This window comes from Aethalodelphis obliquidens, unplaced genomic scaffold (assembly GCF_003676395.1).
Source record: "Aethalodelphis obliquidens isolate GAN/ISIS:26980383/991018 unplaced genomic scaffold, ASM367639v1 scaffold92, whole genome shotgun sequence".
Taxonomy (NCBI): domain Eukaryota; kingdom Metazoa; phylum Chordata; class Mammalia; order Artiodactyla; family Delphinidae; genus Aethalodelphis; species Aethalodelphis obliquidens.
Genome location: NW_020838036.1, coordinates 3674095 through 3746183, shown reverse-complemented (window position 1 = coordinate 3746183; position 72089 = coordinate 3674095). Strand labels below are relative to the sequence as shown.

Here is a 72089-nt window from a genome sequence, read left to right as displayed (position 1 = left end):
GTACTTTCCTGGTAGCATCTTTAGGATTCTCTATGTATAGTATCATGTCATCTGCAAACAGTGACAGTTTTATTTCATCTTTTCTGATTTGGATTCCTTTTATTTCCTTTTCTTCTCTGACTGCTGTGGGTAAAATTCCCAAAACTGTGTTGAATAAGCATGGTGAGAGTGGGCAACCTGGCCTTGTCCTTAGTCTTAGTGGAAATGCTTTCAGTTTTTCACCATTGAGAAAGATGTTGGCTATAGGTTTGTCATATATGGCCTTTATTATGCTGAGGAAATTTCCCTCTATGCCTACTTTCTGCAGGGTTTTTTTTATCATAAATGGGTGTTGAATTTTGTTGAATGCTTTCTCTGCATCTATTGAGATGATCATATGGTTTTTCTCCTTCAATTTGTTAATATGGTGTATCACTTTGATTCATTTGCATATATTGAAGAATCCTTGCATTCCTGGAATAAACCCCACTTGATCTTGGTGTATGATCCTTTTAATGTTCTCTTGCATTCTGTTTGCTAGTATTTTGTTGAGGATTTTTGCATCTATGTTCATCAGTGATATTGGCCTGTAGTTTTCTTTCTTTGTGATATCCTTTTCTGGTTTTGGTATCAGGCTGATGGTGGCCTCGTAGAATGAGTTTTGGAGTGATCCTCCCTCTGCTATATTTTCGAAGAGTTTGAGAAGGATAGGTGTTATCTCTTCTCTAAATGTTTGATAGAATTCACCTGTGAAGCTATCTGGTGCTGGGTTTTTCTTTGTTGGAAGATTGTTAATCACAGTTTCAATTTCAGTGCTTGTGATTGGTCTGCTCATATTTTCTATTTCTTCCTGATTCAGTCTTGACAGATTGTGCGTTTCTAAGAATTTGTCCATTTCTTCCAGGTTGTCAATTTTATTTGCATAGAGTTGCTTGTAGTAATCTCTCATGATCTTTTGTATTTCTGCAGTGTCAGTTGTTATTTCTCCTTTTTCATTTCTAATTCTATTGATTTGAGTCTTCTCCCTTTTTTTCTTGATGTGTTTGGATAATAATGGTTTATCAATTTTTTTATCTTCTCAAAGAACAAGCTTTTACTTTTATTAATCTTTGCTATAGTTTCCTTCATATCCTTTTCATTTATTTCTGATCTGATCTTTATGATGTCTTTCCTTTGGCTCACTTTGGGTTTTTTTTGTTCTTGTTTCTCTAATTGCTTTCGTTGTAAGGTTAGGTTGTTTATTCAAGACATTTCCTGTTTCTTAAGGTAGGATTGTATTGCTATAAACTTCCCTCTTAAAACTGCTTTTGCTGCATCCCATAGGTTTTGGGTCATCAGGTCTCCATTGTCATTTGTTTCTCGGTAATCTTTGATTTCCACTGTGATTTCTTCAGTGATCACTTCGTTATTCAGTAGTGTATTGTTTAGCCTCCATGTGTTTTTTTTTTTTTTTACAGATCTTTTCCTGGAATTGATATCTAGTCTCATAGCACTGTGGTCAGAAAAGATACTTGATTCAATTTCTATTTTCTTAAATTTACCAAGTCTTGATTTGTGACCCAAGGTATGATCTATCCTGGAGAATGTTCCATGAGCACTTGAGAAAAATGTGTATTCTGTTGTTTTTGGATGGAATGTCCTATAAATATCAATTAAGTCCATCTTGTTTAATGTATCACTTAAAGCTTGTGTTTCCTTATTTATTTTCATTTTGGATGATCTGTCCATTGGTGAAAGTGGGGTTTTAAAGTCCCCTACTCTGAGTGTGTTGCTGTCAATTTCCCCTTTTATGGCTGTTAGTATTTGCCTTATGTATTGAGGTGCTCCTATGTTGGGTGCCTAAATATTTATAATTGTTATACCTTCTTCTTGGATTGATTCCTTGATCACTATGTTGTGTCCTTTTTTGTCTCTTCTAATAGTCTTTATTTTAAAGTCTATTTTTGTGACATGAAAATTGCTACTCCAGCTTTCTTTTGGTTTCCATTTGCATGGAATATCATTTGCCATACCCTTACTTTCAGTCTCTATGTCGCTCTAGGTCTGAAGTCATCTCTTGTAGACAGCATATATATGGGTCTTGTTTTTGTATCCATTCATCCAGTCTGTGTCTTTTGGTGGGAGCATTTAGTCCATTTACATTTAGGTAATTATCGATATGTGTGCTCCTATTTCCATTTTCTTAATTGTTTTGTGTTTGTCATTGCAGGTCTTTCCTTTCTCTTGTGTTTCTTGCCTAGAGAAGTTCCTTTAGCATTTGTTGTAAAGATGGTTTGGTGGTGGTGAACTCTCTCAGCTTTTGCTTTTCTGTAAAGTTTTTAATTTCTCCATCCAATCTGAATGAGATCCTTGCTGGTTTGAGTAATCTTGGTTGTAGGTTTTTCTCCTTCATCACTTTAAATATGTCCTGCTAGTCCCTTCTGGCTTGCAGAGTTTCTGCTGAAAGATGAGCTGCTAACCTTATGGGGATTCCCTTGTGTGTTATTTGTTGTTTTTCACTTGCTGCTTTTAATATGTTTTCTTTGTATTTAATTTTTGACAGTTTGATTCATATGTGTCTTGGCATGTTTCTCCTTGGACTTATCCTGTATGGGACTCTCTGTGTTTTCTGGACTTGATTAACTGTTTCCTTTGCCATATTAGGGAAGTTTTCAGCTATGATCTCTTCAAATATTTTCTCAGTCCCTTTCTTTTTCTCTTCTTCTTCTGGAAACCCTATAATTTGAATGTTGGTGTTTTTATTGTTGTCCCAGAGGACTCTGAGACTGTCCTCAGGTCTTTTCATTCTTTTTTCTTTATTCTGCTCTGCAGTAGTTTTTTCCACTATTTTATCTTCCAGGTCACTTATCCATTCTTCCGCCTCAGTTATTCTGCTATTGATTCCATCTACAGCATTTTTAATTTCATTTACTATGTTGTTCATCATTGTTTGTTTCATTTTTAGTTCTTCTAGGTCCTTGTTAAATGTTTCTTGCATTTTCTCTACTCTATTTCCAAGATTTTGGATCATTTTTACTATCATTATTCTGAATCCTTTTCAGGTAGACTCCCTATTTACTCTTCATTTGTTAGGTCTGGTGGGTTTTTATCTTACTCCTTCATCTGCTGTTTGTTTTTCTGTCTTCTCATTTTGCTTATCTTACTGTGTTTGGGGTCTCCTTTTTGCAGGCTGCAGGTTTGTAGTTCCTGTTGTTCTTGGTGTCTGTCCCCAGTGGCTAAAGTTGATTCAGTGGGTTGTGTAGGCTTCCAGGTGGAGGGGACTAGTGCCTGTGTTCTGGTGGGTGAGGCTGGATATTGTCTTTCTGGTGGGAAGGTCCACGTCTGGTGGTGTGTTTTGCAGCGTCTGTGGACTTATTATGATTTTTGGTAGCCTCTCTTCTAATGGGTGGGGTTTGTGTTCCTGTCTTGCTCGTTGTTTGGAATAGGGTGTCCAGCACTGTAGCTTGCTGGTCGTTGAGTGAAGCTTGGTGCTGGTGTTGAGAAGGAGATCTCTAGGAGATTTTCCCCATTTTATATTATGTGGAGCTGGGAGATCTCTTGTGGACCAGTTTCCTGAAATTGGTTCTCCCCCCTCAGAGGCACAGCACTGACTCCTGGCTTCAGCACCATGAGCCTTCATCCACAAGGGTCAGAATAAAAGGGAGACAAAGAAGAAAGAAAGAAAGAGGATAAAATAAAATAAAGTAAGGTAAAAAAATTAAGTTTTAAAATAAAAAATAATTATTAAGAAAATAATTTTTAAAAGAAAAGAAAAAAAAAAAAACCGGACAGATAGAACCCTAAAACAAATGGTGAAAGCAACGCTATACAGACAAAATCTCAAACAGACACATACACACTCACAAAAATAGGAAAAGTGGTAACAATAATAAATCTTGCTCTCAAAGTCCACCTCCTCAATTTGGGATGATATGTTGTCTATTCGTGTATTCTACAGATGCAGGGTACATCAAGTTGTTTGTGGAGCTTTAATCTGCTGCTTCTGAGGCTGCTGGGTGAGACTTCCATTTCTCTTCTTTGTTCGCACAGCTCCCATGGCTCAGCTTTGGATTTGTCCCCGCCTCTGGGTTTAGGTTGGTGGAGGGCGTCTCTTCTTCATTCAGACAGGACAGGGTTAAAGGAGCAGCTGCTTTGGGGGCTCTGGTTCACTCAGGCTGAGGGGAGGGCGGGGTGCAGATGCAGTGTGAGCCTGTGGCAGCAGAGTCCAGTGGGACATTGCTCCAGCCTGAGGCATGCCATGCGTTTCCTGGGGAAGTTGTCCCTGGATCATGGGACCCTGGTGGTGGCGGGCTGCACAGGCTCCCCAGAAGGGAGGTGTGGATAGTGACCTGTGCTCACACACCAGCTTCTTCATGGTGGCAGCAGCAGCCTTAGCGTCTCATGTCCGTCTCTGTGGTCCGTGCTGTTAGCCGCAGCTTGCGCCCATCTCTGGAGCTCTTTTAAGCAGCATTCTTATTCCCCTCTCCTTGCGCACCAGGAAACAAAGAGGGAAGAAAAAGTCTCTTGCCTCTTCGGCAGGTCCAGACTTTTCCCCGGACTCCCTCCCGGCACACCGTGGTGCACTAACCCCTTTTGGCTGTGTTGATGCCGCCAGTCCTCTCCCTGCGATCTGACCGAAACACGAGCCTCAGCTCCCAGCCCCCGCCCACCCTGGTGGGTGAGCAAACAAACCTCTCGGGCTGGTGAGTGCCAGTTGGCACTGATCCTCTATTCGGGAATCTCTCTGCTTTGCCCTCCACTCCCCTGTTGCTGTGCTCTCCTCCGCGGCTCCAAAGATCCCCCCTCCGCCTCCTGCAGTCTCCGCCTGCGAAGGGGCTTCCTAGTATGTGGAAACCTTTCCTCCTTCACAGCTCCTTCCCACTGGTGCCGGTCCCGTCCCTATTCTTTTGTCTCTGTGTTTTCTTTTTTTTTCTTTTGCCCTACCCAGGTACATGGGGAGTTTCTTGCCTTTTGGGAGGTCTGAGGTCTTCTGCCAGCATCCAGTAGGTGTTCTGTAGGAGTTGTTCGACGTGTAGATGTATTTCTGGTGTATCTTTGGGGAGGAAGGTGATCTCTGCATCCTACTCTTCCGCCATCTTCCCGATTCCCCTTATATTGCCTCTTCATTTATCCCTTGAACCTTCTCTTTTCCCCAAAGCTCAACATCTTTTCCACTTGCTTTATGCTGACTTTCATCAGAACCTGAACACTGAAGAGCAAAATATCTTTATTTTAGAATACAGTAGGCAAAGTACATACCTAATTTCCTAAAGAGGCTACTATCAATACTCTTTTTCTTTGTTTGAATTTGTGCAGAACCTAGGGGTTCCCAAATATCTTTCCAAGTATTCAAGGAAGAACTCAAAGAAAGGAGACAAATCTTGAGCATGTTTAAAACTCATAAGCTATATTGAAGTCCTAAGTAAATAACTCCACCTTTCCTTTTGCAGTTTCCCCTCATTTAATTTGTACTTTCTGGCACTTGCTGGCTCTTCTGAATTATACATTAGACTGGAGTGTTCAATCCATCTGGTATGTCACACAGCACATAAATTTGACTACAAAGAATTATCTTGTTACTGGTGATTCTGAAAAATCTCTAATTACTTTCAGCACACATTCCCCTGGTTGATTTTCAGTCTATTTCTTTACTGGAAACCACTGTCTAGCCATTGAGAAGGCATGTTTTTACTAAAAAAGAAAAAACGTAAAAGGGAGGGAAAAGAGCTATGTGATTGGATGCCATCCAGGAAGTGCATACATAGCTTTAACTGTAATGGAGTATAATGGCAGCCTTTTTCTGAGAGAATCTAGGGCCAGTGCTCACAGTTTTCTGTTTTCAGTTTTAGTGGGAGAAGTCTGTGCTGGCTTCTCACATAAAATGCACTGCTATCATCATCTGCCAAGATGCTAACTGAAAAGATCCATTATTTTGATATTTAATACCTTATAAATTATATGGAGATTGTGTTGACTGACATGGACATCTGGAAGGATGGTCAGGAATTTTTTTCCTAGGTCAGGTAGACTGAGTGAGTGCCTGTTTGTTCATCAATGACCAATTATGCATTCATAGAGAAAAAGTCTTTTCTCAGCTGCTGGTCAGCTAACCTCAGAGGAAATGGGATGGCTGGATTTGAAGATGGGATACAAATGAGCAGTGGCCATTTGGAATTTATATGGAAAATGTATAGCTGTCTGTTCCCTAACAGAGTTGAATTGTGAGCTGGCTGGTTCTTGAAGATACAGACGAATCCCATCTTGGTTAAGCAGAACTGAAGGTACCTTCAGAGGCTTTCTCACCTTCCATATTGGCTGTCTCTGCCAGCTGGAGAAGGTGCATTTCTCTTGAACATTGACCAGAACTTATCTTGTTTCTGATCAATGACTCCCAATTTACTCCCAAACTCATCTCAAGAAGAGAGAGATGAGAGAGGGGGAAGATGGCGGAAGAGTAAGAAGTGGAGATCACCTTCCTCCCCAAAGATACACCAGAAATACATCTACACGTGGAACAACTCCTAAAGAACACCTACTGAACGCTGTCAGAAGACTTCAGACCTCCCAAAAGGCAAGAAACTCCCCATGAACCTGGGTAGGGCAAAATAAAAAAGAATAAACAGAGACAAAAGAATAGGGACGGGACCTGCAGCAGTGGGAGGGAGCTGTGAAAGAGGAAAGGTTTCCACACACTAGAAGCCCCTTCGCGGGCAGAGACTGCAGGTGGCAGAGGGGGGAAGATTTGGAGCCGCAGAGAAGAGTGCAGCCACAGGGATGCGGAGGGCAAAGAGGAGAGATTCCCACACAGAGGATCAGTGCCAACTGGCACTCACCAGCCCGCGATGCTTGTCTGCTCACACACTGGGGCAGGTGGGGCTGGGAGCTGAGGCTCGGGCTTCGATCGGATCACCAGGAGATGACTGGGGTTGGCGGTATGAACAGAGCCTGCAGTGGGTTAGTGCATTACGGCTAGCCGGGAGGGAGTCCGGGGAAATGTCTGGACCTGCCGAAGAGGCAAGAGACATTTTCTTCCCTCTTTGTTTCCTATTGCGCAAGAAGAGGGGATTAAGAGCGATGCTTAAAGGAGCTCCAGAGACGGGCACAAGTCGTGGCTAAGAGCGCGGACCCCAGAGACGGGCATGAGATGCTAAGGTTGCTGCTGCCACCACCAAGAAGCCAGTGTGTGAGCACAGATCACTATCCACACCCGGCTTCCAGGGAGCCTGTGCAGCCCGCCACTGCCAGAGTCCCGTGATCCAGGGACAACTTCCCCGGGAGAACGAACAGCGCGCCTCAGGCTGGAGCAACGTCCTGCCGGCCTCTGCCACCGCAGGCTCGCCCCGCATCCGCATCCCTCCCTCCCCTCGTCCTGAGTGAGCCAGAGACCCCGAAGCAGCTGTTCCTTTAACCCTGTCCTGTCTGAGCGAAGAAGAGACTCCCTCCATCGACCTACACGCAGAGGCGGGGCCAAATCCAAAGCTGAGCCCCAGGAGCTGTGCAAACAAAGAAGAGAAATGGAAATCTCTCCCAGCAGCCTCAGAAACAGCAGATTAAAGCTCCACAATCAACTTGATGTACCCTGCATCTGTGGAATACATGAATAAACAACGAATCATCCAAATTGAGGAGATGGACTTTGAGAGCAAGATTTATTATTTTTTCCCCTTTTCCTCTTTTTGTGAGTGTGTATGTGTATGCTTCTGTGTGAGGTTTTGTCTCACCATTTGTCCTAGTGTAATATCCATCCATTTTTTTTCCTTTTCAAAAATGTTTTTCTTAATAATTATTATTTATTTTAATAACTTTCTTTTATCTTAATTTATTTTATTTTATCCACTTTCTTTCTTTCTTTCTTCCTTCCTTCCTTTCTTTCTTTCTTTCTTTCTTTCTTTCTTTCCTTCTTTCTTTCTTTCTTTCTTTCTACATTTTCTCCCTTTCATTCTAAGCCGTGTGGACGAAAGGCCCTTGGTGCTGAAACCAGGAGTCATTGCTGTGCCTCTGAGGTGGGAGAGCCAATTTCAGGACACTGGTCCAGAAGAGACCTCTCAGCTCCACATAATATCAAACAGAGAAAATCTCCCAGAGATCTCAATCTCAACACCAGCACCCAGCTTCACTCAACGACCACCAAGCTATAGTGCCGGACACCCAATGCCAAACAATTAGCAAGACAGGAACACAACACCACCCATTAGCGTAGTGGCTGCCTAAAATCATAATAAGGCCACAGACACCCCAAAACACACCACCAGACGTGGGCCTGCCAACCAGAGCGACCAGATCCAGCCTCATGCACCAGAACACAGGCACTAGTCCCCTCCACTAGGAAGCCTAAACAACCCACTGAACCAACTTTAGCCACTGGGGACAGACAACATAAAAATGGAAACTACAAACATGCAGCCTGAAAAAAGGAGACCCTTAACACATTAAGATAAGCAAAATGAGATGACAGAAAAACACAGCAGATAAAGCAGCAAGATAAAAACCCACCAGACCTAACAAATGAAGAGGAAATAGGGAGTCTACCTGAAAAAGAATTCAGAATAATGATAATAAAGATGATCCTAAATCTTGGAAATACAATAGAGAAAATGCAAGAAACATTTAACAAGGACCTAGAAGAACTAAAGATGAAACAAGTAACGATGAACAACACAATAAATGAAATTAAAAATACTCTAGAAGGGATCACTAGCCAAACAAATGAGGCAGAAGAACAGATAAGTGACCTGGAAGAGAAAATAGTGGAAATAACTAATGCAGAGCAGAATAAAGAATGAAAAGGACTGAGGACAGTCTCAGAGACATCTGGGACAACATTAAATGCACCAACATTCGAATTATAGGTGTTCCAGAAGAAGAAGAGAAAAAGAAAGTGATTGAGAAAATATCTGATGAGATTATAGTTGAAAACTTCCCTAATATGGGAAAGGAAATAGTTCATCAAGTCCAGGAAGCACAGAGAATCCCATACAGGATAAATCCAAGGAGAAACATTCCAAGACACATATTAATCAAACTGTCAAAAATTAAATACAAAGAAAACATATTAAAAGCAGCAAGGGAAAAATGACCAAAAACACAAAAGGGAATCCCCATAAGGTTAACAGCTGATCTTACTGTGGAAACTCTGCAAGCCAGAAGGGACTGCAAGCACATATTTAAAGTGATGAAGGAGAAAAACCTACAACCAAGATTACCCTACCCAGCAAGAATCTCATTCAGATTTGATGGAGAAATTAAAACCTTTACAGACAAGCAAAAGTTGAGAGAGTTCAGCACCACCAAACCAGCGTTACAACAAATGCTAAAGGAACTTCTCTAGGCAAGAAACACAACAGAATGGAAAGACCTGTAATAACAAACACAAAACAATTAAGAAAATGGGAATAGGAGCACACATATTGATAATTACCTAAAATGTATATGGATTAAATGCTCCCACCAAAAGACACAGACTGGCTGAATGGATACAAAAACAAGACCCATATATATGCTGTCTACAAGAGACCCATTTCAGACCTAGGGACACATACAGACTGAAAGTGAGGGGATGGAAAAAGATATTCCATGCAAATGGAAATCAAAAGAAAGCTGGGGTAGCAATTCTCATATCAGACAAAATAGACTTTAAAATAAAGACTATTAGAAGAGACAAAGAAAGACAATACATAATGATCAAGGGATCGATCCAAGAAGAAGATATAATAATTGTAAATATTTATACACCCAACATAGGAGCACCTCAATACATAAGGCAAATACTAACAGCCATAAAAGGGGAAATCGACAGTAACACATTCATAGTACGGGACTTTCACACCCCACTTTTGCCCATGGACAGATCATCCAAAATGAAAATAAATAAGGAAACACAAGCTTTAAATGATACAATAAACAAGGAGGACTTAATTGATATTTATAGGACATTCAATTCAAAAACAAAGAATAAACATTTTTCTCAAGTGCTCATGGAACATTCTCCAGGATAGATCATATCTTGGGTCACAAATCAAGCCTTGCTATATTTAAGAAAACTGAAATTGTATCAAGTATCTTTTCTGACCACAATGCTATGAGACTAGATACCAATTACAGGAAAAGATCTGTAAAAATTACAAACTCATGGAGGTTAAAGAATACACTACTTAATAACGAAGTGATCACTGAAGAAATCAAAGAGGAAATCAAAAAATACCTAGAAACAAATGACAGTGGAGGCACAATGACCCAAAACCTATGGGATGCAGCAAAAGCAGTTCTAAGAGGGAAGGTTATAGCAATACAATCCTACCTTAAGAAATAGGAAACATCTCGAATAAACAAGCTAACCTTGCACCTACAGGAATTAGAAAAGGAAGAACAAAAAAATGCCAGGGCTTTCCTGGTGGCACAGTGGTTGAGAGTCTGCCTACCAATGCAGGGGACACGGGTTTGTGCCCTGGTACGGGAGGATCCCACATGCTGCTGTCGGCTAGGCCCATGAGCCATGGCCACTGAGCCTCTGCGTCCAGAGCCTGTGCTCCACAATGGGAGAGGCCACAACAGTGAGAGGCCAGCGTACCACAAAAAGAACAAAAACAATAAAACAAAGCAAAACAAAACAAAAAAACCCCAAAGTTAGCAGAAGGAAAGAAATCATAAAAATCAGATCAGAAATAAATGAAAAAGAAATGAAGGAAACGTTAGCAATGATCAATAAAACAAAAACTTGGTTTTTTGAGAAGATAAACAAAATTGAGAAACCATTAGCCAGACTCATCAAGAAAAAAAAGAAGACTCAAATTGACAGATTTGGAAATGAAAAAGGAGAACTAACAACTGACACTGCAGAAATACAAAAGATCATGAGAGATTACTACAAGCAACTATCTGCCAATAAAATGGACAACCTGGAAGAAATGGACAAATTCTTAGAAATGCACAACCTGCCAAGAATGAATCAGGAAGAAATGGAAAATATGAACAGACCAATCACAAGCACTGAAATTGAAACTGTGGTTAAAAATCTTCCAACAAGCAAAAGCCCAGGACCAGAAGGCTTCACAGTCAAATTTTATCAGACATTTAGAGAAGAGATAACACCTATCCTTCTCAAACTCTTCGAAAATGTAGCAGAGGGAGGATCACTCCCAAACTCATTCTACAAGGCCACCATCAGACTGATACCAAAACCAGACAAGGATGTCACAAAGAAAGAAAACTACAGGCCAATATCTCTGATGAACATAGATGCAAAAATCCTCAACAAAATACTAGCAAACAGAATCCAACAGCACATTAAAAGGATCATACACCATGATCAAGTGGGGTTTATTCCAGGAATGCAAGGATTCTTCAATATATGCAAATGAATCAACATGATACACCATATTAACAAACTGAAGGAGAAAAACCATATGATCATCTCAATAGATGCAGAGAAAGCATTCAACAAAATTCAACACCCATTTATGATAAGAACCCTGCAGAAAGTAGGCATAGAGGGAACTTTCCTTAAACATAATAAAGGCCATATTGACAGACCCATAGCCAACATCATCTGCAATGGTGAAAAACTGAAAGCATTTCCACTAAGACCAGGAACAAGACAAGGTTGCCCACTCGCACCACTCTTATTCAACATAGTTTTGGAAGTTTTAGACTCAGCAATCAGAGAAGAAAAGGAAATAAAAGGAATCCAAATCGGAAAAGACGAAGTAAAGCTGTCACTGTTTGCAGATGACATGATACTATACTTAGAGAATCCTAAAGATGCTACCAGAAAACTACTAGAGCTAATAAATGAATTTGGTAAAGTAGCAGGATTCAAAATTAATGCACAGAAATCTCTGGCATTCTATACACTAATGATTAAATATCTGAAAGTGAAATCATGAAAACACTCCCATTTGCCGTTGCAACAAAAAGAATAAAATATCTGGGAATAAGTCTACCTATGGAGACAAAAGACCTGTATGCAGAAAATTATAAGACACTGATGAAAGAAATTAAAGATGATACAAATAGATGGAGAGATATACCATGTTCTTGGATTGGAATAATCAACATGGTGAAAATGACTCTAGTACCCAAAGCAATCTACAAATTCAGTGCAATCCCTATCAAACTACCACTGGTATATTTTACAGAACTAGAACAAAAAAATTCACAATTTGAATGGAAATACAAAAGACCCCGAATAGCCAAAGCAATCTTGAGAACGAAAAAAGGAGCTGGAGGAATCAGGTTCCCTGACGTCAGACTATACTACAAAAATGCAGTAGTCAAGACAGTATGGTACTGGCACAAAAACAGAAAGGTAGATCAATGGAACAGGATAGAAAGCCCAGAGATAAACCCACACACATATGGTGACCTTATCTTTGATAAAGGAGGCATGAATGTACAGTGGAGAAAGGACAGCCTCTTCAAAAAGTGCTGCTGGGAAAACTGGACTGTTACATATTCAAGTATGAGAATAGAACCCTCCCTAACACCATACACAAATATAACCTCAAAATGGATTAAAGACATAAATGTAAGGCCAGAAACTATCATACTCTTAGAGGAAAACATAGGCAGAACACTCTATGACATAAACCACAGCAAGATTCTTTTTGACCTCACCTCCTAGAGAAACGGAAATTAAAACAAAAATAAACAAATGGGACCTTATGAAACTTCAAAGGTTTTTCACAGCAAAGGAAACCATAAACAAGACCAAAAGACAACCCTCAGAATGGGAGAAAATATTTGCAAATGAAGCAACTGACAAAGGATTAATCTCCAAAATTTATAAGCAGATCATGGAGCTCAATAAAAAAAAAAACCCAATCCAAAAATGGGCAGAAGACCTAAATAGACATTTCTCCAAAGAAGATATACAGATTGCCAACAAACACATGAAAGAATGCTCAACATCATTAATCATTAGAGAAATGCAAATCAAAACTACAATGAGATATCATCTCACACCGGTCAGAATGGCCATCATCAAAAAACCTAGAAACAATAAATGCAGGAGAGGGTGTGGAGAAAAGGGAACACTCTTGCACTGCTGGTGCGAATGTGAATTGGTTCAGCCACTATGGAGAACAGTATGGAGGTTCCTTAAAAAACTACAAATAGAACTACCATATGACCCAGCAATCCCAGTACTGGGCATATACCCTGAGAAAATCAAAATTCAAAAAGAGTCATATACCAAAATGTTCACTGCAGCTCTATTTACAATAGCCCGGAGATGGAAACTACCTAAGTGCCCATCATCGGATGAATGGATAAAGAAGATGTGGCACATATATACAATGGAATATTACTCAGTCATTAAAAGAAACGAAATTGAGCTATTATTAATGAGGTGGATAGACCTAGAGTCTGTCATACAGAGTGAAGTAAGTCAGAAAGAAAAAGACAAATACCATATGCTAACACATATATATGGAATTTAAGGGGAAAAAAATGTCATGAAGAGTCTAGGGGTAGGACAGGAATACAGATGCAGACCTACTGGAGAACGGACTTGAGGATATGGGGAGGGGGAAGGGTGAGCTATGACAGGGCGAGGGAGAGTCATGGACATATGCACACTAACAAACGTAGTAAGGTAGATAGCTAGTGGGAAGCAGCCGCATGGCACAGGGATATTGGCTCGGTGCTTTGTGACCGCCTGGAGGGGTGGGATAGGGAGGGTGGGAGGGAGGGAGACCCAAGAGGGAAGAGATATGGGAACATATGTATATGTATAACTGATTCACTTTGTTATACAGCAGAAACTAACACACCATTGTAAAGCAATTATACCCCAATAAAGATGTTAAAAAAATAAAAATAAATGCTGGAGAGGGTGTGGAGAAAAGGGAACACTCTTGCACTGCTGGTGGCAATGTGAATTGGTACAGCCACTATGGAGAACAGTATGGAGGTTCCTTAAAAATGTACAAATGGAATGCACCATATGACCCAGCAATCCCACTACTGGGCATATACCCTGAGAAAACCATAATTCAAAAAGAGTCATGTACCAAAATGTTCATTGCAGCTGTATTTACAATAGCCAGGAGATGGAAACAACCTAAGTGTCCATCATTGGATGAATGGATAAAGAAGATGTGGCACATATATACAATGGAATATTACTCAACCATAAAAAGAAATGAACTCGAGTTATTTGTAGTGAGGTGAATGGACCTAGAGTCTGTCATACAGAGTGAAGTAAGTCAGAAAGAGAAAGAAAAATATTGTATGCTAACACATATATATGGAATCTAAGAAAAAAAATGTCATGAAGTACCTAGGTGTAAGACAGTAATAAAGACACAGACCTACTAGAGAATAACTTGAGGATATGGGGAGGGGGAAGGGTAAGCTGTGACAAAGTGATAGAGTGTCATGGACATATGCACACTACCAAACATAAAATAGATAGCTAGTGGGAAGCAGCGGCATAGCACCGGGAGATCAGCTCGGTGCTTTGTGACCACCTGGAGAGATGGAATAGGCAGGGTGGGAAGGAGGGAGACACAAGAGGGAAGAGATATGGGAACATATGTATATGTATAACTGATTCATTTTGTTATAAAGCAGAAACTAACACACCATTGTAAAGGAATTATACTCTAATAAAGATGTAAATAAATAAATAAATAAAAGCAGCAGTATGGAGCAAGAGCCTTAAAGTCATACAGACCTGGTTTCCCATACCGGATCTTCCACTTTGATTCATTCAAAAAATATTACTTGAGTGTCTACTATGTACTAGATATTGTACTGAAAAAGAGCAACATGATTGCTGCCCTCATGGAACCTACATTTTATGGAGAGTGATGTAGACAGACACTAAACAAATGAATTAAAAAGAAAAACATCAGAGAATTCTATGAAGAAAATTATAATATGATAAATTGATAAGAGTAACTGCATATCTACTGTAGATTGGATGATCAGGGAAGGCTTCTCTGAGGAGGTGACATTTGAACCTGAATGATGAGAAGGAGCTAGCCACATGAAGACCTAGTGGAAAAGTACTCTAAGCAGAGAGAACAGCAAAGGCAAAGTCCCTAAGACAAGAATGAGCTTCACTTATTAAATAATGGAAAGAAGACCAATATATCTGGAGTTCAGGTATGAAGGAGAGAGTCGTTAAGAGATGAGGTAGGGGAATAGATATAGGCTTGATCTTGGGGGACCTACCATGGTTAGGTGCTGGATTTCATAAAGGCCTACTCATTATCTATGAGACTTTGGGCAAGTTCCTTAACTCTCTGTATCTCAGTCCCCTCACTTGTGAAAGAGAGAGATAATACGAGTACTTACCTCACAAGATTGTTATGAAGATTAAAGGAGATAATATTTGTAAAGAACAGTGCCTGACACATAGTAAGCATTTGATAGTTATTATATTAGAACAAGTCTCTTGGTAGCTGATTCGAATTATCCCATATAAGTATGGATATATAAGTCTTGGTTCTACCTTCGATTGGCTGTACGACTTTGGGCATGTTACTTAGGCTCCCAATGCCTCAGTTTTGTCATCTTTAAAACAAGATCATAGCATTTTGTGTGCTTCTTCCTGATACATATTGAACATTTGAAATATTTCCATTAATATTGCTATTGTTATTATTCAAACTCTTTCTGGCCTCACGTGGGAATAGGCAGCCACTTTTGTGGAATGTTTTCAAAGGAACTTAAAAGGATTCATTATCCCTAAAACCTCCCTCTTCTTCTCCTTAAAGGCTGAAGTTCCAGCATTAAAATTGTCTTCCTCATGCTTAAGACCCATAGTCTTGGATGGACAAAGCAGTACTGTTTAAGAACACAGGCTTTAGTGACATACAGAACTAGGATCAAATCAGACTGCCACTTATTAGTTCTATGGCTATTTTAAGTTTCTTCAGCTAATTCAGCCTCAGTTTTATCAATCGTAGAATGAAGCTAATCATAAAACCTCTCTCATAATATTGTAAAATAACACATGTAAAGTTCTTAGTACAGTATCTGGGACTTAGTAAGCACCTTCATCCATATCAGCATTATTATTAAGTACTGTTAGTTCTGGCACAACATCAGTGAGTTTGGAGTTCCAGTCTTAGAACTATCAGGGACCTCAGAGGTAACTAACAACCTGCTCATTTTACTAATAATGGAACTCAGTCACAAAGAGAGGAAGGGACTTGCCCAAGTTCACACAGTGAGTAGGAAAGTGGAATATAAAAACCAGATTTGGGCTTCCAACCCAAATCTCTTTATTACAGCACAGAGTTAGCATTCAGATCCTTTTCTGGGAGCATGTTTTCCTGAAAGGAATGATGGAGAGAAAGAGTCAGAGAAAGTGACAACGACAGAGACAGAGAGACAGATAGAAAGCAAGTGAGCCTCTTGCTGTAAGATGAAGCCTGAGGGGAGAGGAGGCTGAGGCCATGACATTATCAGCATTGCTGACTGAAAGTTGCCTATGCCTGGGTTTTCATTAACCTTTTGAGATCTCTGTGGCTTGAGCAAGAGCATAAACACCCAAAGGTAGACAGCATAACTACAGAATTTAGACAATTCAGGGCTACATAACTCTTTTGAAAACAAACATTGGTAATGTGATGTTTTAAAGTCAGAACTTTTTTGCACTTCCTTACATGCATTGTTAAGTATAGCATAAAATTAATTAAAATAATTTTAATTACTTATTTAGAGAGAGGCATACTCCTCTTTTTAATGTTTATGATCTTTAAAGTTTTAATCCAGTACGCTGGGAGCCCGAAATTTGGTTTCAGGTATGTGTTCTCCTTTACTTCGCTGCATAGCACTTACTATCATCTGTCATATTACTTTTAGCTTATTTATTTGTTTTTGGCTATGCCTGATCTGACTCAAGAACATAAGGTTTAAAAACAGTTTTTTTCTGTTATTTTCACCACCACATCCTCAGTGCCTGGAAGGATGTCTGGCACATAGTTGGTGTTCAAGAAATATGTTGACTAAGTAAATGAATGAATTCTTGGTCCCTAGGAATTCCCCCAGCCTGTTTCTCAAGAACCTCAAACTGCCTTGAATCAAGGCTAGTCCCAGAAGTCCCAGAATCCCAACTAAGAAAGGTGCCCCCTAGTTTTGGCCTTGACACCACCAACTTGAGTAAGGAAGGTAAAAAGCTGAGCAGACAGTTTATCCTAGACTAGTAGTGGGAATGAGGGCTCTTTGTAATAAGAATTTCATCTATAAGATCGGAGCTCTATAAGATCGGAGCTCCTCCATGATAAGTAAGAAGGAAAGCTGGTTGCAAGGCACACACAAGTCATTCCAATCTTAGAGCTTGCCTGGCTTCCCTCACTGCCACATTTTAGGCTTCACACTGGCTCTTCTCCTCTACCCTCTTGGACTCAGTACCTCTCTGGGTGCTTGGGAGAGAAGAGCTTCTTTCCCCACACTCAGAGAGAGAAAGAAGGGAAGCAGTGGGAAGTATACAGCTACGCAAAACTCTGAATACAAGGGGAAATTTTTATTCAGTAACCACAGGCAATTTTGGAAAATAGGGCTGTCTGGAGGAAGGCAGTGTACGTTTTGGACTCAGTGGTACACAGGGTAGTGTCAAGAGAGTGGGACAAGAGAGTTGCAGTACAGAGGCTTTACCAGAGGCTCAACAGATGATTCACCATTTACCAGGACAGTCATCTCTACCCATCCCAACCCTGCTTCAGTCATTTGAATTAACCAGACTCCTTTTATAGGATGCAAACAACAAAGGGAGGATTAAAAGCAGTGGGTGGAGGGGTCAATCATTGGCCACTTAATGTAAATCTGTTCAACGTGTCACTGTCTTGACAGACGTTTATGTATTGTTTTCAGTCCACAAAGAAGCACTATTTCTGTAAGAGGTAGGGAGAGATGTTAAAGGGCCATAGGAAAGACAGGTAGAGAGCTTGGGAAACAATAGCAAACATAAGGTACAGGGGTTTGGGGGTAGAGACAGAGGTGGAAGAAAGTTAATAAGGATATGACACCAATGACATGTCCCCATTTTTTTCTGAGGATCTGATCTAGAAGGTCACTAATCACAAAGTTCTTATAATTTTAAACATAGCCTAGGGCTAATCATGCTGGTCGTGATGTTAGAAAAGGCAGTGTTTGATGTCATCACATGGGGAACCAATACACAGAGTGGTTTATGAGATGCTGACATTGCTTTCCCTGAGAGTTCGAAGGCATGGGGACAATGACTATGAACTCCCTGTGCTGCTACTCTGGGACCACCACCTGTTTTAGTTATTGATCAGTCAGCCACCTATTTCCAAAATCTTCTAATTGTTGTCAGATTTTTTTTCTCCCCTGACTTTCCCCAGGCCTCCCAGTCATCCTAGGATGTTTCCTCAAATCTGAGAAATCAGATTCAAGAGTCAGCTTGGCAATAAACTCCAAATAAATCAAAGCCAAGTTGGACAAACCAACTTAACCTTTCAACTTGATCTCTGAAAAGTCACCCATGGATTTGCCATTTGCAACTCTGCATTAGTCTTTAGACAGCCTCCAAAACAAAGTACCGGAATTGGTTTGAGAACAAATATACTTTAATAAGTTCTTTCTTGAAGGATGGAGGAAAGATAAAAGAAAATTGTCTCTGGGTGCCCACAAATAAAGGCAAAGTTGAAGGTTCCCTTTTCTCCACATCCTCGTCAACATTTCTTGTTTCTTGTCTTTTTAATAATAGCCATTCTGATAGATGTGAGGTGGTATCTCATTTGACTTGCATATCCCTGATGATTAGTGATGCTGAGCATCTTTTCATGTGCCTGTTGACCATCTTCCTTGGAAAAATGTCTATTCAGGTCTTCTGCACACCTGAAACTAATATAATATTGCATGTCAATTGTAATTCAATAAAAAGGGAAAGTTGAATAAATAGTTGACCAAAGTATAACTGCTAGATAATCCAAGTGTATTTTATTACATTTAATAAGCATTTAAAATCCAAGTTGTAAATACAGTTGAATGATTGCTTTTGCTTTTAAATGTAAAATAAAAGGCAATTTTACATTTAGTTTACATTACATTTTGTTGGTTACATTGTTAACATGACAAAAATTTTTATTATTAGCAAGTTATATTAACTATAAAATTGGAAATCAAGATAAATTGAAATATGGAAAAGTAAACAAAACTAAATATGGAAATTACACAAAAGGAAACTGGTTTATTGATATATTTTATGTCAACTTGGTTAATATATCCTATTAAATGGTTTGGTGTCATAATCCTCAAATTTCATAATTTTGAGAGTCCAGGGCACAAACAAAAGTTCACATACAGTTTATACTTACAAGAAACAGAAAAGAAAGAATACCAAAAGAAAAAGATTATTCATACTTTGATTACTAATTTGATTTTACAACATAACTTAACAACCAAACTTTACCTAACTTAACCTAATTTCATCTAACTCAACCTAATGCCTTACATATTCTATCTATTGCATGTTTATTTTTAGGACTTTAGATCATGAGGAAAAAGTAATGCCATTTTTGAGAATTCATTTTTATTATTGTTCTATTGTTTTAGCCTTTTTTTCACTTAGTTCGTAACCCAGGCACAGATTTGGTGGTTTTTAAAATTACATTAGGCTCTTGGATTTTTATCTAAAAATCTTAGTATTTTTAAATCTACATATGTCAGAAAGAAAAACAAAGGTTAATGAGAGTTTTAACAATTTGCTTATTGCTTTAAAAGTTTTACTTTTTTGTCGTTGTACGGTTTTTAATCTCTCCTTGGCACAAGTTCAGCAACTTACAAGATGCATTGTTCCTGAAAGTTTTACTTAAAAAGTCTTAGCATTTTAAAATTATCACATCTCCAAATAACTTAAAAATCGATTAAAACATATTTTAAGAATATTTTGGTTTGGTTTTGTAGTGCTTTAATTGTGTGTGTGTAGTATGCATGCAGGATATTTATTTCCACTGCTTCTTATATGAGAACAAATGTAGCATCTTTCAAACTATACCGCACTCAGAAGTTTTGTTTATAGGTCTTAATATTCTTAAACCTACACTTCATCCAATAAATAGTAAGAGATTATAAGGATGTTTTTGTTGCTTTTGTTGTTTAAGTTAGTTATAAAAAATGTTTTCTCTTCTTTTGTATACCTTTAAATATTGATTTTAATTGCTCTTGAACTAGATGCCAGTTTAGCAGCTTCCTAGCTGCATTTTAATTCAAAGCATCATATGAAAGTTATAGTATTTTGTAAGTTTGAAAAATGCTCAGAAAAAAAAGTTCTAAGTTTTTTTTGTGTTTTTTTTGTTGTTTTCTAAGGGGTCATTTTGTTTTATTTTTTCCAATGAGGTCCTGACCTGGGCACAAATGTAGCAGATTTCTACCTGTATTGTACTCTAAAATTTTTTACAAATAATTCAATATTTTTAAGTTTACATATACTCAAAAAATAAATAAAATATTAATGCAAGTCTTAGGAATTTTTTGTTGTTTTTATCATTTTGCAGTTTTTCTGTTTTTTGTTTGTTTGTTTGTTTGTATTGGTTTAGTTTGGTTTATGTATTTTTTTTCAATATGCTCCCAACCTGGGCACAAATTCAGCAGCTCTCCGGCTATACTGTGCTCCAAAATTAATATGAAAGAATAAGTAAGTTAAAGTTACAGATCTCTACTCCCTCCCCCCAAAAATGATTAATGCAAGTTTTAAAAAACTTCTTTTGTTTTATGGTTTTTTTGTTATTGTTTCTAAATTTTTTCAATTTGCTCCTGACCTGGGCACAAATGCAGCAGCTTTCTGGTTGCACTCTGCTCCAAACTTTCATATAGAAAATATTTATAAAAACCAGTCTCTGAAAAGAAGGATAATTGGAAATTCTTAGAAAAAATGTTGATGTCTCTTAGTTTTTTATGAATATTTGTTGTTTTATGTGATTTTCCATTTTGCCCTGTTTTGGGCACATATTTAGCAGCTTTCTGGATCTGAAGTTTCATATGAGAAATTTAATGTAGTGTAGAAAAAGGAAAACGTTTTTAAAAACTGACACTGCTGGTGACTGCAAATATGTAAATCCAGTTAATCTTCTGTTTCTTCCCAGCCATATTCATGCAAACAAAATTTATGTTTCTGCTTTCAAAATATATACAACAAATTTTGCTAGCTCTCTTAAATTTGATACTTTTTATTAATAATGTTAAGCTAAAATATGTTAGTCTGCTAAAATAAACTCAATGACAATTCAAAAAGAAAAAAAAAGACTAGCATATATCAGTAGTAACACAAAAGGTTGTTTTTTAAAAAAAATAATCCCTGAATTTGTTCTATATTTATAGGCCCAACCTAATTACCGAATATTATTGGAGTAGAAATATATTTTTTAAAGTTTTTAAGTAATCTCCATATCACTAAATCCAAGGCTACTGTCTACTTATATAATGTGGTACAATGAATTTCCAACCCAGCAGAAGAATTTGGCAATAACTTTTTGTTGTTGTAATTAGACCTGACCTATAATTATTGAACAAAACAGCATATGTACAATAAACATTCAAATAAATGTATCTGACTGTATTCAGTACATTATTCTCAATATCATTAGCTTGAAATCTTTTCTCTTATTCATAGCATAGGAAAATCGTAGAAGAAACCATATCTGGACCTAAAGAGAGTTCTCATACCTAGAAGGTGGATTCTAGCATTAATTCACCACCATTATGTGTTGTTTGATCACTAACTTCCTCTTGAATAGCTGGAAGGGAAGGCTTTGTGGTCAGAGGTGTTTCAGTCTTAAACAGAGACTCCATCCTGATATGGGTATTGATGTAGAAGGACTTCTGAAAGGACTCAAGGGTGAAGTAATAGATGAAAGGGTCAAAGCAACAGTTCAGAGTTGCAAGGCACAAGGTGATTGGGTACATAATCTTTGCAAATCTTTCCAACAAGCAATTGGTAATGGCTTGGGAGCGCACTAGGGCATACAGGAAGAGGACGGAGTTATAGGGTACGAAGCATACCACAAAGACTGCCATATGCACTGTGATCATCTTCAGCACTTTTTTCTTATTGGTCCCAATTTGAGACAGTGTAGCAGGCTTACGGAGGGTTTTTAGCACCACAGAAGAGCAAGAGACATTCAGTATCAAAGGAATGATAAAACCAACAACTTCAATAAATATGGTTATCTTGGACAGATAAGTCTTCCATACACGTTTGGAGAAGCCCTCAAAGCAGGTGGTGGTTGCATTGTTGACATTAGTGGTGGAGAATAAAGAGGCTGAAATACCACCACTGAGGACTAGGATCCAGACTCCAGCACACACAATGGCAGAATTCCTCCTGGTCCTAATGGTACGAGATCGGAAGGGATAGACAATGGCCAGGAAGCGATCCACGCTAATACAGGTAAGGAAGAGCATGCTCCCATAGATGTTGGTTAGAAATGCAGTCCCAGAGATCTTGCAGAGGGTGTCACCAAAAGGCCAGTGGCGGTTGAAATTGTAAAATATTTTGAAAGGTAGAGTGCAGACAAAGAGCAAATCAGAGAGGGCCAGATTGGTGATGAAAACAGCCGTCTCACTTCTCATTTTCATGCGGAAGCAGAAGACAAACAGAGAGGCACTGTTGGTTATCAGACCCAGGATGAATACAACACTGTAGACAGCACCATTCAGATTATACTTGAAGGAATCATCAACAATGCAAGTATTATTGGCAGTAGCATTGCCCAACCTGGGTCTGAGGCTTGAATTTAAATCTTGGAATTGGAAGTCAATGAATCTTCTGTCACCCATGGATTTTTTTCAGGAGGCCTGCTGGCTGCAGGGTTCAGCACTCTGAGACTAAGGACTGGTAGGAAATGTTTTCCTCCTATGGGAGACAAGATGGAACCAGTCATCAAATCTACCTTCCATCCACGATTTCTGTGGAGTAAAAGATATTTTGTCTACCCAGACTGGAAATAACATGCACATTCAATTCAGTTTAACAAATACCTTTTGAGTACCTACCATATGTTAAAAGGTACTACAAGAGTATGTTGCAGGAGTAGGAGAGATCACACTCAAGACAGTAATTGCAATACTGTAGCACTGCAATGCACAGGAATAAGGTATTTGTTTCTGGGGAGCCCAAGGCCGGTAGGGGCAGGGTGGGGGCGAGGGTGACTCTGATGGTTAAAACAATGTTAATACTTTGAAATTTGTATGATTTTTTAACTTTCAAAAGCATGTTTTATTTGATTCCTACAAGTACACCATAAGGCAGGCAAGGCAGGAATTTATCACCATGTTACAGAAGCAGAAACTGAGGCTTATGTAATTTAGAATTACAATAATGTCAGAAATGGAAGAACATGTAAATGATACAGTCAGAACTAGAATTCAGGTGTTTTTTAAAAAAATTCTTAACTAAAGGATTATCAAGCTACTCTAAATTATCAATACATTGTCTACTTTCCAGTATTACTAAACTTCATTGTCTGAGTATTAGTTCTACTGCACAAGAGTACAGGTGGATATAGGACCTCCAGGACAACCTCTTTAAAAAGTTATGAGTAAACTCCTGAATTAAAATGTTGATTCACCTTTTCTTCCAAAATATAAGTTTAGAGAGCAGGGATCCCTCAGTATATTAAAGTTCTGGCTAAAACTTTTTTCACTATACTACGTTGCCTTTATAGAGAGATATTTCAAATGACAATCTCAATGTTTCCCTATTTCAGACTATGGTCCCTTTCTAAGCTTTGTTCATGCCAGACCCTAAGCCTTGGGTATTTTCCTACTCCCTCTCCCACTGCTCATTCCATCAGTTACTATCATGCCTTCAGCTCTTAAAATGGCCCTGGTCAATAAAGCCTTTCCTGGCTGAATACAAGTGAAATATGAAAGGTAGATTTGAGGTGAACAACCATCCCCCTGTACATTTCTGACCTGGCCAGTTACATGCCCTCTGCCTGCCACCACTTGTACACGTGGCTGTCACTGACTAATCATCTTTGTTGGGTATCTGAACCATCATTGTTCAAAGGTGCATATAGAAATCTTACTAACCATCTCCTAGGTCAACAGCTGCCATTGGAGGACTGTCTTCTGAATGCTCTATAATACACTATGAACAAGTTGCAGCTGAATGAATTGTTTTCAATGAGGAAGATATGGAATAAAAGTGGTTTTTGTTCTTGACTTATCCAGTAATGGGTTTTCATATGATTATATTTTAAAACGCGAAAACCATTTCTCTGAAGTGATTCCTCCTTATGTCACTCTTTCCTTCCACCTCCCAGGGAACAGGTCAAAGGGCCTCTGTATCAGAGAAGGGAGTGGCAGGGGGAACCTGCCATAGATATAGAGGCCTGAAGTCACTTCAACCAGTGTTTGGCCTGAGGGGAAAAAAACTGGTTTGAGAAAAAAAAAATCACTCACTGCAGTGCCCAGAACGAGAGCTGACCTTGGAGAATATAGAGTGCAAAGCAAAGGGTTGGCATTTTTAATAGCTAAAGTTTTAAAGTTAAAATTGGAAGTGTGCCGTTCCTGATTTCTCATTCAACAAAGCTTTATGGAGTGCCTCCCCTTAGAGCCTAACACTGCTCTAAGATCATATTTCTTCTTGGCCATTTCATCTCACAGGCCCAGCTCAACTTTTGCCAGAAGTAACCTTGGTATACGAAAACAGGCTATAGTAGGAACCTTGACAAAGTAAGGTCCAGGAGGAAAAAAAAAACAGAGAAGGAAGAAATAAAAATAGATTGGGACAGCAGAAGAGAAGATGGCAAAGAAAGTAGCAGAGAAGGAAAAACTGAAGAATTGAGAGAAAAGGGAGAAGAAAAGACAAAAAAAAGAAGATCTTGCTGGAGAGAGGTCAGTGCTTCCATCTAATTTGTATTGAGGGCTTGGAGGGTACTCCCAATTTATAAGTCCTCCAATTTCACCCTCTCTACCTTGCTTCATCTCACTTCTTCCAATTTTCTCAGAAAAAAACAGTACACAGTGGCCAAGGGGGTGGCAGAAACAAAAAGAGTGGCAAACTTCTCAACTGCTTAAACCATATTATATACTATTTTACACCCCCACACGCTACCCATTAGGCTGGAAGTCATTTTTTTTCCATTGTTGAAAGAAATCAAGATAGTCAAAAATATCCTTCTAACATAGTCACACAATCTAAAGAAATTACAGGAATGCAAAACCCCTAACATTAAAGCCAAACTTCATTCACTATGATCTGCTTGCACCTGCCTTCTACAAAAAGTACTGCTAATAAGTTTATTTTATTTGAAAAATGCTTTCATAATAGAAGTCTTTTCACATTTGCTCAGACTCCCTCCAGTCTGCCCACTGGTGACCCTTTTACACAGTATACTTCTAGTTCACTGGCTATGTATTATTTTGTACTTCCCAAGATGGCATGTTTCAAATAGGTGAGCTTTACTCCGCAGTTATCTATTCAGTTTTATATCTCCCAGAACATATACACTATACCCACAGCAGGCAGTCTGCAAAAGCCTGGCACTTCTGCTTTGCTGCATTGAGTAACCAAATCCTGTGGGAGAGAAAGGACCACAGACAAGAAAGCATTACAGTCTCAATCCTGAAGAGAGAGCATGGGAAAACTGTCACTAAGGCCCTATTCATAGCTTTCTCTTGCTCAAACACACAGCCCCTTTGCTGTCTCGCAGCGAGGGTGTGGTGCTGGGATTTAACACAGCACTGTAAGCAAGGAGTTCTATTTCTGATTCAGACACTGGTTCACTCTGTAACTTGGCTATACTGTTTCTCTTCCCTGTATAAACATTACCTCTAGCCTCACAGCTGAGGCTAGGAAGATTCAACAGGGCTTGTGAGTAGCTTTATGAGCTTGACCAGCATTCAGCCCAACCTAGCCACAAAGAAACATTACCGGAGTTTTTTCCTTCTCCCTCCTCTGGCACAACTGGACACCTATGTCTCTGTCTTTCTTGGTATGCTGAACTTCATATTAGCAACACATCTTTCTCTTAACACCATGTATACCCTTTACTTCAGAAATCCCCCCTTGAGTTTCAACCTTAACTACACAATTTTGTCATAATGGGACAATCCAGGAGTGTGTCCCAAAAGGAATATCTCCCACTGAGCTATGGTTAAAAAAAATCAGAGAGGCATTTGGCTCTTAAACTAATTCTGAAGGAGAATCAGTGAAAAAGAGAAACAAGGTCTCTTTTCTGACTGGCTTCCTTTCTTTTGACTGAAATAAACAGTGTTTTTTAACCACTGGATTTTCCTAAATGGCTAACATATTGTGCACTGAATGGAGGCAAAGGGCCAACACTTGAGCTTCAGATAAGATGAAGAAGAAAAAATATAGGCTGACACAGTTAATTACATCTTTCACTGCAAGTAGCATTAGACTATTATCTTGTGAAGACCTTTACAGCCAATTATTTTAACAATTAATCACCTAAGGGTTCAGAGTGCTGATTGCATGTATTTGCAGTGACAATGGACAGGAAGCAGGTCACCTGGAGGTTGACCAAAGAGAAATCTAACCCTTGCTGAATTTTTAACTTTGACCTACACATATGGAGCCAGTATAGGCAGTTCATAGTAGTGTTCACAATGTTTTTCCCTTATAAAAAAATTCTAATCATAATGAAATATACCATGTTTTCAGTCTTTTGGGCTCCTGGAGGAAGTAGAGTTAGCCTTTTTGCCCTATAAAGATGAATACCTAAATTACTTCACTAAGTGCTAAATTTTCAGGTGATACATTGGAAACAAAGCTCTAATTTCTGGCATATGCCCAGTAGCCTAGAAAGGCTGGCTTGCTTTTGTTCCCCACAGAAGACAATCCAGAACTCAGGGAGGCAAGGCCTTGAAGGCAGAGTATACTTAAATTTTCTTGCTTTGTTCCCTTTTTAATGAGCTTGGGTCAGATCAGAGTGCTTCTGATCCCCAGAGCATTTCCTCTTTCTACTGGTCGAAGTTTAGGAACACTGACACAATAGTTTTCGGAGGAAGCTGAAACCTATTGTGTCCTTTCTATAAATATCTAGCAGTGAAGCAAACTAAAAAATACAAAAATGTTGCAAAAATACAGATTAAAACCATCCTGCTGGAGTAATAGGGAATATGTCTAGACTGCCACTCCTCAGATGAGTGGCTGCTAACAGAGAAGACTCCTTAAGGAAATTTTCTAGGCCAAGTCACAAACACAGATCACAATCATTCACACGGTTCCAATTGATGTTCCTATGCATTGGCTGCTGTTTCATAATAGTTTTCAAAACACAACCTAGCCTTATAAAATTACATATGGAGGAAACCATAGGTAAATGTTTCACTCTAGAATTGAGCTGGGAAATTGATCTATATCAGGTCTCATCTCAAACAAGCCTCTCTCTGTGTCAAATGTTTAGACTGACAAGCTCGTTTATTTATTTTTTTGTCCTCATTTATTTTTATGCAAGAAATATCCTTTTGAAAAAGGCTTTCTATGTTAAATTTGGTTCACACTAAGATTATTATGGCTGTTTTGTCCCCCTACTTTATTTGAAAAGAGGAGGAAATTGACACAGGCCCTAATCTGAGCAGTTCCTATCCTCAGTGTTTAACTTAATTTTTTTCACCAAAAAATATTCCAGTCTCTCACTAACACTTCACTTGATAACACAGTCTAATTTTTGGAAAATAATGTGGTTTAGTGCTCAATATGATGGGACCAAAGTTTGCATCAACCCTACTAAAGTAGAATTTTCCCTAAGAGTAAGTTATAGAGTAAGACAACTGTAGACAAATTGCTCAACCTAATCTAATGAAATTGTCTAGAGTCTTCAGACTTAATATCTCATCTCAGCAGAAGCCCCAGACCTTTTGGGGGAAAAAAATTAGATAGTCCTAAAAGAGCCCATTTGCAAATCCTGTGAGGCTCTTAAATTCCAGCTAGGAATCTGGCTTTATTTCACATAGTTGAACAGATAAATTAGTTATCAATTTGCATACCAATTCATCTGATATACTTGGATACTGATCCTGATAATATGAGCAAAAGCCATGTCTCCCACTGCTAAAGGCATATACCAGTGGCAGAGAAGGTTTAAACCAAAGAATCAATATTCTTTTACATCATACCTGCCTGGATTATAATAAACAATTACAACTCTTCCATTCATTCTGGATTTTTGTATCATATAACCTATAATAAATTGGAAGCACTGGTTAGAAAAAATGTTGGAGAATAAAATTAAGAATTTTAGAGAAAGTTATTACCAGGACAGTGGTACTCACCACATTAGTTCAAACCAAATTCTGGAACCAATTTTATCCAAGACTTGGGTGATCAATGAACTTTCTGGAGGTACTGTGGTTAGAGATTTCCTCCAATGGATGCTGTGAAATAGAATTACTCACAATAGTGTGCCATGGAGAGAGCTTTTCAATAAAATGTATACCAAAATATAAGGTAAAGAAATATATTACATGATATAAATCAGAGTAAATGAGAGCCAACATATTTTAAAATGGTATCTAAATGCTTTGGATTTCATTATTACAGAGTTGCAGATAACATTTTATTTTCAAAGCTTGTTACTGCTATGTCATATTTTGTTAGTTATATTGAGACACATAAAGTCCATGAGTTTATGTAACTTATAATCACTAAAAGATAACTAGTGACAAAAGGCATAAAAATACTTCTTCCACTTTATAAGGTAATACATTACATTAAAAATAACTGAACAAAGATTTATTTGGCCTGAAGTTGTATTGGTTCTTTGTGGGTTTTTTCTGTTTTATTTTATTTTCTTTTTCCCTGGCAGCAACTGTTACTATTGGGCAGGAGCCTTGATAGGAGAAGAGGAAAGAAGACTGGAACAACAGGTAGAGACCTTACTGCCTTGTCTCTAACACCCCCAACCCAGCTGGATTTCTTTCTTCCCTGAACTACAGTGATATGAGCAAGTCTTCAATTACTTCAGTTAGCACACTGACAATCACTGCTCCCTCTACTAGGATGTTCTAGGCCAACCTAATATAGCATGTCTGTAATATCTTCAAATCACAATTCTACCCAAAATACTGGTATAGAACCAGAAATACTCTGCAGTGGAATTCATACAGGTAGCAACTGAATTTGAACCCTACTCACTTACTGCCTGTAAAGTAGAATCATCTGCTAGTGGCAAACTTACACTATCATCACATCTCACCCTCTTCTGAAGGTGGCCTAAACGAAGCAGACTGCTATGCTTCAACTCTCCTGAAATAATTTTTCTCTAATCTAAGGGAATCAAAACTTAAAAAATAAAATCATTAGATAATTTAAAATATATTTGAGATCACCTTAACATTAAGGAGAATTGATTTTCACACTCCTCCAGAGAGCAGTATTCCTGGAATGAAATTAATATTATTTTACTGGTTTATCTTAAAGAAAGACAGAAGCATTAACATTTCTTTCTTTTATGGCTTTCACAATTGATACAGATTATAAAGAAAACTTCTTTTTGTTTAGAATCAAAGCAAACCAGGAAGTTCAAATACCCAGAAATTTTCATATTTGGTGTTAATTCAATATAGCCACGTCCAGGCACATCACTAGCTAACTGTGTGAGACCAAGTCATAGTCCCTTTCTGTACCTCAGTTTCTCTTCTCCTTCCATCTTTTCCTTGATTAATAGCAGCCTTCAACTCATGTTATGGCAGTGTGGCCTCACTGGCTGTTCCCTCCTGTCAGTGTTTTTACCTGTTCCCATTTGTCACTGCAAAAAAAATTTTTTAATCCCTCTAAGTCTGAGATAAGGGGAATTAATTTTTATTAGACTCAATGAAATTATTGCTAGATTTATTTTTTAATTGATGTATAATTTACATATAACATTATATTAGTTTCAGGTGTATAATATAATGATTCAATCGATATTTGTATATATTGTGAAATGATCATCACAGTAAGTCTAGTCAACATCCATCACCATATGTATTTTAGATTTATTTTAGTATCAGAAGTAAATATTATTAATTATTGTCAGAAGCTAAGGATCACAGATCAAGCTGCCATTTATATCGTAAAGTCTCCCTAATATCCTCATTTTCCTCATCCTCTGTCCTTATGCCCATATCAGCTCTAATTGTCTAGGTCTTAATCCTTGACCTTCTCTACCTGTTCCCCAGTGACCTCTCTCCTCAAAATATAAGGTTATCGAAATACTTCAGAACATAACTATAGAGAATCAGTAGACTACTTATCCCATGCCTTGCTCTAATTACTTATCTACTAAAAGTGAGGATTGATTCCAAATGGTAGGTAAACTCCTATTAAGCTCCCAATTTTCAGTACTAGTATTCACAAACACATTAGTGAGTTTTTTCCTCCCCTGTAAGAAGGCCAAGAGTAGACTATACACAATGACCATACACTGAGAAAAAAAGGCAACTATACAATTAAGCCTTATCACAGTAAGGGCAACAATTCTCATTACATTTTCTGTCAAATGGAATTGAATAGATCAAGCTTTAGCTAAACTTGGCCTGAGTGTTTCTGTAGGGCATATTCCCAGTCCTCTCTTTAACTTTTGTGAGTACACATTCTGAAAGGCAGGTCTGATTATTCCAATAGGGCTTTGATTTGCATCTCTGATTAGCAGGAGATGCTTTAGAGTGTAGCTGCCATCAAGTGTATCAGCTGAACTCATCCTTTATAGGAACAGCACATTTCATCTGTGACAAGGCAAAAGGATTTACAATCTATGTTGATGGGATATGTTATTTGAAATTTTATTCTGAAAAATAAACATGTTTCAAAGCCACTGAATAATTTGGAGCTTAGGTTATTATTGTTGTCTTCATGTTGGTCAAGGAAAAAGAAAGCTGGTATAATTTGGTAAGGTAGCAAAGTGAATAACCCCACCAAGCTCTGAAATGTTCTAATCTTCTAATTTGTCTGGTCTTTTCCACAGTGGAATAATAATAAATTACATTGCTCAATTTCCTAAAACAAAGTAACCAAAATACAATATTTATCAATTCAACAAAATCTTGTAAGTAAAAATCTTAAAAATATTCAGGATATACAAGAAGAGAATTTTAAATATGTCACATTATTGCATTTGTATGGAAAATAGCACTTAAGTTCACATATAAGGGCAAATTCCATTTATGCCAGAATTAGTTTTTCATTGAAATGTGTTTCTTCCTTTATGGTCTAGTTCATGAATTATTCAATATAACAAATGTCACATTCTCCATAAATCAATTAGGCATCAAAGGCACGCTGCTGTATAGTTTTACTAGAAGAAACCTCATCAAAATAGAAGCCACATTAGCTCACAATCAATTGTAAACCAAAGAAATATAAAGCTAGCCAAAAGAATTTCTAAATTGCTCTACTCTGTGATTTTTAAATCATCTCTTTAGGACAACTGTGTTTACATGAAACAACAGCCTGAAAATCTTGTATCTCTTCCACTGAAACAGTATTATTGCCAAAACAATAGAAATTCCTGCTTTTTTTTTTAACCATTCGACTCGAAGATCCCTGTTCAGCACTTCAGAGTTGAAATCTAACTTCTTTCCCCAAACACTCTAAGCATCAGTGTTTCCACTGAAGTTTGTTATGCCATCCCCCCACCACCAAACGCCCGAATCAAATCTTTCTCAAAGAGACTTACCCCAAGAAAGAGTGTGCTAGATGAGAGAGTGTGCTCATGCCTGTAGACAATTAGCTAATAAACATGTAAACGGGCAACTCGCACTTTAGAAGTGCATATTTTAATCTATTATTCTTTTTTACAGGGAAAGGTTAGCCCAGCCCAAAGCAGCAGACACTGGGCTGCCGAAGCTTCTTACAGCAAACTGCTCATTCTGAAAATGTGAGCTTATTTACATTTATCTCTTTCCCTTTGTTAAGGAACGGCCCTCTTGAATGCTGTAGCTGGCATGCCTTTAACAAACAGGACGCAAGAAAAGGCCCAAAGTCCGGGCCGGAGCGTAGGGCCGGGGGAACTCTTGGGGGTCTCAATAGGAAATGCTTTTCATTGGATAAGGAGGCATTATTAGGAGCAGAAATCCCGCCCAGTACCCTGTGCTCCATCGTTCCCTCAGTCACCAATCACTGGACTGAAGAAGTTTTTCCTTAAAGAGCATTGCCCAGGAAAAGCAGTTTTCACAGTCAAGAATTGGCGGCTTAAGTGCCACTTCACAATATTAAAAGTGTCTTTCCTGACCAATTAATCCGCAGAGAAAGCCTTTGTGCCTGTCTTTGATGCAGGACGGCTATCCTCCCCCACCCTCTTACAATTCTAATGAGGAGGAGACGAAACTCCAAACTGGGAGGAGTGTTTCACTTATGAGCAGCCCATGTTTGTTCCAACTTTATTAAAATAATTACAATAAAAATCTTAATAATAAGTAGGGGGCGGGGAAAGGCAAAAGTGATTGGTACCGTAAATACATTCCTATTATACTATGCAAAATTAACCCCCCACCACCACCACAATAAAATAAAATTTAATACTATACTCACTTAGGCCAGTGCAGTGCCCTCAGATGGAGATGTGCTGGGGTCCCAGAGCTCTACTACCCACCTTCAATGCACTAGGGAGTGCTCTGTGGCAAAAGGAGGGTCTACGCTTCTCTTAAATAACTGCCTGGCAGGACATCTAATTACCATGAGATTTTTCAGAGGTTTGCTAAAACCCAAAATAAATAGTACAGATGCAATTTGTTTATAATAGGAAGTTATCTTCAACTGTATACTTATTTCCCCCTGGGCACGTTCTTTTCCTATAGGTTTACTGCCTTGGTTGCTCACACTGCTTTCTTTTCCTCCTAATTTTTTCTCCTTCCCTCCTTCTCTTTGATCTGAATTTGTTGCAGAAATTCATTCACCTAACTGTAACTTCATTGCTAGCTCTTCCCTTCTGCCAGTTCCCTTCATTCTTCTCTCCTCTACCTCCACTCACTGCCAATACTACCACCAACAGCAACCCCTCCCCCTTCTCTGTAACTCTTGGGCCAAGGATAAGGTGCTTTCTTACTCTGGGCAGAGCGGTGCTCCTGGAGAATTGAGGGATCCTCTGACTGCTTCAAAACCTCAATCTGTGTAATTAAGCTGCCTCCCAAATAAGGCATGCTTCATGTTTGTTTATTCTCCCTCTTTCTACAGCTCTATTGTGGCTGTTCTCACTAAGACTCAAGGTTAGTAAATAAGTGAGTGTGAAGCTGATACTAGCCTCATTACTAGTGACTTATTCTAAAAAGCACTTTCTCTATCGTTTCCTCTCTCCCCCACCCGCAGTCTCTGCTCTTTCTGTTCCCCTCTCCACTTATCTCAGGTATGTCTATTTCTGTCAGTTGCTGAATTGGCTATGTCTCCACAAGTGGTCATTCATCCACTCTGGGCCTGGATCAGTCCTTGGCATATTTATCAGTCTACAAGAGAAAGACACAGTCACTGCCCTGAAGTGCCTCACAGTCTAGCTGGGGACACAAGACACATGAAAGAGTGAGTAGCAAAGGCAAATTTTGAAAACTATTAAAGTTATTGTATGGAGAGTAAGTTTTGTAATGGATCAGAGGCTGAAGTCCCATGGATAAGTCCAGAAGGGTTTCCTGGAGGAGATGGAATTCGATCTGGACCTTGATGGATAATTAGTATTTAAATAAGCCAAGAAAAGGAGAAATCTTTTCAGGTGTCCAGACACAAGTGATAAAATGCAGTAGGTGTAAAGTGAATCAAGGTGAAGATGAAACTGGTTTGTGAAGAGAAAAAATGGGTAATGAGAAGAGCTTTTTTCAGAAGTGCTCAATTGTAGCAACTCAATGCACTACACTGATTAAAGTCAACTTAATAGTCGTGGTCACTGTCTATCTGTATGTATGACCAGCTCATTATTATTCTCCTCTTTGGATTAATATTCCTCAGTCTTCCAATTCATCTGCTTTCATTTCTCCTTAAGGTATTCAAGTACCTTTCTGATTAATCTCACAAATGACTCCCAGGTTGTTTATCATATCACTGGGTCAGATGCCCTTCTAGCATCACTCTTTCTCTACCTGAGTTCCAGCCTCACTGACCTACTTCATCTTCCTAGAATGAGATATGATCTCTCACACCATAGACATTTCTACATGCTAGTCCCCTTGCCTGTAACACTCTCCCCCTCTCTAGCCTCCCCTTCACCAAGGTAATTCTTACTCCTCCTTCAGAAATTATCCCAGTAATCATGTCTTCAGGGAACCTTTCCTTAACCCCTAGTTCAGGTCATATCCACCTTTTCTTCATTGCATTCATCACAGGTATAAGTTTACGTGATGCTGTGAATTTTTTTATTTGTGTGATAATTTGATTGTCAGTCTCTCCCAACTGCAAACTCCAAGAGGATAGGGTCTATATCTACGTAATTCAAAATTACTATTAGTAGTGTTCTCAAAAACTCTTCTCTCTTGCCTAAGCAGAGCAGCAGTGTGTTACTTGTTTTGTTTTGTCTTGTCTTGTTTTACGCATCAGGTGGAAACCTGTGCCATTTCATCCCTTTACAAACAAGTCCACATCAAGGTGTTATTTTACAACAAAGAGTACAAACACATAAGGAAAAAAAGTCCTATGAACAAGAAAGTACTGAAGATTATCCACTGTCATCTCCTTCTGCTCTCACCTCAAAATCCTCACTGTGAACATTCTGGTTATGCTTGCTCTAATATTTGTAAGGTGGAAGGGGGAACATGAAAGCTTCTCCAAGGTGTTCCCCAAACAGCCAGTTTATAGCCACACAACTTAACCCAAAATGTCATTTTAAAAAAATGTCTACCAGGAGAGCAGGGGAATGAATATGCAGCTGAAAAAAGTGCGCTCAAAACTACCTGGGAGAGTGTAAATTTCATTTTTTTATCTGTTTGAAAAGAAAGTAACTAAAATATGACTAACTTCCAACTGGGAATTTACACACTTGAAAAAGAACAGCCAGATGCTTAAGACCTTAACACTCCAAACCCAAATCATTTTTTCTTTCTGCCAACAATATCAAAGGCCTGGATGAATTCGCCCAAGTGCCAGAGACTCAAAACTATTCTAGTTTCCTTAGAAACAGTATAAATGTAACCAAAGGATTTTAACTATGCCTATGGCTTAGGGTCCATCTAACAATTTTGAACACCCTCATATTCTTTAAATGAACACAGTGCCTATATAAACCTGGGCAGTGTTCTAGGAAGGGAAGCCATTTAATTACTTATTTTGCATTAATTATCAGATATCTTGAAACCTGTCATAAAACAAGCGAGATCCTGAATCTTACAGACTTTCTTTTTAATACAGTCTTTTTTTTTTTTTTTTTTGCTTCAATGGGAGAAAGGGACCACAAGGTTAAGTTCCAAACCAGTTCATAACACTGGATACTACATCACTGAAAGGGCAGAAAATATTTTTTCAAGCACAGTCCCTGGAAGATTTTTTAGCTCATCTTTCACACTGAAGCACCATCACCTCTTAGCTGTTGCTCTGGAAACTGGGATTTCCTTCTCACTAACTGAACAGGCTTAGATAATAGCAACTTCCCACAGCTATAGATGGGGTTGGTGGGTGGAGAAAATGAATACTTTTTCCAAAGAGCTTTGTAAAGTACCCAGAAGCCTTGAATGCTTGATAGAGGTTAGAAAAATGTCAAGGTAATAATAATAATAATAGAAAACTTTTCTAGAGCATTACTATATGCCTGGCAATATTCTAAGTGCTTTACCTATATTCATTTACCTAATTTGCACAACAATGCCATGTTGTAGTTACTGTTATTATTCTTGTTTTATACTTAAGATAAATCAGGCACAGAAAGGTTAAGTGACTTGCCCAAAGCCACACAGCTAGTAATTCTTCCATTAATTCTACCAATTTCCAGGCGAATAATCATAATCACATCTTCTTTTGATAGAACACTTACAACTCTGCACAAAATATCTTGTTCATGAGCAAACATAAAGACCTGTGTTTTGTAATGCAAACTGCTCACTAGAAGCTGACAAATTCCTAACAGAATGTGTGGTTTTTGAACCCTTCTAAGGTTTGAAAATTTCTGGATTTAGATCTGTTAATATGAGACCTTAAGTCACAGACTAACTCTCAAAGGCATAAGGAAAAATTGACTTACCTAGACATCAAAGGTAACAATAGCGAAGCCAAATCAAAACACAAGTTTTTTGGAAGTAGTTACTATAAATCTGAGGTAGTGTTTGATAAGTTAAGCTAAATATTGGAAACACAGGAGCAACCACTAAGAAAAACCTCAAAAATACAGTAAAAATCTTTAAAACAATGAAAAAGTTACACTAGGAAATAGCCATTCAAGACAAAGACAAACGGTAAAGAGGAAGATAAGACAAAAATATTCATGAGCCATATAGAAAACAAAAAACAAAATGGTATCAAAATTACAACCATATCAATAATAACATTAAATCGGATAGATTAAACATCCAACCAAAAGGCAACCAAAGGATTATAAAACTGAATTTAAGAACCAGATTCAACAATATGCTATAAAGCCTACACAATTTTTTTGTTGTTGCTGTTTCTGGGGAGTTTTTTTTGTTTTTTTCTTTTTTTTTTCAACATCTTTATTGGAGTAAAATTGCTTTACAATGGTGTCACAGTTTCTGCTTTATAACCAAGTGAATCAGCTATACATATACATATATTCCCATATCTCCTCCCACTTGTGTCTCCCTCCCACCCTCCTTATCCCACCCCTCTAGGCGGTCACAAAGCAGTGAGCTGATCCCCCTGTGCTATGTGGCTGCTTCCCACTAGCTATCTATTTTACATTTGGTAGTATATATATGTCAATGCCACTTTTTCACTTTGTCCCAACTTACCCTTCCTCCTCCCCATGTCCTCAGGTGCATTCTCTATGTCTGGGTCTTTATTCCTGTCCTGCCCCTAGGTTCTTCATAACCATTTTTCTTATTTTTAGATTCCATATATATGTGTTAGCATATGGTATTTGTTTTTCTCTTTCTGACTTATTTCACTCTGTATGACAGACTCTAGGTCGATCCACCTCACTACAAATAACTCAATTTCCTTTCTTTTTATGGCTGAGTAATATTCCATTGTAAATATGTGACACATCTTCTTTATCAATTCATCTGTCGATGGACACTGAGGCTGCTTACATGTGCTAACTATTGTAAATAGAGCTGTAATGAATATTGTGGTACATGACTCTTTCTGAATTATGGTTTTCTCAGGGTATATGCCCAGTAGTGGGATTGCTGGATCATACAGTCGTTTTATTTTTAGATTTTTAAGGAACCTCCATACTGTTCTCCATAGTGGCTGTATCAATTTATATTCCCACAAACAGTGCAAGAGTGTTCCCTTTTCTCCACAACTTCTCCAGCATTTATTGTTTATAGATTTTTTGATGATGGCCATTCTGACTGGTGTGAGGTGATACCTCACTGCAGCTTTGATTTACATTTCTCTAATGATTAGTGAGGTTGAGCACCCTTTCATGTGCTTGTTGGCAATCTGTATATCTTCTTTGCAGAAATGTCTATTTAGGTCTTCTGCCCATTTTTTGATTGGGTTTTTTGTTGTTCTGATATCAAGCTACATGAGCTGCCTGTAAATTTTGTAGATAAATCCTTTGTCAGTTGTTTCCTTTGCAAATATTTTCCCCAATGCTGAGGGTTGTCTTTTGGTCTTGTTTATGGTTTCCTTTGCTGTGCATAAGCTTTCAAGTTTCATTAGGTCCCATTTGTTTATTTTTGTTTTTATTTCCATTTTTCTAGGAGGTGGTCAAAAAGGATCTTGCTGTGATTTATGTCATAGAGTGTTCTGCCTATGTTTTACTCTAAGCCTTTGATAGTGTCTGGCCTTACATTTACCTCTTTAATTGATTTTGAGTTTATTTTTGTGTACGGTGTTGGGGAGTGTTCTAATTACATTCTTTTACATGTAGCTGTCCAGTTTTCCCAGCACCACTTATTGAAGAGGCTGCCTTTTCTCCATTGTATATTCTTGCCTCCTTTATCAAAAATAAGGTGGCCATATGTGTGTGGCTTTTTCTTTGGACTTTCTATCCTGTTCCATTGATCTAGATTTCTGTTTTTGTGCCAGTACCATACTGTCTTGATTACTGTAGCTTTGTAGTATAGTCTGAAGTCCAGGAGCTTGATTCCACCAGATCCATTTTTCTTTCTCAAGATTGCTTTTGCTCTTCGGGGTCTTTTGTGTCTCCATACAAATTGTGAAATATTTTGTTCTAGTTCTGTGAAGAATGCCATTTGTAGTTTGATAGGGGATCGTTGTGTTTCATTGCCATTTGTTTCTAGGTATTTTTTTATTTCCTCTTTGATTTCTTCAGTGATCTCTTGGTTGTTTAGTAGTGCATTGTTTAGACTCCATGTGTTTGTATTTTTTACAGATTGTTTTCCTGTAATTGCTATCTAGTCTCATAGCACTGTGATCAGCAAAGATATTTGATAAAATTTCAATTTTCTTAAATTTACTGAGGCTTTATTTGTGACCCAAGATATGATCTATCCTGGAGAATGTTCCATGTGTACTTGAGAAGAAAGTGTATTCTGTTGTTTTTGGATGGAATGTCATATAAATAAAAATTAAGTCCACCTTGTTTAATGTATCATTTAAAGCTTGTGTTTCCTTATTTATTTTCATTTTGGATGATCTGTCCATTGGTGAAAGTGGGGTGTTAAAGTCCCCTACTATGATTGTGTTACTGTTGATTTCCACTTTTATGGCTGTTAGCATTTGACTTATGTATTGAGGTGCTCCTATATTGGGTGCATAAATGTTTACAGTTTTTATATCTTCTTCTTGGATTGTAATAGTCTTTATTTTAAAGTCTTCTTCTTGTAATAGTCTTTATTTTAAAGTCTATTTTGTCTGATAGGAGAATTGCTACTCCAGTTTTCTTTTGATTTCCATTTGCATGGAATATCTTTTTCCATCCACTCACTTTCAGTCTGTATGTGTCCCTAAGTCTGAAGTAGGTCTCTTGTAGACAGCATATATACATGTCTTGTTTCTGTATCCATTCAGCCAGTCTATGTCTTTTAGTTGCAGCATTTAATCCATTTACATTTAAGGTAATTATCAATATGTATGTTCCTATTACCATTTTCATAATTGTTTTGGGCTTGTTATTGTAGGTCTTTTCCTTCTCTTGTGTTTCCTGCCTAGAGAAGTTCCTTTAGCATTTGTTGTAAAGCTGGTTTGGTGGTGCTGAATTCTCTTAGCTTTTGCTTGTCTGTAAAGGTTTTAATTTCTCTGTCGAATCTGAATGAGATCCTTGCTGGGTAGAGTAATCTTGGTTGTAGGTTTTTCCCTTTCATCACTTTAAATATGTCCTGCCAGTCTCTTCTGGCTTGCAGAGTTTCTGCAGAAAGATCACTTGTTAACCTTATGGGGATTCCCTTGTATGTCAATTGTTGCTTTTCTGTTGCTGCTTTTGATATTTTTTTTTATTTAATTTTTCATACTTTGATTAATATGTGTCATGGCATGTTTTTCCTTGGTTTTATCCTGCTTGGGCCTCTCTGCACTTCCTGTACTTGATTGACTATTTCCTTTCCCATATTATGGAAGTTTTCAACTATAATCTCTTCAAATATTTTCTCATTCCTTTCTTTTTCTCTTCTTCTTCTGGGACCCCTATAATTCAAATGTTGTTGCATTTAATTTTGTCCCAGTTGTCTCTGAGACTGTCCTCAATTCTTTTCATTCCTTTTTCTTTATTCTGCTCTGCAGTAGTTATTTCCACTATTTTATATTCCAGGTCACTTATCCGTTCTTCTGCCTCAGTTATTCTGCTATTGATTCCTTCTAGATAATTTTAAATTCCATTTATCATGTTGTTCATCATTGTTTGTCTTCTCTTTAGTTCTTCCAGGTCCTTGTTAGTCATTTCTTGTATTTTCTCTGTTCTATTTTCAAGATTTTGGATCATCTTTACTATCATTACTCTGAATTGTTTTTCATGTAGACTGCCTATTTCCTCTTCATTTCTTTGGTCTGGTGGGTTTTTACCTCGCCCCTTCATCTGCTGTGTGTTTCTCTGTCTTCTCATTTTGTTTAACTTACTGTGTTTGGGGTCTCCTTTTTTTCACAGGCTGCAGGTTCATAGTTCCCGTTGTTTTTGGTGTCTGCCCCCAGCGGCTAAGGTTGTCTCAGTGGGTTGTGTAGGCTTCCTGGTAGAGGGGACTGGTACCTGTGTTCTGGTGGATGAGGCTGGATCTTCTCTTTCTGTTAGGCAGGACCACCTTTGGTGGTGTGTTTTGGAGTGTTTGTGACCTTATTATGATTTTAGGCAGCCTGTCTGCCAATGGTTGGGGTTTTGCTCCTGTCTTGCTCTTTGTTTGGCATAGGGTGTCTAGCACTGTAGCTTGCTGGTCGTTGAGTGGAGCTGGGTCTTAGCATTCAGATGGAGATCTCTGGGAGAGCTTTTGCTGTTTGATATTATGTGAGGTCAGGAGGTCTTTCATGGTCCAATGTCCTGAACTCAGCTCTCCCACCTCAGTGGCACAGGCCTTACACCCGGCCAGAGCACCAAGACCCTGTCAGCCTCAAGGTTCAGAAGAAAAGGGAGAAAAACAGAATGAAAGAAAAAAATAAAATAAAACAAAGTTATTAAAATAATTTTTTAATTAGTAAAAATAAAATAAATTAAAAAGTAATTTAGAAAAAGAAAGGAAAGAAGAGAGGAACCAAACAAAAAGCAAATCCACCAATGATAATAAGCACTAAAAACTATACTAAGAAGAAAAACAAAAGACAAACAGAATCCTAGGACAAAGGGTAAAAGCAAAACTATACAGACAAGATCACACAAAGAAACCTACCCATACACACTTACAAACTGACCAAAAGGAAAAATAAATAAATAAATATATATATATATATATATATATATATATATAAATAAAGGAAGAGAGGAACCAAATCAATAAACAAATGCACCAATGATAATAAACTCTAAATACTAAGGTAAGATAAACATAAAACCTGAAACAAATTAGATGCAGAAAGCAAACCCCATGTCTCCAATTGCTCCCAAAGTCCACCACCTCAATTTTGGGATGATTCGTTGTCTATTCAGGTATTCCATAGATGCAGGGTACATCAGGTTGATTGTGGAGATTTAATCTGCTGCTCCTGAGGCTGCTGGGAGAAATTTCCCTTTGTCTTCTTCGTTCGCACAACTCCTGGGGTTCAGCTTTGGATTTGGCCCTGTCTCTGCATGTAGGTCGCCTGAGGGCATCTTTTCTTCACTCAGATAGGATGCAGTTAAAGTAGCAGCTGATTAGGGGGCTCTGGCTCACTCAGGCCGGGGGTAGGGAGGGGTACGGAATGCAGGGTGAGGCTGCAGCAGCAGAGGCTGGCATGACGTTGCAACAGCCTGTGGTGGCACCATTTGTTCTCCTGGGGAAGTTGTCCCTGGATCACAGGACCCTGGCAATGGCAGGCTGCACAGGCTCCCAGGAGGGGAGGTGTGGCTAGTGACCTGTGCTTACACACAGGCTTCTTGGTGGCTGCAGCAGCACCCTTAGCGTTTTATGCCAGTCTCTTGTGTCCGCACTGATTGCCGTGGCTCACGCCCTTCTCTGGAGCTCATTTAGGTGGTACTTTGAATCCCCTCTCCTTGTGCACCCTGAAACAATGGTCTCTTGCCTCTTAGGCAGTTCCAGACTTTTTCCCAGACTCCTTCCTCGCTAACTGTGGTGCACTAGCCCCCTTCAGGCTGTGTTCACCCAGCCAACCCTAGTCCCCTCACTGGGATCTGACCTCCGAAGCTGGAGCCTCAGCTCCCAGCCCTTACCCACTCTGGCGGGTGAGCAGACAAGCCTCTCTGGCTGGTGAGTGCTGGTCGGCACAGATTCTCTGTGCAGAAACCTCTCCGCTTCGCCCCCTTCACCCCTGTTGCTGCTCTCTCCTCCAGGGCTCCGAAGTTCCCCCACCACCACCCACCGTCTCTGCCAGTGAAGGGGCTTCCTAGTGTGTGGAAACTTTTTCTTCTTCACAGGTTCCTCCGAGAAGTGCAGTTCCTGTCCCTATTCTTTTTTCTCTGTTTTTTTCTTTTTTCTTTTGCCCTACCCAGGTACATGGGGAGTTTCTTGCCTTTTGGGAAATCTGAGGTCTTCTGCCAGCGTTCAGTAGGTGTCCTGTAGGAGTTGTTCCACAGGTAGATGTATTTCTGATGTATTTGTGGGGAGGAAGGTGATCTCCACATATTACTCCTCCACTATCTTGAAGGTGTCACTTACTTTGGGTTTTATTTGTTCTTCTTTTTGTAGCTCCATTAGGTGTAAGTTTAGGTTATATATTTGAAATTTTTCTTGTTTCCTGAAGTCAGTTTGTATTGCTATAACTTTCCCTCTTAGAACTGCTTTTGCTTCATCCCATAGGTTTGGGATCACGGTTGTGTATATAGATGATTTTACTACTTTTGTCTTTTAACTTCCATACTAGTTTTGTGTGTGGACTATTTCCTACATTTCCTGTATGTTTGCCTTTACTGGTGAGCTTTTCATTTCATAATTTTCTTGTTTCTAGTTGTGGCCTTTTCTTTTTTACCTAGAGAAGTTCATTTAACATTTGTTGTGGAGCTGGTTTAGTGGTGGTGAACTCTTTTAGGTTTTGCTTGTCTCTAAATATTTTGATCTCTCCTTCAAATCTGAACAAGAGCAATGCTGGGTAGAGAATTCTTGGTTGTAGATTTTTCCCTTTCATCACTTAGATATATCATGCCACTCCCTCCTGTCTTGCAGACTTTCTGCTGAAAAGTTAGCTGATAGGCTTATGGGAGCTCCCTTGTGTGTAACTTAGTTTTTTTCCCTTGATGCTTTTAATATTCTCCCTTTATTTTTAATTTTTCCATTTTAGTTACAATGTGTCTTGCTGTGTTCCTCTCTGGTTTAATCTTGTATGTGACTCTGAGCTTCCTAGAGTTGGATGCTTGTTTCCTTTTCCAAGTTACAGAAGTTTCTGCTATTATGTCTTCAGTTATGTTCTCAGGCCCTTTCTGTCTCTCTTCTCCTTCTGGGACCCTTACAATGCAAATTCTAGTGCACTTGATGTTCTTCCAGGGGTCTTTTAAACTGTCCTCATTTCTTTTCATTCTTTTTTTCTTTTTTATCGTCAGCATCAGTGATTTCCAATACTCTGTACTCTGGGTCCCTGATCTGCTCCTCTCTATCATTTAGTCTATTGTTGATTTCTTCTAGTGTATTTTTCATTTCAATTCTTGTTTTCTTCATCTCTGTTTGGTTGTTCTTTACATATTCCAACTCTTTGTTAAAAACTTCTAACTTCTCGTTCTGTACATCCATTCTTCTCCCAAGTTTTTGATCATCTTTATGATCACTACCCTGAACTCTTTCTCAGGTAGATTGCCTATCTCTACTTCACTTAGCTCTTCTTCTAGGGTTTTGTCTTGTTCCTTCATTTTGAACATGCTCTTCTGTTGCCTTATTTTGCGTATGTTGCTGTTTTTATTTTTATGTATCTGGTCGGGTGGTTACATTTCCCAAACTTGGAGAAGTGTCCTTCTATAGGAGATGTCCCATGAGTCCCAGTAGCACTCTCCCCTCTCATCACCAGAACTATACGCTCTAAGGATTTCTGCTATGAAGACTGCATGTGTCTTTCTTTTGTGACAGGCTGACCATGTGTGCAGTCTGGTAGGCTTGGTTGGCCTCCAGTCTGGTTAGTTGTCAGGCCCTGCCTCCTGTGGAGGCTGATGGTTGCTGATTGGTGGGACCGTGTCACAAGGCAACTCGCGGCTGGACCCCAGGGGGCCCCAGGCTATTGCTGGGTTACTGGTGGGCAAAGTCAGGGTCCAGGAGACCCTGGGACTATTGCCCACCCTCTGATGGGTGAATCCAAGTATGGGGTTAATGCCAGCCTACTGGTGGGGAAAGTCAGGTCCTAGGGTCTGGTTGTAGGGCCCAGGGTTCCCAGAACTGGTGTGGGATTGCTGGTGGGTGGGGCCAGTTCCTGACAGAGTTGGCTGTGGGGTCTGTGTTTTCCCAAAGCTTGTGTTGGCTTATTAGTAGATGGAGCCAGGGCCCAGCCAGTCCCAGGGAAATATCTGGCCTGCTTTGGTGGGCCAAGTCCATAGGCTGTGGGGCTGCATTTTTCTTGCAGCTGTTATCTGCCCACTGGCTGGTAAAGCTGGGCTCAAGGCTAGAGAAGGCTCACTGGTGAACAAGACTGGGGTACGGCCAGTCCCAGGGCAGGGTCTGGCCTGCTGGTGGGTAGACTGCAACTGCAGATTGCCGACCTGTGGTTTTCTTGTGGCTGGTGTCTGCCCCCTGGTGGGTAAAGCTAGGCCCAAGGCTAGAGCAGGATCCTTTGAGGGAGGGGCCAGGGCTCAGGGCATTCTGGGCCTTGAGCCTGCCCACTGGTGGGTAGGGAGCTGTATCCTGGGGTTTCTGGCTGGAGAGCTTTGGGGTCCCAGGTCTAGTGCCTATGCACTGATGTGTGGGGTCAGGTCCTGCATCCTCTGGTGGGCAGGAATGTGTCCAGGGTTTGCAGTGTGTTCAGGGGGTCTTAAGGCAGCCTGTCTGCTCATGGGTGAGGCTATGTCCATGCCAAGTTAATTACTTGGCCTGAGGCATCCCAACACTGGTGCCTACAGGTTGTTATGGGGGCAGGGCTGGGTTCTGGGGCTAATAAGGTAGAGTGAGGATTTCAAAATGGTGCTTGCCAGCACCAGTGTCTACGTGGTAGAAGGAGCTCCTAAAAAGGGCTGCTGCTGGTATCTATGTCCCCAGGTTGAGCTGCAGTTGCTTCCTGTCTCTCCTGGAGACTCCCTAAGATCATTAGGTAGGTATGACCCAGGCTCCTATCAAAATTACTGCTTCTGCCCTGGGTCCCAGAGTGTGTGAGATTTTGTGTGCACCCTTTAAGAGTAAAGTCTCTATTTTCCCCAGCCCTCTGGGACTCCTCAAAGTAAGTCCCTCTGGCTTTTAAAGTCAAATGCTCTAGGGTCTCAAGTTCTTAGTGCAGGACTCCTGGGCTGGGGAGCCCAACCTGTGGCTCAGACCTCTCACTCCTTTGGGAGAACCTCTGCAATTATAATTACTCTTCTTTTTGTGGATTTCCCAACCTGGGCTATGGGACTTGACTATGGCACGACTTCACCCCTCCTACCTGTCTAGATGTGGTTCTTTCTTTATATCTTTAGTTGTAGATCTTTTCTGGCAGGTTACTTTCTTTTTCTTTGGTTGTTCTGAAAATAGTTGTGATTTTTGTGTGCCTGTGAGAGAAGGTGAGCTCAGGGTCTTTCTACTCCCCCATCGTGCCACCAACCTAAATTGTTTTTTAAATACCCAATTCAAATTTCATATCTTCTATAAAACCTTTGCTGATCACCCCAGCATGCATTTGTGCAACTTCCAAACTGACAACTGTCCTTTTTATTTGGATTTCACATTCACTGACTTGTCATATTTCTTCCAGTGTTTTCTCAAACAGTCCTTTAAATGTTGCTATTGAGCTTTCATCCATTGGTCCTATCTGCCTCTTCCCTTCATTAATTTGTAAAACTCTAAGACAAGAGCTCTTATTTTATTAATAGTTGTATCCTGAAACATTCAGCATAAATCTTGCACATAGTAGAAACTCAATGATTATTTATTGATTTGATTTTTTTAATAGCCTGATAATTTGCAAAGTTCCATATATTTTCATATAATTGGCCCATGCTATGCAGTCATTTTAAACAGTAAACCAATAGTGAACATAAGTCATTTGTAGCCTTCAAGTTCTTTTAAACTTTAACTTAATTTTAAATTTTAACCTTCTGTGTATTTGAAAGAGAATAGACTTTGAAAGTCTTGCACCATTATTGATCTTTTGGACAGTCTCCTCTTTGTACTTTCTGGTTTCTTTTAGTCTTCGTTGTTACAGTGATTTCATCCTTAGACTTACATATGCATCATTGATTCATTCAACATCTCTGGTTCTTCTCCACTGAGGACTAAATAATTTTCAATCTGTCTCTTTCATATATAAGTTATTTTTCCATTTTAGTTAGAGATAAATGCAGACAAAATGGATAGAATGATGCCATAGACATCACAACCTAGGGGATTTTACACTTGGCAAAACAGCTACAAATCCATATGCCTACTTTGTACCTTTCTTCCCTGCCTTTGTACACCTAAAGCATAGCTGTAGTTCTACTACAAGGACCTAGGTGAAGGATTCTGAGAGGTTGGTGGAGGGAGGATGGAAAAGACAAGTGAGGAAAGAAACAAGTAAAGCAGAATTCAGATAGCAATATGAAATGCAGTACTAGAAGGGAAAATAAGAAGAAACTTTTCTTTTTCATGTTGAATACTTCTCAGGCACTAGTTTTTTTTTTTAACATCTTTATTGGAGTATAATTGCTTTACAATGGTGTGTTAGTTTCCGCTTTATAACAAAGTGAATCAGTTATACATCTACATATGTTCCCATATCTCTTCGCTCTTGCATCTCCCTCCCTCCCACCCTCCTTATCCCACCCCTCTAGGTGGTCACAAAGCACTGAGCTGATCTCCCTGTGCTATGTGGCTGCTTCCCACTAGCTATCTATTTTATGTTTGGTAGTGTATATATGTCCATGCTACTCTCTCACTTTGTCACAGCTTACCCTTCCCCCTCCCCATATCCTCAAGTCCATTCTCTAGTAGGTCTGTGTCTTTATTCCCGTCTTACCCCTAGGTTCTTCATGACCTTTTTTTTCCCTTAGATTCCATATATTTGTGTTAGCATACGGTATTTGTTTTTCTCTTTCTGACTTACTTCACTTTGTATGACAGACTCTAAGTCCATCCACCTCACTACAAATAACTCAATTTCATTTCTTTTTATGGCTGAGTAATATTCCATTGTATATATGTGTCAGGCACTAGTTTTATCTTTTTGTGATGTTCTCATTTTTAGGAAAGGAATTAAATGGGAGAAAACTTTATTCCTCCCTCTACCTACAGAGCAGAAGTTTTCTATTATAGGGAATTCCCTGGAGGTCAAGTGGTTAAGACTGAGTACTTTCACTGCCGTGGCCTGGGCTCCATCCCTGGTCAGGGAACTAAGATTCTGCACGTCACACAATGTGCCAAAAAAAAATAAGTTTTCTAATATAGCTTTTTCACTCAAAAATGAAGTCCCTTGCTTTCAAAAATGACCAATTTGTCTCTCCTGTAATTTTTTCCAGTTTCATTGAGGTATGATTGATGAATAAACATTGTATATATTTAGGTTGTACAATGTGATGCTTTTCTAAGGTGTACAACATATGATGATTTCATATACATATACATTGTTCAATGTTTACCACAATCAAGTTAATTAACACATCCATTACCACACATGGTTACCTTTGTTTAACATCACTAATCATCAGGGAAATGCAAATCAAAACCACAATGTGATACCACCTCACACGTGTTAGAATGGCTATTATCAAAAAGACAAGAGATAATAAATTCTGGTGAGGATGTGGAGAAAACGTAATCCTTGTACACTGTTGGGAATGTGAATTGGCACACCCATAATGGAAAAGAGTATAAACGTTTCTTTCCTGTCATTTAACTATTTATTGGTAGTCACTACACAGAAGTACACTAATACCAGTTCTCACAAGGGGCAATGATGATTTCCCTGGCTGACTCCTATTTATCCAGCAGTCCAGGCTCCACTCTGGCATTGTAGGACATAGGCTTGCCTGCAAAATGGCTCTTTAGACATTTTCTCCTGGAGTGGTGTATCTATAACAGCCTGTTCTCAGCTTCAAGTGTGTTGATCTTAATTTCTCAAATATACAGAAACCATGCTCTACCAGTTACGTGGCCTCAGACAAATCATTTCCCCTCTCTGGGCCTCAGAACTTCCATCTATAAAATGAAATGTTTAGACTAGATGAACACTAAGGTACCTTTAATTTCTATCAGTCCTTCAGTCAATGGTGTTTGTTGGTATCAACTTTCTCCTTCTCCCTCTCACTCACACACACACACCCCAATCCTATTCGTTTATAAAGCTGACACAACATGGTAACAAGGAAAGAACAGCAGATTTGTCCTCAGAAGAGCTCAGTTCCTATCCTAGCTCTGCTATCAAGTAATCTTGGAACGATGACATCGTATCATATATCTGTACTCAATTTTTCAATCTGTAAAAGAGATATTTCAGCTAAGTAGATTTCTAAAGGTATAATATTTCCCTTCTAGCTCTGAGGATCCTACGTCTCAAAAGTGCAGCACTTTGCAAGCATCCTTCTGAAGTTCTTATCTTGTTTATTGGAAAAAGCATTTTCTTGGTTACCCAGGCTCTCTCCAATTCCCTATATCCAATCAATAACTAAGTCTTCCCAAATATCTCTTGCAAACATCTCCTTCTCTCTATTCTCACATTTACTATCCAGCTTGAGTTTGTCCCTTGCATTGTTGCCAGAGTTATCTTTCTGGAGGACATCTTGGAACATGTTATTCTACTGCTTAAAATCCTTCAATGGCTCCCCATTGCCTCTAATAAAATGATTGCCTCTAATGCAATGATGTTCCCTCTGTCAACCAGCATTCTCCCTATAGCAACACTTTTTGCTTGCTGGATTCTATGCATCTTTTAAGATTCAGCTCACATTCTTATTGCCTCCATGAAGCTTTCTCTGATTTCCCAAATATATAAAACATCTTCTGATGCTTTAATCCCACAGTTCTGCTTCTGAATCTCTTTAATGGTACTCATTATAGTCTACTATGTATCAACTCATTTATGCATATTATACTGTCCCTCACTGGACAGCAATTTCTTTGAGACCAGGGTCCATGTTTTAGTCACTCCTGTTACTACTCTTACCTTTAGTACAGCATAGCTTGACACAGGGTCCTGCTGCTCTGCACATAATAAGCACACAAAGAAATTTAAAAGTAATGTAACTGACTCCAAACAAAGAACAGAGACAGTTTGAGTACAAATCTGTCCACCAGACCTGCCACAGAGTGGATGAATTATCCCAGCACTCAGAGGAAAGAAAATTCAGACATGTCAAGCCTATACGAAATCCAAGACCTGCACTGTGGGGTATTAAAAAGTAAGCTAATATACTGAGACCTCATGGGCAAGGAACTTTACAAATTCACAGGTCATCCAAAAAGTGAATAACAAAAGTGGAAAGTGAGTTTCATTCCCATCAAAATAAAGTAAGATGTCTCCTGACAGTTACCTTCTGATTGGTAAAGTCCAGAAGCATTTAATTACACCTGAAGCAAAACTGAACAATAAGCAATCAAGAGAATAGATACTAACCAAAAACTCATAGCACCAGACTGACTTAATCATTTTACATTGGAACAAATTAGAATCACTATAAAATGAAGGCTCTCATCAGGCATCCTTGATTTTAGAAAAAGCAGTCAACATGTGCTTACCTGGTTGTTCGTTGGGACACAGTTGGCCTCAGGGCTGATTTGCATGCACAGAGGAATGAGAAGTGATGTTCCGATGATGGTTCCAGGAAGCACAGGGTCAAATAATAGTCAGGGATCATTGCCCACTTGTAAAGAAATATATAAATATATAAATATTTAGTGCACAAAAGAATTTCTCCAAATCCCAATATGGCCACATTAGTTGAAGGTAACAGCAAATAAAGCCATTCAAAGGCCACTGCTGCCTGGGGCCAGAACTGTGGAGTTGGGTGAATTAGTATTCATTGGCCATGCAATACTGTTTTCTATGCCTCTCTCTTTTTGTGCTATCTGTCCATTTTCCACAGCTCCCCAAGTGCTTTACAGCTTCACACTGTCTCATGGTGACCCAGGATCCCCTTCTGTGACCTTTTTCCCTGAGAGTGGAAGCCCTAGACTTCCCTCTTCTCCCTCTGAACTCAAAAGTTGTCCTGCTCTGTCTCCTTTTCACCACAGTACTCAGCTCTCAAATGGTTCCATGTACCTGAGAGTACACAATGAGACATTGAGAATTTACAACAGCATGAGTTAGTTAACTCTTCTAAGAAGATCAGTGCATTAACACAAAATAACAAAATCCAAAAATTTGAACTTCTAGTGGTTGTGGATTTTTCAAGCACAGCAGCAAGCTAGAAGAGTGATTTTTCCTCTTAAAACAAGAGAACTTAAAGACATGAGTCCCAGTGCTGGCTCTGCTGCTAGTACACAACATGGTTTTGTACAAGTCACTTGGTTTCTATGAGCGTCAGGTTTCCTCTCTGAAAATTGGAATGGAGTATCTAGATTCTTTTTAGTTCTAATAATCTGTACTCAGTAAATCTCAACACATTTACTACTCTACTTATTTTACCTCTGCATAAGGTTGGTCCTGGTTGTCACTAATCACACTAATAGAGAGAGAGAAGCCTGTATTTTCTATGTTCCATGTCACTGCTACCAAACATATTTGACTCAACTCAGTAGAACTAAATCTACTATAATGGACACTAAGTAAAAGATACTGGCTAAAGTGGTATGAGATTTCATCTTCACAATAGGCGGATATACCTACAAAAGCACACATGTGGGATAAGATGTCTCTGACCTACAAAGGGAAGAATATTGGAGTTAAACTCAAGCAACCTGGATTCAAATCCTAGGTCTACGACTTAGTAGTTCTGTGATTAGCTCTAGGCGAGTCTCTTAACTTCTTGAACATCAATTTCCATGCTTTCTAAAACAAAGACTAGATATTCTTAATTTCCAAGTCTGAGGGTTGCTGCAAGTGTTAAATGAGAAAATGTACGTGCACTATTTGACACAGAGTCTGGAAAACAGGAGGGTCTCTGTTCACATTACTGGAATCTGGATTGATAACACGAATTGCTCAAGCTTTCATCTGAGAAAAACTTTGATGTAAATTAAACGAGTATAATGTCCTCAAGTTTCATCCATGTTGCATCATAGGGCAGGACTTCTTTGATTTTTAAGGCTGAATAATATTCCATTGTATGTATATACCACATTTTCTTTATCCATTAATTTCTCAATGTAAATTTAGGCTATTTCCAAATAGCCTAAATCATTCCACTCATATGAGGCAATTAAAAGAGTCAAACTCATAGAAGCAGACAGTAGAATGGTGGTTGCCCAGGTTAGGGGGCAGGAAATAGGGAGATGTTTTTCAGAGGGTATAAAGTTTCAGTTACACAAAGTGAAAAAGTTCTATAGATCTGTTGAACAACACTGTGCTTATAGTTCACAATACTGTATTATACACTTAAAAATGTGCTAAGGAGAGATCTTCAAGATGGCGGAAAAGTAAGACGTGGAGATCACCTTCCTCCCCACAAATACAAGAGAAATACATCTACAAGTGGAACAACTCCTACAGAACACCTACTGAACGCTGGCAGAAGACCTCAGACTTCCCAAAAGGTAAGAAACACCCCACGTCCCTGGGTAGGGCAAAAGAAAAACCAGAGACAAAAGAATAAGGATGGGACCTGCACCACTGGGAGGGAGCTGTGAAGGAGAAAATGTATCCACACACTAGGAAGCCCCTTCACGGGCAGAGACTAGGGGTAGTGGAGGGAGAAAGCTTCGGAGCCACGGAGGAGAGCGCAGCAACAGGGGTGCAGAGGGCAAAGTGGAGAGATTCCCACACAGAGGATCTGTGACGACCAGCACTCACCAGCCAGAGAGGCTCGTCTGCTCACCCGCCAGAGTGTGTGGGGCTTGGAAGCTGAGGCTCGGGCGTCAGAGGTCAGATCCCAGGGAGAAGACTGGGGTTGGCTGCGTGAACACAGCCTGAAGGGGGCTAGTGCGCCACAGCTAGCTAGGAGAGAGTCTGGGAAAAGGTGTGGAACTGCCAAAGAAGCAAGAGACGATTGTTTTGGGGTGTGTGTGGAAAGTGGATTCATAACACCATCTAAATGAGCTCCAGAGAAGGGCACAAGCCATAGCTATCAGTGCGAACACCAGAGACAGGCATGAAATGCTAAGGCTGCTGCTGCAGCCACCAAGAGGCCTGTGTGCAAGCACAGGTCACTATCCACACCTCCCCTCCAGGGAGGCTGTGCAGCCTGCCACTGCCAGGATCCCGTGATCCAGGGACAATTTCCCCAGGAGAACACATGGTGCAGCTCAGGCTGTTGCAACGTCACACAGGCCTCTGCAGACACAGTCTCACTCCACATTCTGTACCCACCCCTCCCCCCAGCCTGAGTGAGCCAGAGTGCCCGAATCAGCTGCTACTTTAATCCTGTCCTGTCTGAGCAAAGAGCAGACACCCTCAGGTGACCTACATGCAGACACAGGACCAGATCGAAAGCTGAAACACAAGAACTGTGTAAACACAGAAGAGAAAGGGAAATTTCAGCCAGCAGCCGTGGACTAAACCTCCACAGTCATGTACCCCTCATCTGTGGAATACCTGAATAGAAAATGAATGAGCCCAAAATTGAGGGAGTGGACTTTGAGAGCAATGGAATATATAGATTTTTCCTTTTTCTCTTTTTGTGAGTGTGTATGTGTATGCTTCTTTGTGTGACTTTGTCTGTATAGCTTTGCTTTTACCATTTGTCCTAGGGTTCTTTCAGGTCAATATTTGAAATTTTGTATCGTTTTTAACACTTGTTATCACTGGTGGATTTGTTTCTTGGTTTGGTTGCTCTCTCCTTTCTTTCTTTCTTTTTTTGTTACATTTTAATTTTATTAATTTTAATACTTTATTTTATATTTTATTTTAATAATTTTTCTTTTCTTTTCTTTCTTTCTTTTTTTCCCACTTTTCTGCTGAGATCTGTGGCTGACAGGGTCTTGGTGCATTGGCCGGATGTCAAGCCTATACCTCTGAGGTGGGAGAGCCGAGTTCAGGACATCGGTCCACCAGAGACCTCCCAGATCCATGTAACATCAAATGGCAAAAGCTCTCCCAGAGATCTCCATCTCAAGGCTAAGACCCAGCTCCACTCAATGACCAGCAAGCTACATTGCTGGACACCCTATGCCAACCAACTAGCAAGACAGGAAGACAAACCCACCCATTAGAAGAGAGGCTGCCTAAAATCATAATGAGTTCACAGAACCCCAAAACACACCACTGGACGTGGTCTTGCCCACCAGAAAAACAAGATCCAGCCTCATCCACCAAAACACAGGCACTATCCCCCTCCACCAGGAAGCCTACACAACCCACTGAAACAATCTTAGCCACTGGGGGCAGACACCAAAAACAATGGGAACTACAAAACTGCAGCCTACAAAAAGGAGACCTCAAACACAGTAAGTTAAGCAAAATGAGAAGACAGAGAAGCACACAGCAGATGAAGGAGCAAGGTAAAAACCCACCAGAACAAACAAATGAAGAGGAAATAGGTAGTCTACCTGAAAAATATTTAAGACTAATGATAGTAAAGATGATCCAAAATCTTTGAAATAGAATGGAGAAAATACAAGAAACTTTTAAGAAGGACTTAGAGGAACTAAACTGGAACAGACAATGATGAAAATCAAAATAAATGAAATTAAAAATTCTCTAAAAGGAATCAGTAGCAGAATAACAGAGGCAGATGAATGGATAAGTGGCCTGGAACGTAAAATAGTGGAAATAACTACTGAAGAGCCAAAAAAAGAGAAAAGAATGAAAAGAATTGAGGGCAGTCTCAGAGATGTCTGGGACAACATTAAATGCACCAACATATGACTTATAGGGGTCCCAGAAGAAGAGAAAAAGAAACGGACTGAGAAAATATTTGAAGAGATTAGAGTTGAAAACTTCTGTAACATAGGAGAGGAAATAGTTAATCAAGTCAGGGAAGTGCAGAGAGATGGATACAGAATAAATCCAAGAAGAAACATGCCAAGACACATATTAATCAAACTATAAAAATTAAATGCAAAGAAAAAATATCAAAAGCAGCAAGGGAAAAACAACAAATAACATACAAGGGACTCCCCATACAGTTAACAGGTGATCTTTCAGCAGATACTCTGAAAGCTAGAAGGGAGTGGCAGGACATATTTAAAGTGAAGAAAGGGAAAAACTTACAATGAAGAGTACTCTACCCAGCAAGGATGTCATTCAGATTTGATGGAGAAATCAAAACATTTACAGACAAGCAAAAGCTAACAGAATGCAACACAAACAAACCAGCATTACAAAAAATGCTAAAAGAACTTCTCTAGGCAGGAAACACAAGAGAAGAAAAAGACCTACAATAACAAACCCAAAGCAATGAATAAATTGGTAATAGAAATATACATATCGATAATAACCTTAAATGTAAGTGGATTAAATGTTCCAAACAAAAGATATAGACTGGCTGAATGGATACAAAAACAAGACCCATATATATACTATCTACAATAGACACACTTCAGATGTAGGGACACAAACAGACTGAAAGTGATGGGGTGGAAAAAGATATTCCATGCAAATGGAAAGCAAAAGAAAGCTGGAGTAGCAATTTTCATAACAGAAAAAATACACTTGAAAACAAAGACTGTTATAAGAGAAAAAGAATGACACTACATAAGGATCAAGGGAACAAACCAAGAACAAGATATAACAATTGTAAATATTTATGCACGCAACATAGGAGCACTGCAACACATAAGACAAATACTAACAGCCATAAAAGGGGAAATTGACAGTAACACAATCATAGTAGGGGACTTATACCCTACTTTCACCCAGGGACAGAATATCCAAAATGAAAATAAATAAGGAAACACAAGATTTAAATGATACATTAAACAAGATGGACTTAATTGATATTTATAGGACATTCCATCCAAAAACAACAGAATACACATTTTTCTCAAGTGCTCATGGAATATTCTCCAGGATAGATCATACCTTGGGTCACAAATCAAGCCTTGGTAAATGTAAGAAAATTGACATTTTATCAAGCATCTTTTCCAACCACAATGCTAGGAGACTAGATATCAACTACAGGAAAAGATCTGTAAAAAATACAAACACATGGAGGCTAAACAATACTAAATAACGAGGTGATCACTGAAGAAATCAAAGAGGAAATCAAAAAATACCTAAAAACAAATGACAATGGAGACACAACAACCCAAAACCTATGGGATGCAACAAAAGCAGTTCTAAGAGGGAAGTTTATCGCAATACAATCCTACCTTGAGAAACAAGAAACATCCCAAATAAACAACCTAACCTTGCACCTAAAGCAATTAGAGAAAGAAGAACAAAAAAACCCCAACGTTAGCAGAAGGAAAGAAATCATAAAGTAAAGATCAGAAATAAATGAAAAAGAAATGAAGGAAATGATAGCAAAGATCAATAAAACTAAAAGCTGGTTCTTTGAGAAGATAAACAAAATTGATAAACCATTAGCCAGACTCATCAAGAAAAAAAGGGAGAACACTCAAATCAATAGAATTAGAAATGAAAAAGAATTAACAACTGACACTGCAGAAATACAAAGATCATGAGAGATTACTATAAGCAACTCTATGCCAATAAAATGGACAACCTAGAAGAAAGGGACAAATTCTTAGAAATGCACAACCTGCTGAGACTGATCTAGGAAGAAACAGAAAATAGAAACAGAACAATCACAAGCAATGAAATTGAAACTGTGATTTAAAATCTTCCAACAAATAAAACCCCAGGGCTAGACAGCTTCACAGGAGAATTCTATCAAACTTTTCGAGAAGAGGTGACACCTATCCTTCTCAAACTCTTCCAAAATACAGCAGTGGGAGGAACACTCCCAAATTCATTCTACTAGGCCAACATCACCCTGATAGCAAAACCAGACAAAGATGTCACAAAGAAAGAAAACTACAGGCCAATATCACTGATGAACATAGATGCAAAAATCCTCAACAAAATACTATCAAACAGAATCCAAGAGAACATTAATAGGATCATACACCATGATCAAGTGGGGTTTATTCCAGGAATGCAAGAATTCCTCAATATAGGCAAATCAATCAACGTGATATACCATATTAACAAATTGAAGGAGAAAAACCATATGATCATCTCAATAGATGCAGAGAAAGCTTTTGAGAAAATTCAACACAGATTTATGATGAAAATCCTCCAGAAAGTATGCATAGAGGGAACTTTCCTCAACATAATAAAGGCCATATATGACAAACCCACAGCAAACATCATCCTCAATGGTGAAAAACTAAAACCATTTCCACTAAGATCAGGAACAAGACAAGGTTGCCCACTCTCACCACTCTTATTCAACATAGTTTTGGAAGTTTTAGCCACAGCAATCAGAGAAGAAAAAGAAATAAAAGGAATCCAAGTTGGAAAAGAAGAAGTTAAGCTGTTACTGTTTGCAGATGACATGATACTCTACATAGAGAATCCTAAAGATGCTACCAGAAAACTACTAGAGCTAATCAATGAATTTGGTAAAGTAGCAGGATACAAAATGGATGCACAGAAATCTCTGGCATTCCTATACACTAATGATGTAAAATCTGAAAGTGAAATTAAGAAAACACACCCATTTACCATTGCAACAAAAAGAATAAAATATCTAGGAATAAACCTACGTAAGGAGACAAAAGACCTGTATGCAGATTATAAGACACTGGTGAAAGAAATTAAAGATGATACAAATAGATGGAGAGATATACCATGTACTTGGATTGGAAAAATGAACATTGTGAAAATGGCTCTACTACCCGAAGCAATCTACAGATTCAATGCAATCCCTGTCAAAATACCACTGGCATTTTTCACAGAACTAGACAAAAAAATTCACAATTTCTATGGAAACAGAAAAGACCCTGAATAGCCAAATCAATCTTGAGAAAGAAAAACAGAGCTGGAGGAATCAGGCTCCTGGACTTCAGAGTATACTACAAAGCTACAGTAATCAAAACAGTATGGTTGACACAAAAACAGAAAGATAGATCAATGGAACAGGATAGAAAGCACAGAGATAAACGCACGTACATATGGTCACCTTATCTTTGATAAAGGAGGCAAAAATATACAGCGGAGAAAAGACAGCCTCTTCTATAAGTGGTGCTGGGAAAACTGGACAGGTTCATTTAAATGTATGAGATTGGAATACTCCCTAACGCCATACACAAAAATAAGTTAAAAATGGATTAAAGACATAAAAGTAAGGCCAGAAAATATCAAACTATTAGGACAAAACATTGGCAGAACACTCTGTGACATAAATCACAACAAGGTCCTTTTTGACCCACCTCCTAGAGAAACGGAAATAAAAACAAAAATAAACAAATGGGACCTAATGAAACATAAAAGCTTTTGCACAGTAAAGGAAACCATAAACAAGACCAAAAGACAACCCTCAGGATGGGAGAAAATATTTGCAAATGAAGCAACGGACAAAGAATTAATATCCAAAATTTACAAGCAGCTCATGTAGCTCAATAACAAAAAAGCAACCCAAACCCAAATTGGGCAGAAGACCTAAATAAACATTTCTCCAAAGAAGATATACATTTTGCCAACAAGTGCATTAAAGTATTCTCAACATCATTAACCATAGAGAAATGCAAATCAAAACTACAAAGAGACAACATCTCACACCTGTCAGAATGGCCATCATCAAAATTTCTAGAAACAGTAAATGCTGGAGAGGGTGTGGAGAAAAGGGAACTATTTTGCACTGTTGGTGGGAATGTAAATTGATACAGCCACTACGGAGAACATTATGGAGGTTCCTTAAAAACTACAAATATAACTACCATACGACACAGCAATCCCATTACTGGGCATATACCCTAAGACACCCATAAATCAAAAAGAGTCATGTACCGAAATATTCATTGCAGCTCTATATACAATAGCCAGGAGATGGAAACAAACCTAAGTGTTCATCATTGGATGAATGGATAAAGAAGATGTGACACATATAAACAATGGAATATTACTCATCCATAAAAGGAAACGAAATTGAGTTATTTGTAGTGAGATGGATGGACGTAGAGTCTGTGATACAGAGTGAAGTAAGTCAGAAAGAGAAAAACAAATACCGTATGATAACACATATATACGGAATGTAAGAAAAAAAATGTCATGAAGAACCTAGGGGTAAGATGGGTAAAAAGACACAAACCTACAAGAGAATGGACTTGAGGATATGGGGAGGGAGAAGGGTAAGATGTGACAAATTGAGAGAGTGGCATGGACATATATACACTACCAAACGTAAAATAGATAGCTAGTGGGAAGCAGCCGCATAGCACAGGGAGATCAGCTTGGTGCTTTGTGACCACCTAGAGGGATGAGATAGGGAAGGTGGGAGGGAGGGAGATGCAAGAGGGAAGAGATATGGAAACTTATGTATATGTATAACTCGTTCACTTTGTTATAAAGCAGAAACTAACACACCATTGTAAAGCTATTATACTCCAAAAAAGGTGTTAAAAAAAAACATGGACTTAATTTTTATTTATATGACATTCCATCCAAAAACAGCAGAATACACTTTCTTTTCAAGTGCTCATGGAGCATTATCCAGGATAGATCAAATCCTGGTTCACAAATCAAGCCTTGGTAAATTTAAGAAAATTTAATTCGTAACAAGTATCTTTTCTGACCACAAATCTATGACTGGAAATATCAAATACAGGGAGAAATCTGTAAAAAAATACATACACATGGAGGCTAAAAAATACACTACTTAATAACCAAGAGATCACTGAAGAAATCAAAAAATACCTGGAAACAAATGACAATGAAAACACGATGATCCAAAACCTATGGGATGCAGCAAAAGCAGTTCTAAGAAGGAAGTTTATAGTAATACAATCGTACGTCACGAAGCAAGAAACATCTCAAATAAACAATCTAAATGTACACCTAAAGCAACTAGAGAAAGATGAACAAAAACCCCCAACATTAGCAGAAGAAAAGAAATCATAAAGATCAGACCAGAAATAAATGAAAATGAAGTGAAGGAAACAATAGCAATGATCAATAAAACTAAAAGCTAGTTCTTTAAGGTAAAATTGAGAAACAATTAATCAGACTCATCAGGAATAAAAGGGAGAAGACTCAAATCAATAGAATTATAAATGAAAAAGGAGAAGTAATGACAGACACTGCAGAAATACAAAGGATCATGAGAGATTACTACAAGCAACTATATGCCAATAAAATGGACAACATGGAAGAAATGGACACATTCTTAGAAAAGCACAACCTTCCGAGACTGAACCAAGAAGAAATAGAAAATATAAACAGACCAATCACAAGCACTGAATTTGAGAGTGTTATTAAAAATCTTCCAACAAACAAGAGCCCAGGTGCATATGGCTTCACAGGTGAATTTTATCAGACATTGAGAGAAGAGCTAACACCTATAATCCTCAAACTCTTCCAAAATATTACAGAGGGGGAAACACTCCCAAACTCATTCTACCAGGCCACCATCACCATGAAAACAAAACCTGACAATGATGCCACCCAGAAAAGAAAACTACAGACCAATATGACTAAAAAACATAGATGCAAAAATCCTCAACAAGATACTAGCAAACAGAATCCTAAATCATGGTTAAAAGCATCATACACTCTGATCAAGTGGGGTTTATCCCAGGAACGCAAGGATTCTTCAATGTACACATATCAATCACTGTGATAAACCATATTAACAAGTTGAAGGAGAAAAACCATATGACCATCCAAATAAATGCAGAAAAAGCTTTTGACAAAATTCAACACCATTTATGATATAAAAAAAAACCCTCCAGAAAGTAGACATAGAGGGAACTTACCTCAACATATTAAGGGCCATATATGACAAACCCACAGGCAACATTGTCCTCAATGGAGAAAAATTGAAAACATTTCTACTAAGATCAGGAGCAAGGCAAGGTTGCCCAGTCTCATCACTGTTATTCAACATAATTTTGGAAGCTTAAACCATAGCAATCAGAAGAGAAAATGAAAAAAAAAGGAATCCAAATAGGAAAAGAAGAAGTAAACCTGTCACTGTTTGCAGAAGACATGATACTATACATAAAGAATGCTAAGGACTCTACCAAAAAACTACTAGAGCTCATCAATCAATGTGGTAAAGTAGCAGAATACAAAATTAATGAACAGAAATCTCTTGCATTCCTATACACTAATGATGAAAAATCTGAAAGAGAAATTAAGGGAACACTGCCGTTTACAATTACAAGAAAAAGAATAAAATACCTAGGAATAAACCTACCTAAGGAGACAAAAGGCTTGTATGCAGAAAACTATAAGACACTGATGAAAGAAATTAAAGTGGATACAAACAGATGGATAGCTATACCATATACTTGGATTGGCAGAATCAACATTGTGAAAATGATTATATTACCCAAAGCAAACTACAGATTCAATGCAATCCCCATCAAAATACCACTGGCATTTTACACAGAACTAGAACAAAAAACTTCACAATTTCTATGGAAACAGAAAAGGCACTGAATAGCCAAAGCAATATTGAGAATGAAAAACGGAGCTGGAAGAATCAGGCTCCCTGACTTCAGACTAAACTACAAAGCTACAGTAATCAAGACAGTATGGTACTGGCACAAAAACAGAAATATTGATCAATGGAAAAGGATACAAAGCCCAGAGATAAACCCATGCACATGTGGTCACCTTATTTCTGATAAAAGAGGCAAGAATAGAAGAATGAGGGGAAGATGGCAGAAGAGTAAGACGCAGAGATCACCTTCCTCCCCACGGATACAGCAGAAATACATCTACACGTGGAACAACTCCTACAGAACACCTACTAAACGCTGGCAGAAGACCTCAAATCTCCCAAAAGGCAAGAAACTCCCCACGTACCTGGGTAGGGCAAAAGAAAAAAGAAAAAACAGAGACAAAAGAATAGGGACGGGACCTACACCAGTGGGAGGGAGCTGTGAAGGAGGAAAAGTTTCCACACACTAGGAGGCGTTTCACGGGCGGAGAGTGCGGGTGGTGGAGGGGGCGAGCTTCGGAGCCGTGGAGGAGAGCACAGCAACAGGGGTGCGGAGGGAAAAGCGGGGAGATTCCCGCACAGAGGATTGGTGCCGACCAGCACTCACCAGCCCAAGAGGCTTGTCTGCTCACCCACCGGGGCGGGTGGGGCTGAGAGCTGAGGCTCGGGCTTCCGTTGGATCACAGGGAGAGGACTGGGGTTGGCATCGTGAACAGGGCCTGAAGGGGTTAGCGCACCACGGCTAGCTGGAAGGGAGTCCAGGAAAAAGTCTGGAGCTGCCAAAGAGGCAAGAGACTTTTTCTTCCCTCTTTGTTTCCTGGTGCACAAGGAGAGAAGATTAAGAGTGGTGCTTAAAGGAGCTCCAGAGATGGGTGCAAGCCGCCGCTAAAAGCTCGGACTGCAGAGACGGGCAGGAGACGCTAAGACTGCTGCTGCCACCACCAAGAAGCCTGTGTGCGAGCACAGGTCACTATCCACACCTCCCTTCCGGGGAGCCTGTGCAGCCCACCACTGCCAGATTCTCGGGATCCAGGGACAACTTCCCCGGAAGAACGCATGGTGAGCCTCAGGCTGGTGCAATGTCACACCGGCCTCTGCCACCGCAGGCCCCCGCACTCCTTGCCCCTCCCTCCCCCCCCAGACTGAGTGAGGCAGAGTCCCTGAAACAGTGGCTCCTTTAACCCCGTGCTGTCTGAGTGAAAAACAGACGCCCTCCGGCGACCTACCCGCAGATGCAGGGCGAAATCCAAAGCTGAGCCCCTGGGAGCTATGAGAACAAAGAAGAGGAAGGGAAATCTCTCCCAGCAGCCTCAGAAGCAGCAGATTAAAGCTCGACAATCAACTTGATGTACCCTGCATCTGTGGAATACATGAATAGACAACGAATCACCCCAAATTGAGGAGGTGGAATTTGAGAGCAAGATATATGATTTTTCCCCTTTTCCTCTTTTTGTGAGTGTGTATGTGTATGCTTCTGTATGAGATTTTGTCTGTATAGTTTTGCTTCCACCATTTGTCCTAAGGTTCTATCCATCCATTTTTTTATTATTTTTTTCTTAATAATCATTTTTAATGTAATAACTTTATTATATTTTACTTTATTTTATTTTACTTTATCTTCTTTCTTTCTTTCTTTTTCCTTCCTTCCCTCCTTCCTTCCATCCTTCATTCCTCCCACCATCCCTCCCTCCCTCCTTCCTTTCTTTCTTTCTTTCCTTCTTTCCTTCTTTTCTTCTTTCTATCTTCCTTCCTTCCTTTCTTCTTTCCTTCCTTCCTTTCTTTCTTTCTGCCTACTTCTACTAATTATTTCTCTCTACTTTTTCTCCCTTTTATCCTGAGCCATGTGGATGAAAGGCTCTTGGTGCTACAGCCAAGAGTCAGAGCTGTGCCTCTGAGGTGGGAGAGCCAACTTCAGCACACTGGTCAGCAAGAGATCTCCCAACTCCACATAAAATCAAACGGCGAAAATCTTCCATCTCAATGCCAGCACCCAGCTTCACTCAACGATCAGCAAGCTACAGTGCTGGACAACCTATGCCAAACAACTAGCAAAACAGGAACACAACCCCACCCATTAGCAGAGAGGCTGCCTAAAATCATAATAAGTCCAAAGACACCCCAAAACACACCACCAGACGTGGACCTGCCAACCAGAGAGACACAATCCAGCCTCATACACCAGAACACAGGCACTAGTCCCCTCCACCAGGAAGCATACACAACCCACTGAAACAATCTTAGCCACGGGGAACAGACACCAAAAACAAAGGGAACTATGAACCTGCAGCCTGCAAAAAGGAGACCCCAAACACAGTAATATAAGCGAAATGAGAAGACAGAAAAACACACCGCAGATGAAGGAGCAAGATAAAAACCCACCAGGCCTAACAAATGAAGAGGAAATAGGCAGTCTACCTGAAAAAGAATTCAGAATAATGATAGTAAAGATGATCCAAAATCTTGGAAATAAAATAGACAAAATGCAATAAACTTTTAACAAGTACCTAGAAGAACTAAAGATGAAACAAACAATGATGAACAACACAATAAATGAAATGAAAAATACTCTAGATGGGATCAATAGCAGAAAAATTGATGCAGAAGAATGGATAAGTGACCTGGAAGATAAAATAGTGGAAATAACTACTGCAAAGCAGAATAAAGAAAAAAGAATGAAAATAACTGAGGAGAGTCTAAGGGACCTCTGAAACTACATTAAACACACCAACATTCGAATTACAGGGGTTCAAGAGAAGAAGAGAAAAATAAAAGGACTGAGAAAATATTTGAAGAGATTAGAGTTGAAAACTTCCCTAATATGGAAAAGGAAATAGTTAATCAAGTCCAGGAAGCACAGAGAGTCCCATATAGGATAAATCCAAGGAGAAATATGTCAAGACACATATTAATCAAACTGTCAAAAATTAAATACAAAGAAAGAATATTAAAAGCAGCAAGAGTGCTTCCCTGGTGGCGCAGTGGTTGGGTGACCGCCTGCCAATGCAGGGTACATGGGTTAATGCCCCAGTCCGGGAAGATCCCACATGCCGTGGAGCAGCTTGGCCTATGAACCATGGCCATTGAGCCTGCACGTCCAGAGTCTGTGCTCTGCAACGGGAGAGGCCACAACACTGAGAGGTCTGTGTACCACAAAAGAAAAAAAAAAGAAGCAGCAAGGGAAAAACACAATTAGCACACAAGGGAATCCCCATAAGGTTAACACCTGATATTTCAGCAGAAACTCTGCAAGCCAGAAGGGAGTGGCAGGACATATTTAAAGTGATGAAGGAGAAAAACCTACAGTCAAGATTACTCTACCCAGCAAGGATCTCATTCAGATTTGTTGGAGAAATTAAAACCTTTACAGACAAGCAAAAGCTGAGAGAGTTCAGCACCACCAAACCAGCTTTATAACAAATGCTAAAGGAACGTCTCTAGGCAAGAAACACAAGAGAAGGAAAAGACCTACAATAACGAACCCAAAACAATTTAGAAAATGGGAATAGGAACATACATATCGATAATTACTTTAAATGTAAATGGACTAAATGCTCCCACCAAAAGACACAGAATGGCTGAATGGATACAAAAACAAGACCGATATATATGCTGTCTACAAGAGACCCACTTCAGACCTAGAGACACATACAGACTGAAAGTAAGGGGATGGAAAAAGATATTCCATGCAAATGGAAACCAAAAGAAAGGTGGAGTAGCAATTCTCATATGAGACAAAATAGACTTTAAAATAATTACTATCAGAAGAGACAAAGAAGGACACTACACAATGATCAAGGGATCGATCCAAGAAGAAGACATAACAATTCTAATATGTATGCACCAAACATAGGAGCATCTCAATACATAAGGCAAATAATCACAGCCATAAAAGGGGAAATCGACAGTAACACATTCAGAATAGGGGACTTTAACACCCCACTTTCATCAATGGACAGATCATCCAAAATGAAAATAAATAAGGAAACACAAGCTTTAAAGGATACATTAAAGAAGATGGACTTAATTGATATTTATAGGACACTCCATCCAAAAACAACAGAATACACATTTTTCTCAAGTGCTCATGGAAGATTTTCCAGGATAGGTCATATCTTGGGTCACAAATCAAGCCTTGGTAAATTTAAGAAAACTGACATTGTATCAAGTATCTTTTCTGACCACAATGCTAGGAGACTAGATATAAATTACAGGAAAAGATCTGTAAAAAATACAAACACATGGGGGCTAAACAATACACTACTTAATAAAGAAGTTGTCACTGAAGAAATTAAAGAGGAGATTTAAAAAATACCTAGAAACAAATGTCAATGGAGACACGACAACCCAAAACCTATGGGATGGAAGTTTATAGCAATACAAGCCCACCTTAAGAAATAGGAAACATCTCGAATAAACAACCTAAACTTGCACCTAAAGCAATTAGAGAAAGAAGAACAAAAAAAACCCAAAGTTAGCAGAAGGAAAGAAATCATAAAAATCAGATCAGAAATAAATGAAAAAGAAATGAAGGAAATGATAGCAAAGATCAATAAAACTAAAAGCTGGTTCTTTGAGAAGATAAACAAAATACATAAACCATTAGCCAGACTCATCAAGAAACCAAGGGAGAACACTCAAATCAATAGAATTAGAAACAAAAAAGGAGAAGTAACAACTGACACTGCAGAAATACAAAAGATCATGAGAGATTACTACAAGCAACTCTCTGCCAAAAAAATGGACAACCTGGAAAAAATGGACAAATTCTTAGAAATGCACAACCTGCCAAGACTGAATCAGGAGGGATAGAAAATATGAACAGACCAATCACAAGCACTGAAATTGAGACTGATTAAAAATCTTCCAACAAACAAAAGCCCAGGACCAGATGGCTTCACAGGCTAATTCTATGAGACATTTAGAGAAGAGTTAACACCTATCCTTCTCAAACTCTTCCAAAATATACCAGAGGGAGGAGCACTCCCAAATTCATTCTACGAGGCGACCATCACCTTGATACCAAAAGCAGAAAAGGATGTCACAGAGAAAGAAAACTACAGGACAGTATCACTGATGAACAAACATGCAAAAATCCTCAACAAAATACTAGCAAACAGAATCCAACAGCACATTAAAAGATCATACACCATGATGAAGTGGGGTTTATTCCAGGAATGCAAGGATTCTTCAATATATGCAAATCAATCAATGTGATAAACCATATTAACAAATGGAAGGAGAAAAACCATATGATCATCTCAATAGATGCAGAGAAAGCTTTTGACAAAATTCAACACCCATTTATGACAAAAACCCTGCAGAAAGTAGGCATAGAGAGAACTTTCCTCAACATAATAAAGGTCATATATGACAAACCCACAGCCAACATCATCCTCAATGGTGAAAAACTGAAAGCATTTCCACTAAGATCAGGAACAAGTCAAGGTTGCCCACTCTCACCACTCTTATCCAACATAGTTTTGGAAGTTTTAGCCAGAGCAATCAGAGAAGAAAAGGAAATAAAAGGAATCCAAATTGGAAAAGAAGACATAAAGCTGTCACTGTTTGCAGATGACATGATACTATACATAGAGTATCCTAAAGATGCTACCAGAAAACTACTAGAGTTAATCAATGAATCTGGTGAAGTTGCTGGATACAAAATTAATGCACAGAAATCTCTGGCATTCCTATACACTAATGATGAAAACTCTGAAAATGAAATCAAGAAAACACTCCATTTTACTATTGCAACAAAAAGAATAAAATATCTAGGAATAAAGCTACCTACGGAGACAAAAGAACTTTCTGCAGAAAATTATAAGACACTGATGAAAGAAATTAAAGATGATACAAATAGATGGAGAGATATACCATGTTCTTGGATTGGAAGTATCAACATTGTGAAAATGACTCTACTACCCAAAGCAATCTATAGATTCAATGCAATCTCTCTCAACTACCACTGGCATTTTTCACATAACTAGAACAAAAAAATTCACAATTTGTATGAAAACACAAAAGACCCCAAATAGCCAAAGCAATCTTGAGAACGAAAAACGGAGCTGGAGGAATCAGTTTCCCTGACTTCAGACTATACTACAAAGCTACAGTAATCAAGCCAGTATGGTACTGGCACAAAAACAGAAAGATAGATCAATGGAACAGGATAGAAAGCCCAGAGATAAACCCCCGCACATATGGTCACCTTATCTTTGATAAAGGAGGCAGGAATGTACAGTGGAGAAAGGACAGCCTCTTCCATAAGTGGTACTGGGAAAACTGGACAGGTACATATAAAAGTATGAGATTAGATCACTCCTAACACCATACACAAAAGTAAGCTTGAAATGGATTAAAGACCTAAATGTAAAGCCAGAAACTATCAAACTCTTAGAGGAAAACATAGGCAGAACACTCTATGACATAAATCACAGCAAGATGCTTTTTGACCCACCTCCTAGATAAGTGGAAATAAAAACAAAATAAACAAATGGGACCTAATGAAACTTCAAAGCTTTTGCACAGCTAAGGAAACCTTAAACAAGTCCAAAAGACAACCCTCAGAATGGGAGAAAATATTTGCAAATGAAGCAACGGAAAAAGGATTAATTTCCAAAATTTACAAGTAGCTCATGCAGCTCAATAACAGAAGAACAAAAAACCCAATCCAAAAATGGGCAGAAGACCTAAATAGATATTTCTCCAAAGAAGATATACAGACTGCCAACAAACACATGAACGAATGCTCAACATCATTAATCATTAGAGAAATGCAAATCAAATCTACAATGAGATATCATCTTACACCTGTCAGAATGGCCATCATCAAAATATCTAGAAACAATAAATGCTGGAGAGGGTGTGGATGAAAGGGAACACTCTTGCACTGCTGGTGGGAATGTGAATTGGTACAGCCACTATGGAGAACCCTATGGAGGTTCCTTAAAAAACTACAAATAGAACTACCATATGACACAGCAATCCCAGTACTGGGCATATACCCTGAGAAAACCATAATTCAAAGAGTCATGTACCAAAATATTCATTGCAGCTCTATTTACAATAACCCAGAGATGGAAACAACCTAAGTGCCCATCATCGGATGAATGGATAAAGAAGATGTGGCACATATGTACAATGGAATATTACTCAGCCATAAAACGAAATGCAATTGAGCTATTTGTAATGAGGTGGATAGATACAGAGTCTGTCATACAGAGTGAATTAAGTCAGAAAGAGAGAGACAAATACCATATGCTAACACATATATATAGAATTTAAGAAAATAAAATGTCATGAAGAACCTATGGGTAAGACAGGCATAAAAACACAGACCTACTAGAGAATGGACTTCAGGATATGGGGAGGGGGAACGGTGAGCTGTGACAAAGTGACAGAGAGGCATGGACATATATACACTGCCAAACGTAAGGTAGATAGCTAGTGAGAAGCAGCCGCATAGCACAGAGAGATCAGCTCGGTGCTTTGTGACTTCCTGGAGGGGTGTGTTAGGGAGAGTTGGAGGGAGGGAGGTGCAAGAGGGAAGAGATATGGGAACATATGTGTATGTTTATCTGATTCACTTTGTTATAAAGCAGAAACTAACACACCATTGTAAAGCAATTATACTCCAATAAAGATGTTAAAAAAATAAAATAAAATAAAAAATAAAAAAATAAGAGGCAAGAATATACAATGAAGTAAAGACAGCCTCTTCAATAAGTGGTGCTGGGAAATCTGGACATCTACATGTAAAAGAATGAAAGTAGAACACTCCCTAACACCATACACAAAGCTAAACTCAAAATGGTTTAAAGACCTAAATGTAAGGCTAGACACTTTAAAACTCCTAGAGGAAAACATAGGCAGAACTGCCTATGACATAAATCACAGCAAGGTCCTTTTTAACCTCCCTCCTAGAGAAATGGAAATAAAAGCAAAAATAAACAAATGAGACCTAATGAATCTTAAAATCTTTTGCACAGCAAAGGAAACCATAAACAATATAAAAAGACAACCCTCAGAATGGGAGATAATATTTGCAAATGAAGGAATTGACAACGGACTAATCTCCAAAATTTACAAGTAGCTCATGCAGCTCAATATGAAAAAAGCAAACAACCCAATCCATAAATGGGCATAAGACCTAAATAGACATTTCTCCAAAGAAGATATACAGATTGCCAACAAACACATGAAAGGATGCTCAACATCACTAATCAGTAGAGAAATGCAAATCAAAACTACAGTGAGGTATCACCTCACACCAGGCAGAATGGCCATCATCAAAAATTGTACAAATAATAAATGCTGGAGAGGGTGTGGAGAAAAGGGAACCCACTTGCACTGTTGTTTGTAATGTAAATTGATACAGCCACTGTGGAGAATAGTATGGAGGTTCCTTTAAAAAATAAAAATAGAACTACCATGCAACCCAGCAATCCCACTATGGAGCATATACCCTGAGAAAGCAATAATTCAAAAAGACTCATGTACCACAATGTTCATTGGAGATCTATTTACGGTAGCCAGGACAAGGAAGCAACCTAAGTGTCCATTGAAAGGTGAATTGATAAAGAAGATGTGGTACATATATACAATGGAATATTACTCAGCCATAAAAAGAAACTAAATTGAGTTATTTGTAGTGAGGTGGATGGACCTAGAGTATCATACAGAGTGAAGTAAGTCAGAAAGAGAAAAACAAATACCGTATGTTAACACATACATATGGAATCTAAAAAAAAATATGGTTATGAAGAACCTAGGGGCAGGACAGGAATAAAGATGCAGACATAGAGAATGGAGTTGAGGACACAGGGAGGGTGAAGGTTTAGCTGTGACGAAATGAGAGAGTGGCATTGAGTTATTTATACTACCAAATGTAAAATAGATAGCTAGTATGTAGCAGCTGCATCATACGGGGAGATCAGCTCAGTGCTTTGTGACCACCTAGAGGGCTGGGATAGAGAGGTTGGGAGGGAGATGCAAGAGGGAGGAGATATGGGGATATATGTATATGTATAGCTGATTCCGTTTGTTATAACTCAGAAATTAACACACAATTGTAAACAATTACACTCCAATAAAGATGTTAAAAAAATCTAAAATTAAAATCTTTCTCTGCTCAAAAAAAGAAAACAGCCCATGGTAAGTGTTCATTAGAAGAAAATAATAAATTATAGTATTTGTCAAAAAAAGTGCTAAATAGGTTGATCTCATCATAAGTGTTCTTGCCACAATTTAAAATTGATTGTATATGAGTGAAATTAATAGGCTCATCTGGAAGAACTGATCTGTGGAAAAGATTCATGAGATATATTCTCCATATAGTGTTATTAAAAAATGTAAGGAAGATCTTTAGCCATTGTGAAATCCAAAGAAATGTCACAAGGATATTTATGTATAAATTTCTTCCTTTCTGTTTAGAGACAAGGAAAAGAAAAAGTGGAGAAGAAAACGTTTTATCCTTCTGGTGTATCACGTCTACTTTTCTATGTGTCCCAGAGATTGTTACTATTGTTGTTATTTTGTATTTATCAAAACAGAACTATGAAATTCTTCCTCGGATAGGTAATAGAAATCTATATTGGAAGCATTTGCGATAGCTAATTCTTGACTAGATTTTGTAGAGTAATACTTTCTGGTACTTTTTGAAGAAGCTTTCAAGATCTTTATTTAAATACACACTGAGTTTTTTGTTTTTGTTTTTGTTTTTGCGGTACGCGGGCCTCTTACTGCTGTGGCCTCTCCCGTTGCGGAGCACAGGCTCCGGATGCGCAGGCTCAGCGGCCATGGCTCACGGGCCCAGCCTCTCCGCGGCATGGGGGATCTTCCCAGACTGGGGCACGAACCCGTGTCCCCTGCATCGGCAGGCAGACTCTCAACCAGTGCACCACCAAGGAAGCCCCACAATGAGTTTTTAATCCTCAAACTAGAATATTACTGACAGAGATACATACGGTGAGGCAGAAGATACACAATTGCTTTTATTTCCATATAAGAACTCAAGTGTTTTCAAAACAATGGAGATAATTTTAATCATAAGTAAACCATGCATAACTTGGTCTCATGTCAAGTATTAATTTCATGAAATAAGCAATTTAACTACATATGTGCTAAGCACATTGTTATTTTTGTCTATATGTGACTTTAGCCTTGCACTATATTTAGACACTAAAAGCAAGTTATCATCAATTTAATAAACTTTTATATGAATACCTTCTCTTATTATTTGAGGAACTGGGCTACTCGTTAGGGAATCCAGAAATGAATGAGATATTATCTCTTCCTTTCAAGAAGCACACAGATTCATTGTTAGGGAGATGGATAAACATGACTCTGAGTATTCTAGCTTAGGTAACTGAGTGATACCATTAGCTAGGAGAAGAAAGTCAGGAGGGAGAAATAGTTTGAAGGAAAGGGATGAGTTTGGTTTTGAACAGGTTGTGTTTGATGTGCCTATAGGGCATCTAGATGGAGAAGTCTAGTATATAGATGAATGGTTTGGGGCTCAGGAAAAAATTCAGGGCTGAAGACATAGATTATTGAGTCATATTCATAAGGGACATAGTTGAAGACAAGGGAGTGAATATGATCACCCAGGGGAAACATATAAGGCATGTGTTTAAGGGCCAAACAGAATAATAAAAGACATAGAAAGAGAATGGCAGTTCCAAACAAATATCACTGATTGAACCTAAGTATCTAAGATTTTTCCCTCCTGAAACCCCACTAATACAACAGTATGGATATCTTTAGAGTCATAAACCCACAAATACAAAAGGAACAAGAGAGGATACAACAACATAATTCAGAAGCTGAAAAGCAGTTGGTAACTAATTTGACACCTAGAAGTATTGAAAGTGATTGCCTCTGGGAAATGGAAGGGAGAGATACAGGCAACTACTAATTTTTGTAACTCTTTTGTGACAAGCCTAGTAGAACTCCAGGGGTCAACATCTGAATACATATAGGTTGAGTAGTAAATCAAAGGTGAAGAATTAGAAACATCAAATAGTAACTACACCTTCAAAATATTTGGTTATGAAAGGAATGAGGTGGATGTAGCTAGAGGATTAAGGAGGAGAAATAAAAGGTTTGGTGCCTGTGTAAAACAGTGGAGACTAGAACACATTTGTAAGCTGTGAGAAAAGATAAGAAGAGTTAAAATGAGGTTCAATAATACAGGAGAGGAGAGTATTGTCACCTTGTGGCATTTTTTTTGTGAAATAGAAATGTAGGTCATTTGCTCAAAGTGAGGAGGCCAGAACTGGGGCCTTGAAAGGGGAATAATGTTTTGGAACAGCTGCAGTAGGAAATGGAAGAAGGAGCCAACTACAGATGAGGAAAGGATTAAGGATGAGAGTTGATGGTCCAGATGAAGTTGGAAAGCAAACATTTATAGTGGAGCCAATGAACATGGATATGCAGTTTTCTCCAGATAGGTCTTCAGAAGCCTGGAAAAAAGAACAGGCAAAGTGGATCACTGAGCTGAGCCAGACCTGGGCAGAGATTGCCAAAGCTATGAGATGGAAGATGAAGGAATCAAAGAATGAAATATGCCTGTGAGAGTGCCCATTGAAATGGGTTGAATAGGGAGGAATGGAGATAACAAGATGTGGCTGCTAGCCAAAGGGATTATGTAAGAGAGCCGGGAATGGAGGTCACAATAAAGAACAATTTGATTGATCACAAGGCCATTCCTCAATGTTTTACATACAAGTTCAGGTAACTATTACCTCTATGACCAAACCTCTGAACCTCTTTTAGTTGGAGAGCTGTCAA

The 72089-nt window shown here is 38.9% G+C and overlaps 1 protein-coding gene across 2 annotated transcripts; it reads right to left on the bottom strand.

Annotated features, from left to right (window-relative positions):
* Positions 1-20494: 20494 nt before the first annotated feature.
* LPAR4 (lysophosphatidic acid receptor 4) lies at positions 20495-31871 on the bottom strand. 2 transcript variants are annotated; one of them, XM_027095643.1, is made up of 4 exons: positions 31563-31757; positions 29236-29285; positions 28180-28281; positions 21086-22786 (listed from the first exon to the last, which is right to left on the bottom strand). In XM_027095643.1, the coding sequence occupies exon 4, from the start codon at positions 22708-22710 to the stop codon at positions 21598-21600; it is 1113 nt and encodes a 370-aa protein (XP_026951444.1). In that variant the 5' UTR covers positions 22711-22786; positions 28180-28281; positions 29236-29285; positions 31563-31757; the 3' UTR covers positions 21086-21597. The 2 variants fall into 2 exon arrangements, with proteins under 2 accessions (XP_026951445.1, XP_026951444.1); XM_027095644.1 differs by lacking the exons at positions 28180-28281; positions 29236-29285 and having other exon boundaries at positions 20495-22786; positions 31563-31871.
* Between the last annotated feature and the right edge of the window lie 40218 nt (positions 31872-72089).

What these genes read in the sequence shown, in the direction of transcription:
- LPAR4 (XM_027095644.1), bottom strand. Translation starts at nt 22,710, where the DNA reads ATGGGTGACAGAAGATTCATTGACTTCCAATTCCAAGATTTAAATTCA.